This window comes from Panthera uncia (assembly GCF_023721935.1).
Source record: "Panthera uncia isolate 11264 chromosome A1 unlocalized genomic scaffold, Puncia_PCG_1.0 HiC_scaffold_17, whole genome shotgun sequence".
Taxonomy (NCBI): Eukaryota; Metazoa; Chordata; class Mammalia; order Carnivora; family Felidae; genus Panthera; species Panthera uncia.
In genome coordinates this window covers 102,565,622-102,637,710 of record NW_026057577.1, presented here as the reverse complement: position 1 = coordinate 102,637,710, position 72,089 = coordinate 102,565,622, and the positions used below count along the sequence as shown (strand labels likewise).

General features: G+C 43.3%; 2 long non-coding RNA genes across 3 annotated transcripts; one reads left to right on the top strand and one right to left on the bottom strand.

The window, feature by feature from the left end:
• Positions 1 to 30,540: 30,540 nt before the first annotated feature.
• LOC125934478 (uncharacterized) lies at positions 30,541 to 36,483 on the top strand. Of its 2 annotated transcripts, none has more exons than XR_007461424.1 (3): positions 30,541 to 31,076; positions 34,757 to 34,914; positions 36,181 to 36,483. It is a non-coding gene; the product is annotated as an uncharacterized LOC125934478 (long non-coding RNA). The 2 variants fall into 2 exon arrangements; XR_007461425.1 differs by lacking the exon at positions 30,541 to 31,076 and adding an exon at positions 31,162 to 33,045.
• Positions 34,923 to 45,143, bottom strand: LOC125934479 (uncharacterized). Its single transcript, XR_007461426.1, has 3 exons — positions 44,220 to 45,143; positions 38,860 to 38,919; positions 34,923 to 35,181 (listed from the first exon to the last, which is right to left on the bottom strand). It is a non-coding gene; the product is annotated as an uncharacterized LOC125934479 (long non-coding RNA).
• Positions 45,144 to 72,089: the final 26,946 nt, after the last annotated feature.

Here is a 72,089-nt window from a genome sequence, read left to right as displayed (position 1 = left end):
AAAATAACAGCACTATGGATTCTACAGATATCAAAGCAATAAGAAGACATTACGAACAACTCTGTCTATAAAATAAATAATAAATGCCTCTAAATTTGACAATTTAAATGGATGAATTCCTTGAAAAACATAATCAAACAAAGTTCACTCAAGAAGAAATAACTTGAATTTGTAGTTAACAACTTTCTTAGGAAAAAACAAAACTCAAAGACCAGATAGCTTCCTTGGTGAAATCTATCAAATTTTTAAGAAAGAAACAATACACAAACTCCTTGAGAAAATTAAAGAGGGAGGAATACTTATCAACATATTCTGTGAGCCCACCGTTACAAATGACAGCATTAGTAGATAAGAAAATTTCAGACCAATAGCCCTCATGAATATGCAGTAAAGTGTCAACTAAAAGGTAAGTCAAATCTAAAAACATGTAAGAAGGATAATATATCATGATCAAGCAAATGGCATTGTTCTGGACTTTACCCCAGAAATTCAAAGTTGATAGAACATTTAACAAATCAATGTAATTCACCATATTAATAGTGTAAAAAGGAAAAACACACAAAATCATCAAAACAGAGGTAGAAAAGCATTTGACAAAGTACATTATTTTTTATAGAAAAAACATATCTCAGCAAACTAAGAATAGAGGGAAATTCCTTAACTTGATAAAAAGCATCTATAAAAACCCTACATCATACTTAAAGGTAAAATAAAATGAAAGACTGAATGCTTTTGTGCTAAGATCAGAAAGAAGAAAAAGATGTTCATTCTCACTACTTCTGTTCAAATTTGTACTGATGATCTAGCTAATGCAGTAAGGCAAGAGAAAAAAACAAACTGTATGGAGATTAGAAAGGAAGAACTAAACCTGTCTTTACTCACACATGATATGATCAGCTATGTAGAAAACCCTATGGAATCAACAACAAAACACTACAAGAACTTGTAAAAAAGCTTACCAAATTTTCGAGATACAAAATCAATATAAAAGATTACATTTATATAAAAGCAATGAATAATCAGAAACTAAAATTAAAATTTTTTTAACGTTTATTCATTTTTTGATAGAGAGACAGAGTTGAGTGGGGGAGGGGCAGACAGAGAGAGGGAGACACAGAATCTGAAGCAGGCTCCAGGCTCTGAACTGACAGCACAGAGCCCGACGCGGGGCTTGAACTCACAGACCGTGAGATCATGACCTGAGCTGAAGTCAGACGCTTAACCGACTGAGCCACCCAGGCACCCCTCAGAAACTAAAATTTTAAAAATAATGTCATTTATAACACTATCAAAAAATATAGTTACAGATTATCTCCAACAAGATGTGTGTAAGATCTGTAGATTGAAAACTACAAAACACTGCTAAAAGAAATTAAAGAAGATCTAATAAATGGAGATATAAATAATGTTCATGGATCAGAAGACTCAATTTTGTTAAAATATCAATTATAACTCAAATCAGTGTATAGTTTCAAAGCAATCCCAATCAAAATCTTAGCAGAGTTTACTATAGAAATTGACAAGATAATTTTAAAATTGATATGGAAATGCAAAGACCTTGGATAGCCAAAATAACTTTAAAAATAATTTAAAAAGAAGGTTAACACTGTTTGATTTCAAGACTTACTATAAAGATACAGTAATTGTCAGTGTCAACCATTACTGTCAAGATAGATAAATAGATACATGGATCAGAATAGAGTCCTGAAATAGACCCACAGATATATGGACAACTGATGGTCAGTAAAGGGGCAAAGGTAGTTCAGTGGAGAAAAGTTAGTCTTTTCAACAAATAGTGCTAGAATAGTTGGCCATCTATATGGGGGCAAAGGAGGGGGAATAGAACTTTAATCCATACCTTGCACTATATACAAAAATCAACTCAAAATACATCACAGACCTAAATATGAAATCTAAAACTATAAAATTCCTAGAAAAAAAAACATAGAAGGAAATTTTTATGATTTATGATTAGGCAAAGATTTCTTAGATATAACATCAAAATCACAGCTCGTGAAAGAAAAAAGTAATAGTGTACTATATCACAATTAAGAATTTCTGCTCTTTGACTCTAGATTTTTTTTTAATTAAAAATTTTTTAACGTTTATTCATTTTTTGAGAGACAAAGAGAAACAGGGTGTGGGTAGGGTAGGGGTAGAGGGAGAGGGAGACACATAATTCCAAGCAGGCTCCAGGCTCCTAGCTGTCAGCACAGAGCCCAAAGTGGGGCTCGAACCCATGAACCATGAGATCACGACCTGAACCGAAGTTGGACGCTTAACCAACTGAACCATCCAGGTACCCCTATAGATTTTTAAAGTTTGTTTATTTATCTGAGAGAGAGAGAGAGAGAGAGAGAGAGAGCACACATGCCTGTGCAAGCGGGAGAGGGTAGAAAGACTTCCAAGCAGGATCCATGCCATCAGTGCAGAGACCAATGCAGGGCTTGAACTCATGAACCGTGAGATCATGACCTGAGCAGAAATCAAGAGTCGGATGCTTAACCGACTGAGCCACCCAGGCGTCCCAAGAACTTCTGCTCTTTGAATTACCCTGTTAAGAGAATGAAAAGACAGCTCACAAAATGAGAGAAAATATTTGTAAATCATGTATCTGACAAGACAATTGTATTTTCAGAATATATAAAGAGCTCTAAAACCCAATAATAAGCCAAACAACCTAATTTTTAAAAAATTGATAACAGATTTACACTTATACTTTATCCAGGAAAATAAAGGGATGGCAATAAGCAAATTACAAAGATGGTCAACATTATCATCATTAAGTAAAATGCAAATAAAACAATGAAATACCACTACCCACCTGTTAGAATTGCTAAAATTAAAAAGACTAACCGTGGTAGGTATTGCCAAGGACATGGAGCTACTAAGGCTCTCATACACTGCTGACGATGTAAAATGGTACAGCCACTTTGGAAGACAGTTTGGCATGTTCTTAGAAAGTTAAACATATACCTACCATATGCCCTAGCCATTGCCCTTGTAGGTGTTTATGCAAGAGAAATGAAAGCATAAACCCACACAAAGACTTGTACATGAATATTTATAGGATTTTTATTTGTAATAGCCAAAAACTGGAAATTTCCCTCAACAGGTAAAAAGATAAAGCTGCAGTTTACATTGAAATATTACTCAGCAATAAAAGCTATGAACTACTGATACATACAACATGGCTGAGAATCTCAAAATCATTCCTACTGACTGAAAGAAACCAGACAATAAAAGGGTACTTAGTGTATGATTTCATTTATATAAAAGTCTAGAAAATGAAAACTAATCTAGAGTGACAATAGCAGATCGGCGGTTATCTGGGAGGAAGGGGTGGAGAATAGGGAAGGGTTACCATAGGCACCAGTAGACTTTTGGCGGGGACAAATGCGTTCAAAATCATAACTGTGGCAATAGTTTCACGGGTATATACACATGCCAAAACTTGGCACATTGTACACTTTGAACATGTACAACATGTCATATATCAGTTATATCCCCAATAAAGTCGTTTTTTAAAAGGGCGTTTAGGCTGGTGTGTGATTATACCTGATCCCAAGTGAGGGGACCCCAGCTGAGAGGCCCGGAGGTGGGACCCCAGGATCCCATTGGTAGAAATGCAACCTTCAGAGGATGTTCCCTTTCCACAGCTACTGGAGCAGACATTACTGCTTCCACTGCTGGCCATGGCAAGGAGAATCCTGGCAAGTAGATTGAAAAACAAAAGCAAAAAGTGTTTAGCAGGAGGCTAAGTGTCTTCTTTTGATTTCCATTATCCCCTGACCAGCTTTGCTTTTCTTTTTTTTCTTCTTCCTTTCCTGATGAATCTCCAAAGTAGGGATAGCTTTGACGTCCCCCAGGTCAAACTGTGATCCACTGGTAGTGACTACCTGCAGCACTGCACTGAGAAGTGTGGTAGGAGGAATAATGGCCCCCAAAGATGTTTACATCCTAATCCCCAGAACAGGAGAACGTTTTACCTGACCCAACGAAAGCACGAAAGCGACTTTGCAGACTGATTAAGGTTAAGGATCTCGAGACGGGGAGATAATTCCGGATTATCCGGTGGGCCCAATCTAATCACATAAATTCTTAAAAGTGGAGGACATTTCCTGGTTATGGTCAGAGAGTAATAGCAGTATGGGAAAGATTTGATGCCCTGTTGCTGGTTCTGAAATGTAGGTGGGCTATGTTCATGGACAAGCTGGAGCACACAGGGAAATGGATTTTACTCCTAGAATTTTCAAAAAGAAAAGCAGCCCTGCCCGAATCTTGATTTCAGCCCACAGAGGCCTATGTTAGACCTCAAACCCACAAAACTATAAGACAACAGAATTGTGTTGTTTTAATATATTAAATTTGTGGTAATTTTCTACTGTAGTGATCGCAAGCAACCAAATTGAAACAGGACAGAATATTGGAATCAATTAATAATGCCTACCGTGGATACCATAGGGGAAAGAAGCTTACAGGCTACATATCTGCCACTTTGGTTCTCATTTTCAAGGTGGGCTGGCACAGGAGCTGGGGAAGGGGCCACCTTCATTTATGGTGCCTACTGTATGCCAAGCTCTATGCTGGACTCTTCACACATGTTCCCTCAGTCGTCTTCACCTTGGTTCTATTATGAGGTAAATATTACTTCCCTTTCTGATAGTCGGGGATCAGAGAAATTAAGACTCGCTTAAGATCTTAACTCAAATGCTGGTTTTGTTTTGTTTTGTTTTTCGTTTTTTGTTCTTTATTCCTCTCAGCTCCAAACAATGCACGGAGTCCCAAGAAAACGTAGGTGAACTACGTTTCAAGTGTTGATGGGAAACAAGAACAAACACAGATGAAGAACCTTTGTCTTGGAACAATACTTCTGGCCCTGGAAGTGGTACATGGAACATTATTAGCACAGCTGGAGCTCCTTAGAAGTGACTTGGGAGTGGGGAAGGAACAATACATTTCTAATATTTGGTAATTATCATGAAAAGTACTTGCTCCTTGTTTATGCTTAAACTTCAGCACAGAGGAATGCCACTTATTTTCTCTCTCAGCATGGTGTGTGTGTGTGACGCATCCAACCAGCCGCCTAGCTGGGCTCCCTGGCCCCCTCCCACAGTGGGGTCTTGTTTATACCTCCACTGAAGGAGCCGGCACAGCCATGCATCCTTCTTGCCCTTACTGTCTCTTCCAAGAACGCTTCAGGGAACTGAGCTGTGGACAGCACTGCTGAATTCACTCTCTGGTAGCGAAATTGAAACATCATGTGTGGAGGCAAGGGAGGGAGCCAGACCTCAGATATCCTTCAAGATGGAGCTGTGGAACCAGGCCAGGTCACTAACACTTGCCATTTTACTGTCTTTCATTTGAAGGAAGTTAATGGGTTGGGAAGACAGAGGGAAAGTGTGAGAGCCTAGTCGCACCACTGAATAATTCCACGACTTAACCTCTCAGAACCTTGTTTTCACCTATACTGTGAGAGTAATAATAGACACCTCACAGGGATGAAGCAGTGCTTAGGACTGAGTGAGCATGTCCTCTGAGTTAGGCATTGTGTTAAGGGCTTTATATGCAAACCTCACTTGTTCCAACGACCTTATGAATAGTATACTACTATTACCCTATTTTATAGATGAGCATATAGAGGGTCAAAGAGAATTACTTACCAAAGTACCACAGCTAATAAATGAACCCAATCAAGCCACTTGATTCTAGACTCAGAGCAAATGACCACTGTGGTGAAATGCTTAGTGTGGCACCTTGTATAGGGTACATGCTCCAAAGACAGGAGCAAGAATTCTATTGGTTTTAGTATTAGTATGCAATATTAGTTGGGACCTGAGGTCCCCTTGATCCCCCTCTCCTGCAACTACCCATTCATGGTAAAATAACACACAGATATAGGAAACCACACAAATCCCAGAAGCCCACTCATGGGCTGCATTCAATCACAGCCACCTGCCCAAAATAGCCATGATCTTGACTTTTGCTGGAATAACTGTCTTAGTCAGTCCAGGCTCCTAGCACAAAGCGCTACTGACCAGATGCCTTATAGACAACAGAAATTTATTTCTCATGGTTCTGGAGGTTGCAAGTCTGAGATCAGGGTACAAGAATTGTTGCGTTCTGGAGAGGGCCCTCTTCCAGGTTGTAAACTGCTGACTTCTAGTATCCTTCCATGGTGGAAAGAGGGCAAGAGAGCTCTCTGGGGTCCCTTTCATAAGGGCACTGACCTCATTCTTGAGGGCTCCACCTTCAAGATCTACACGCCTCTCAGGGCACCAGGGTGGTTCAGTCGGTTGAGTGTCCAACTTCGACTCAGGTCATGATTTCATGGTTCGTGAGCTTGAACCCTGTGTCAAGTTCTATGCTGACAGCTCAGATTCTGCCTCTCCCTCTCTCTGCCCCTCCCCTGCTCGTGCTCTCTCTCTCTCTCTCAAAAATAAATAAACATTAAGAAAATAATAATAAAATAAAATAAAGACCTAACCACCTCTCAAAGGCCCCATCTTCTTATACTATCACATTGAGGGTTAAGGATTTCAACATATGAATTAGGGCGAGGTGTTACCCCACTCCCAGTTTGTTCTTTTTCTTAACAATTTTTCTGATTTACTTCCTGAGATTTCCTGACTGTCCCCTCACCCCCCAACTTTTAACTGAGCTTCTTTTCCTCCATCTCTATTGTCCATCCAATTTTTATTCTACTCCCAACAGTTTCTCCCCAATACAGGAGGGAGAGCCCACGTGGTCAGTTTGGGGAGTCCATACCATAGGAGCTAGACAGCGGCAGCTCCTCAATCCTCTCTCCAGACACCTTGCACGCCCCACTCCTGGTTTGGGCAGAATGCCTCCCACTTCAGCTGCCTCTCTCAGATTGGCTCATGTGTTTTCTAGTAAGTACCTGTTACCTCTGTCGAGATTCTACTGTTCCCAGGTCTATCGGATACCCCATTGCTTCCTTCCTTCCTCACACACAGGCATTAATACCATGTGAATCTTGGGGCAATTGCTGTTTTGTCCCCACAGCTTATATTTGGGGATTCATAGGAATACCATCTAACATTGTTTTTGATTTTGTTATGTATTTGCTCTGTTTGTTATCATGTGGAGATTAGGGTAAATTTAAAAACTGATTCTATCACCATTCTCATCTTCCTAAATCCCCTAGAACTCTTGAGTCCTTCTCTCATTACAGGCCCCTGTCCAGACCTGGTTTCTCCTTTGGGCATGGAAGACACAGATATACTCCACAGGGGCCTGCCTCATGACCCACCTGTTCTACTGTCTATGTCTGGCAATGGCAACTGTCAGGATAGCCTGGCAAGACAGGTCTATATTCCTTTACAACAGAGTTTACTTCAACATAAGAGACAATTTAAAAATATTTAGCAATGAACAGACCTGAGAAGAGATCAAAGAATCTTGTAGTGAGAGGGAGTTGGACTGCAGATTTAAAATCCATTCCTTCTTGGGTCTTGAGACCCTCAGTTCAGGAAGAACTCCCCAAACATCCCAAGCCTCTTTTAATTAATCTTATCTTGAGATAGCACAAAGTGTTCCGGAGGGTTAGACCTTCATGCTTTTGAGTTTGAGGTTTCTAGAGGTCACCAGAACAAGATCGGAATCCTCTATTCCCATCATCATCATCTGAGGCATGCAAATGCTTTTATAAAAGTTCCATTTTTGCTTGACTGAATTAGACACTATCCAAAGGGGCAAGCATTGAGCTCACCTTCCACGAACTCATGGTTGGAGTCAACAGCATGGATTGCCATGATTTTATATTTCATCTCATAGTCTTAAGGAATCCCCAAAATAGTATTTGGCTCAAGGAGGAAATTTCTTGTGGTTTTTTTTGGCACTTGCATGAATAGAAACGATTGTATATTTATTATTATTGTTTTTTTAGAAAAAGAAACGCTTGTGCAACAGGGAGGTTTTTTTGCTGTTCTTGTGAACACCTCTTCCGGCTATATTTGGCAAAATAGTCAAACCTTTTTAGAACACTGGTGTTACTGGGGCACCTGGGTGGCTCAGTCCATTAAGTGATCTACTTCGGCTCAGGTCATGACCTCACAGTTTGTGAGTTTGAGCCCCATGTCGGGCTCTGTGCTGACAGCTCAGAACCTGCAGCCTGCTTCCGGTTCTGTGTATATGTCTCTCTCTGCCTCACCTCCACTTGCACTCTGTCTCAAAAATAAAATAAAAACATTAAAAAAAAAAAAAAGAACACTGGTGTTATTGCTGTTGGGGGAGGAGGGAAGGAGAAAGTCTAGCCCTTCTCTCCCAACCCCTCCATGTCCACCTTTTTCCAGGAGAGAATTATCTGATAGACACCACTTGAGGATGCTAACTGGGTCCCAATAACAGTGGGTAAGGTCACTGTGTGTGTACTGGGAAAGCTCTGGTCTTGAGCCTAAGCTCGGTGTTCTAGCACAATTTATCAGTCTATGCAGGCATGTCAGGCACAAGACCAGTTAATAATCCAATAGTACATGAGTTTCCCATTTAATCTAGACCCTTGAGTGTAGGAGGGATGGCATTTCTGAGCCCCTGGTCTGATGCTAATAGCACATCTAACCACACACTTAACTTTCAGCCACTCACTTTGCTGTCTGGTCAGTGGGCAAAGAAAGTAACTGCATACATGACCTGGGTGTATTGAATCTCTCTCCCTGCACATGCCTCCTTTCCACTATGTGTTTCATATAACCATCAAATTGCTGCCTGAACAAATTTTTTCTCCCTGCCTTCCTCCCTCCCTCCCTTTCTCCCTTCCATCTTTCTTTTCTCCCTCCCTCCTTCTTTTCTTTTTTCTTTTCTTTTCTCTTTGCTTTTCTTTTCTTCTCTTTTCTCTCTCTCTCCTTCCCTCCCTCCCTTCCTATTAGCCTGACCTTCAGTTACCCTCTTACTCAAGACCCCTACCTACTTTTTCAGTCCCTTTTTCCTGCCCCCCCATACCCCCACCTCCATACACTGTGTTGCCACCATCCTGAGATGCTTTCATCCCTAGAGTTTGCATGTGTGTTCACACCCACAGGCCTTTACTCAAGCTGTACCCTCTGCCAGAAATTTTCTGCTTTCAGAAAATTCTTCCAAACATAACTTATGAGTTACCTTTACATGAAATCTTCCCCTACATCCTTGTCTCCAGTGCCCTCCCTGGATGTGCGGGAATGGGGTGCATTTCTTCTCTCTTGAAGTTCCACTGCTACTTCCTCTTTTTTTTTCAATATATGACGTTTATTGTCAAATTGGTTTCCATACAACACCCAGTGCTCATCCCAAAAGGTGCCCTGCTCAATACCCATCAACCACCCTCCCCTCCCTCCCACCCACCATCAACCCTCAGTTTGTTCTCAGTTTTTAAGAGTCTCTTATGCTTTGGCTCTCTTCCACTCTAACCTCTTTTTTTTTTTTTTTTTCCTTCCCCTCCCTCATGGGTTTCTGTTAAGTTTCTCAGGATCCACATAAGAGTGAAACCATATGGTATCTGTCTTTCTCTGTATGGCTTATTTCACTTAGCATCACACTCTCCAGTTCCATCCATGTTGCTACAAAGGGCCATATTTCATTCTTTCTCATTGCCACGTAGTACCCCATTATGTATATAAACCACAATTTCTTTATCTATTCATCAATTGACGGACATTTAGGCTCTTTCCATAATTTGGCTATTGTCGAAAGTGCTGCTATAAACATTGGGGTACAAGTGCCCCTATGCATGAGTACTCCTGTATCCCTTGGGTAAATTCCTAGCAGTGCTATTGCTGGGTCATAGGGTAGGTCTATTTTTAATTTTTTGAGGAACCTCCACACTGTTTTCCAGAGTGGCTGCACCAATTTGCATTCCCACCAACAGTGCAAGAGGGTTCCCGTTTCTCCACATCCTCTCCAGCATCTATAGTCTCCTGATTTGTTCATTTTGGCCACTCTGACTGGCGTGAGGTGGTATCTGAGTGTGGTTTTGATTTGTATTTCCCTGATGATACTTCCTCTTTCTTATAGGGATTCACTCCCACCTATCTCCCCACCAGATTAAGGCTGGTGATGATGGGCCATGTTTGAGGTTCTCCCACGCTTATCGTAATGCCTAGGATATGATAAATGCTCCATGAGAGTTTGCTAAGTGATCAAATCAATCAATTAAGGGTGGGACCAACCTCTGGAATCAATAAAAAAATATTCACTAAGAACTGTATACAAAGTACCATTCTTTCACTATGAAAAGCTACTCTGAAAGAATATTAATTGATTGTAATTAGTGTCTTATTATCTATTTTGAGGAGAAAGATCACACTTGGAATTTGAGTCAGCTCTGTCACTTCCTTGCTCTGTGCCTTTTCAGTCTAAATCTCAATTTTCTCATCTGTGAGATGGGGAGGAAAACCATCACAGCTGCCTTACCTGCCCTCAGTGTTGGTGTGCCGGTCAAATGGCACAATGTATATGAAAGCACTCTGAATTAGCTTCCCTTACCTAGTAAGACCTGGAGGGTGTGGGACACAGAGGAGGTAAGGTCTGGTGAAGAAAAAGCAGTAAGCAAGGATCCAGGGGTCAGGAAGGTAGGCAGATCAGGACTGAGAGAACACTGGGCAGCAGGAAAGCCATATGAGGAGACAAGGGCTGTGCGGGAAGAACAGAGGAGCCAGAGTGTATCCAAAGGAGAGGCGTGTGGAGAGATCAGGTCGGGGAAAGAAAGAGGAGGACAAGTGCTAACTTTCCTTGGGGAGAGCAAAATGGACACACCACAGCTCCAGGCTTTTTTCTTCTGGTTTCCTGACCCTAATAACTATTGGACATTTTGGAACAATCTCACAGATCATGAAATTGTTTGCATCCCTAGAGATTCAGTCCTTTTCACTCCATAGTTGATTGGAGTGCAAAGAACACCATGATTCATAGGGTTTAGGGTCAGAGCCATACTGGCTAGTCCCTTGCTGTTGCTGCTAGAAAGTCCCTAGCAGAGGAAGGAGTGTATAATCCTAGGATGGGACATGAGAGTTAGTAAAGTGAAAGATGGAGGCAGCAGTCAATGGTGTGCTTCCCAACCCCTCCTCCCCTTTCCAACCCCCCAACCTCACCACCACCATCATGCAACCAAAACACTGGATGATTAAAGAATTCTCTGGCTTCAATCAGAACAACTAGGTGGAGCTTGGCAATGAATTCATGTTTCTTAGTGACACTATTAATTTATTCTGGTGCTAAAAGACAAATGTCACATGCCTGGTATATTCTCGTAGATCCCTTTCTCTTATGCTGTATCAATAGTTTTTCAACCATACTCTAGAAATGGAAGAGCTCTAAAGGACACCTCAGGAGTCCTACAAAATATTCTTCAAATTTCATTTTTAAATACATATAAACAACTTTAAAATCTATAATAAACAAACATCCCCTCAAATGTGCTTTATCCTAAATTTGAATCTATCATACATATTTTTTCAATATAATTTATTGTCAAGTTCATTAACATACAGTGTATACAGCATGCTCTTGGCTTCGGGGATAGATTCCCATGATTCATCACTTACATAAAACACCCAGTGCTCATCCCAACAAGTGCCCTCCTCAATGCCCATCACCCACTTTCCCTTCTCCCCCATGCCCTGTCAGCCCTCAGTTTGTTCAATGTATTTGAGAGTTTCTTATTTGCCTCCCTCTCTGTTTGAAACTAACTTTTTCCCCTTCCCTTCCCCCATGGTCTTCTGTTAAGTTTCTCAAATTCCACATATGAGTGAAAACATATGATATCTGTCTTTTTCTGACTTATTTCACTTAGCATAATACCCTCCAGTTCTATCCATGTTGTTGCAAATGGCAAGATTCCGTTCTTTCTCACTGCTGAGTAATATTTCACTATATATATATATATATATATATATATATATATATATCACATCTTCTTTATCAATTCATCAGTTTCTATCGTACATATTATGTTGTATGGCAGGTTAAACTTTCATGTGTGCATGTGTATAGATTTGGAATAAAGCTGCTCCTATTTTTTTTTAATAAAGAATTTCCTGACATTGCAAGATGAACTGCTTTCAAAACTATCATTACTTGCAACTACTTATCTGTTTGAATCGGATTTCCTTACTCCTGGGTATGTTAGTCAGAAATATTTTGGTTGCAAGAGACAGAAATTCAAGTCAAATTGGCCTGAAAGACAAATATTACTGGTTTGCATAGCAGAAAATTTCAGGGGTTGGGCTGGATTAAGTTCCAGCTAGATCTAGACACTTTTATGGTGGCATCGCATTGCCCTCCTTCCCTTGGCAAAGCTTTCCCTGAGCTGGCTTCTTTGGCACAGGAAGAGCTCCTGTTTCCCAGGGTTTCCTGGCCCTGGCTCCCAGACCCACCTCTGTAGCTGGGAGGGGGACCAACTCTAGAGACATGTGACCAGAAATGGGAGATGGGAAATGGGGAATAGAGTGGGCAGCAGAACGACAGAAGTTCGTTGTACTAGGCAGGCTAAACAAACTACAGGAACACACTAGACCCAAGACTGCACTGGCCCCCTTTGATATCTGTCGCTGAATCAAGCCCCAGAATTTCCCAAAATGGCTTCATTGTTCTTATAGATTAATTTGATAAGTGAATGTTGTACATTTGAACCTGACAATAAATGTATGCTAATAAAATAGATTTTTTTTTTATCAATTTATACAGTTGGCAACTTTTACATAAAACTTGTCCAAAAATGGTGGGATTGGTTCAAAGATTGAGAACTCATCATTATACACTCATCCATGGCCCTAGTGAGTTTGGTCTCTACGAAGGCTCCTTGGCTGCCTGAGCTCGTGACAGTTCTTGCTCCTTATGTGCATGCTCCACTCATTTGGCTCCTTGTCTAGAAGCCATGGGATGAAGGAGAAGCTCATCATCAGAAGTTCAAGTGCAAGCTTCACACCTTACTGTCTATGATTTTCCTTACCTGTAAAATGATGATGCCTGCTCCTTATTCACAGGGGGTGATTAAGCCAAAAGATTTTTGAGGGAAGGTTCTTTAGCATCAGTGAAATGCTATGGAATTAAAATTATTATCTTTCATCTCTTGTTAATTATATATGTATGTTTATTATGCATTTATATAAAATTTAATTATTTATATATGTATCTGTCTAGTCTCCCTGCAGCAGATTATTGCACTCATGGCTTCATTATGTTATCCCTCCTGTATCCATGTCTTTTACCGTGCAACTTTGTAGTGGCCTCCTACTCTGGCTCTGGATTTGCCCATGTGACTTGCTTTGGCCAATAGTATGTCAGCAGATGTGATCCAAACAGAGGCTTGAAAAGACTTGCACAATTGGGCATGCTCACTCTTGCTCCTTTACCTTTACCATTGGAACAAGCCCAGGCTAGTCTGCTAGAGGAGATCCAACTTGACCAGTCAGTCACCACAGCTGAGGCCACTCTAGACCAGCCAATAGTCAGTCAACCCCCAGACATAGGAGCCCAAACCAGAACCGCCCAGCTAAGTCCAGACTAAAGTTCCAACTAGCAGATTTGTGTGCTAAATGCATGTTCACTGTTTTAAACCACTGATTTTTCTAATGGCTTATAACACATCATTATTATGGCAGTAGATAAGTGTTATAGTCCCTAAATAGGAAAGTAAACATCTTGTTTTATATCTTCTGAAGCTCTCCAATTTCCCCAGCTCTCCAAGGGGAAGGAAGAGAAATAAAATTCCAAGTTTTTTTTAAAGCTTTCCAACATTCAGGTACTCTGTGAGGCAGTTCTTATGCAGTACTTTACTTAATCTCTACAACATCTTTCAGAGGTAAATGGGCATTTTCCCATTTTACAGATGAAGAAACTGAGGGTTGGAAAAGTGAAATGACTCACCTGAGGTCACACAGGAAGAGTGGCAGAGTTGGATTCTCCCCACGTGAGCCTACCCCTCATGACAGTCCTCAATTTTCACTACATTTGGCTGCCTTATGCCTATTGCTCCAAAGGTTAGAAGCACCTTATTTGGCCCTTATCTAGATGCCATCTTGTTCTCCAATGGTGTCATATTAGTTTATCTAGAAACATAAATGTGTCTTTCTCAGATTTTTTTTCCTCCCTCATCACACTGGAAGATTATCTGTTTATTAGCATACTGGTTTAACACCTTAAGCATCACAAATTGCCAGTTTCCTCATATTTGTTTCTAAGAAACTTTGTTCATTGTAAATAAATGGGGGGAGAGGAGTTGCTTTCCAAAGATCTTAAGAATCTAGCATTTTCTTAGCCCAAATTTGGCCCTCCCTCTGGGTTTCTGGCCCCAATACTTCAGTTGCTCTCCTCTCCACACCCAGCAGACGTTATTTTTAAGTTGCAGTTTTATCCAAAGAGCATTTTTTCACAGAATGCCTTGGAAGGTCCTGCACTTTCTCTTCAGCTCGGGAACTGTCCCTCAGCCACACCCCCTTGGTCTGGGAATTTATTTTGGTCTATGCAAGAGTCACATGTTTTTCTTTTAATGAAGTCATCAGAGTATTTTGCTTCCATGCCCTTGATAATACTTTTTTAAGGAAGGTTGTTCTGTCTGTGAACTGCCAGGGGTGGAGATATGGGCACTGTTGTCATTTTAGAAGAGGAATTAACACAGGCTAAGGCCCCCAAACCTTACCCATGGCTTTACCTGGGCACCTCCAATTAAGGTCCTTCAATTCTCTGATCCTTCTCTTTCTTCTGAGTCCAACCCATTCCCCTCTCCTCCAGGAAGAGTTCCCTGACTCAGGTTTATGATAATATCTTTCTTTTTTTGAATAATTAGAGAGTCTGAAATACTTGATTTTGAAATTACTTAGCACATACTTACTGAGCCTAGACATGTGCTATGCTCTATCCCCAAAGAGCTTACAGTCTGGTGGAAGATAGCAAAGCACAAACAAGCAAGTAAGATGTAGTCAGGTAGTAATGATAATGTTTAAAATAGAATAATGGGATAAAATAAATATGAGAGTAGGGAGGGCTACTTCAGATAGTGCAATGGGGGAGAAGATCCCTAAGAAGATGACATTTACATTGAAAGGATCCAACCCTCTCTTCTGAGGGAAGAGTGATCTGGGTGAAGACTACGACAAACACAAAGGTCCTGAGGCAGAAACTAGCCTTGTGAGCAGTGTGGCTGGAACAGGGAGAATGAAAGGTCAGCGGGGCAGGAGAGCACCGGCCTACCAACTAGGCCACAGTATGGAGTTTGGATTTTGCAATAAAGGCAATTGAAGTTTGGGAGGGTTTTAAGCATAGCAATGATATCTGATTAATGTTTGTTAAGATCCCTTTGACCGCTGCGTCAAAACTAGATTCACTGGAGAGATGGGATTGATGGCTATCCCACTAGAAATAATAAAGATTTAGACAAAGATGGGAGAAAGGTTGTCATGATTTTTTCTATTGAAGTATAGTTGACACATGATGTGACATTAGTTTCAGTGATTGAACTTCCCTGTGTGTTATGCTATGCTCACTACCATCTGTCACCATACAGCACTGTTGCAATACCGCTGATTATGTTCCCTAGGCTGTGCCTTTTATCCCTGTGACATTCATTCCATAAACTGGACCTTGTGCCTCCCACTCTCCTTCCCTCTCTTTTCCCATCCCCACCTTCCCTTCAGGTTGTCATTTTTTTTTTTTTTACCCTTACCTGCACATGATAATCTCTTTCCCCTATACATTCAATCTATTTACTTTTAACTTGAACTGAATCTTTTATTTTGTTTCATTATTTACAAACCCAAATTAGAATAGAAACTACGGTACGGAGTTAGATATTTGACCAATTAACTCTGCTTGGTTTTAAAGCTAGGTATTTAAATTGGGCATTGGTAAACACCCTTAAGCTATTTTAATTTGGAACGCACTTGTGAGATCCTTCTGTTTATGCTTAAATTCCAATTTGCCACCTAGTAAAACTTTCCATTACAACCTTCTTCTAGACTGATGCACACCAAAAATTCCCATGACATTGGTACCCCCATTAAACAGTTGTCCATCTACTTTCAAAAGTATGGCTACCTGGGAAAATAAACCTCTGTTCTATGTAAGCCACTGTGGTCTGGTCTCTGAACCTTGTCGCCACTCACAATCCTAATTGATATCATTGGTCTTGAACATTGTTCAGACATGCCTCTACCTGCTCCCACTCTGAAGAACAGTCAGTGACATATGGTGGGGACTTTCCAGAGCTCTGCCAGACACTATTTCAAGGCTTTCACACATTTACAAGGCAGCAGGTGACACCTGGGAAGACTCTGGGCATTTTCAATTCCTCCTCTTCAACTATTTCCTCACTTGTTGTCAGATTTCACATCTCACCAACAAAGCTTATTATTCAAGGTGGATAAACTCCTCCAGGTGAAGTGAGAATATCTTGACCTTTCTCTGTGAAGCCTTCCTGGAAGCTTAAACAGTGTTGCTAATGGATGATGAGATGATCTACCATGTACTTGGTTCCCATAGATTTCTTAGGTTTATGTGAACAAGTCTTCTCTCTGACCTTGGTAGTTGGCTGGGCCAAGGAGATATAAACCAAATGAAAACACCAATGAACTCGTAGTTTCTTCGTAAGCCAGGGGGTTCTTTGGGGGTAAGGGATTGTTTGATTATTTAGTTTCTTTCTTTCTTTTATTTTTTTTTAAAGAAAGTCTTTTTTTTTTTTAAACCTTTATTTATTACTTCTTAGAGACAGAGCATGAGCAGGGGAGGGGCAGAGAGAGAGAAAGGGAGACACAGAATCAGAAGCAGGCTCCAAGCTCTGAGCTGTCAGCACAGAGCCAGATGCGGGGCTTGAACTGACAAACTGGTCAGATCATGACCTGAGCGGAAGTCGGACACTCAACCAACTGAGCTACCCAGGTGCCCCTTGTTTGATTATTTAGTACAAGATTTTTTAAAATAGAAGATTTTAGAGCCAACAAAGATCCTACAGGCCATCCAGTCATTTGAAATATGGAAAATGTAGAGTAGAACATTTAATTTATTTCCTATGATTGTGGAGCTATGTAATTGCAATGCCAAGGCAAGGCAATCTCATGAATATATAGTATCTGTTATGTACTAGGAACCATAGTAGGTTTTATACACATGTTCATCTTATTTAATCCTCCCCATATCTTAGAAAACTAATGTGACTTAGAAAACTATGATGCTAGTGTCACCATATTACACGTGGGGAAACTGAAGCCCAGGAAGCTGAAGTAACTTGCCCAGAATTATGAAATCTTCAGATTATATAGTAGATTATATTATTATTTGTAAATATTCACTTACCTCTCCCCATAGTGAAGTGTCTTTCCATACACCATAGATGTTGAGTTTGGCCATTTGACTTGCTTTGGCCAGTGGAACATCAGCAAATATGGCATAAGTCGTCCAAGAAAAAAATTTAAATGTGATTGCTTGGTTCGGTTTGGTTTCTTGCTCCTGTGTCCTCTGCTGAGGAGTCATGCCCCAATGGTTCCTTACCTGCTAGCCTGAGTCCTAGAATAAGAAATGGACTTGAACCCTACCACTTTCTGCAGAAGAGCTATAACAACTGACCTGCAGCCACTACCATGTAACATGAAAGAAAAGAAAGGAAGGAAGGAAGGAAGGAAGGAAGGAAGGAAGGAAGGAAAAGAAATGCTTTTGGAAGCCACTGAGACCTGGGGGCTGTATGTTACACAGCATGACCTAGGAAAAGCTACTGAATCCAGATAGATAGAACCAGAGCCCATACCCAGGCCCCTCAACCTCCAAACTCTATACCTTTTTTTCCACCACATGTTCTTGTCTATCCACACCAGTATTTTTTGGCCTCAGGCAGTAGGTGCTGATTTTTCCGACCCATGTTTTTAAGCCCTCTGCTTTCTAGCTCTCAAGACATTTCCTTTTATCATTTTCCTTAGATTCAAATCCTGCTCTTGCAGAAACCCTGCCATCAGCTTTCATCAAATGATGGACCTTCCTAGATCACAAAGAAAAAAAGGCTATCATGCATGAACTCCTTCACCTTCTCTCCTACATTTCCAGATTAGTTATAGCATGGTTAATCCTTTCTCCTTGCCTCTCAGCTCTATGGAAAAGCTATTCTATTTCTTGTCCAAGGCTGACCTCTCCACTATTCTCTTAATCCTCCTCCAGAATCTCACTGCAGGGATAATCTCCTCTTTCTTGTTTCTTGGCTTCTTTTCCTTCTTTTCCCTCTCTGCATTTTTTTTTCCCTGTCAGCCTACAAACATACAAGTCTCCCTCTTTTTTCTAAAACAAGACGAAGACTCTTCCCTGATCTTTTCCTCTTCTCAGGCTACTTTTCTATTTCTCACCTTCCTTTGACACCAAAATCCTGAACAGAATTGACTCCCTCAGTAATTTCCCTTCCTCACCATCTTTGTTTCCTTGTCACCAGATCACTCAGCCGCCCACCGACTTCCAGATTCTGCTCACACTGCTGTGGTGAAACTGCCTGTGAAGAGCACATCAATGGCTTCCTGACTGTCAAAGTCAATGATATCTGGCCAGTCTTTGGATCAACTTTTAGGGTTGACAGATAAAATACAAAATCCCAGTTAAATCTAATATTTGGGACATTTATATATCCTAAAAAACTTGTTTATCTGAAATGCAAAGTTAAATGGGTGCCCTATATTTTTCCTTACTAAATCTGACAACTGTAGTCACTTGCCTCTCTTTCAATTTTATCTTGATGGCCAGAAGTCTCAAAGATTTCATCGATTCCCACTCTGTCCTTTGGTGTCACATAAACTCGATATATATATTTTTTATTCTGTTCCCTCCTCCCCATCCCATTATCACTGTTCTAGTTCATATTCTCATCATTGCTTATCTAGACAGGTATAGTGGCTTCCTCCTGCCCATTTCTCTATCTTCTGGTCTTGCAACCTCTCCTGGCCATACTCTGCTCTGCAGCCAAAGCAATCTATTCATTTCCAGGTATCCTTTCTCTTACCTAATAATACAGTTGGCTCCCGTTGTTCATAGGATAAATCCAAACTCCTTAATGTGATATTCAAAGATCTTCAGAATATTATTTCACTCTATTCTTTCACCTTGACCTCCTGACACATGCTACTCATGTACATACATAATGCGGACATTATAGCCACAGTGGATGACTCATTATTCCTTAGTCACAACCTGTCCTTTATTTGTCATGTATTTCCTTGACAAATATTACAAAAAAAAAATTTGCCATCCCTTCTAACCCAACAGTCTTATGCCTCCTTCCCTACACACATACTCGGTTTCCCTAAAAAAGTTTTACATACCTTGCAAAGACCAGTTGAAATGTCATCTCTTCTGTAGAAGCTCCCCTGATTCCCTCCAAAAGGTGTTTTCCCTGGATAATGTGGCACATGGTAGTTTCTAGTTCAGATTTGTCAATGAGTGGGTGAGTTTTCTAAAATAAGTTCATATAAATGAATCCATCTTATCTGACTCTTAAATAGCAAAGAGAATTTGTTCCACTAACAACTACTAGATACTTGGTCTTAGCACTCATGATTAGATGGCAATAAAGAATATATAGTTTAATGTAAACTGAGGAGGGTGATTTGCCTCTATCTTCTGTCACCCCAAGTTGCTGAGTTGAATTGACTGCTCTGGCTAACTGAGAAAATGTCCCTTTCATTCTGTCTAGCTCCACAGGTGCACTGCCTAAAGATATCAATTTGGTCAAAGAGGGCAACCACCCAAGGCATTAAATCGCAGGATGATAAATGGGGTCCATTCTTGGGCCAACACCTTAATCAGTTAGTAATGCCCTCCTAAAGTGCTATATTGAGACAAATTCTAAAACTACATCCAGATTTATGGAAAAAGAGTGGCGTGACTGATTAGTTTTGGCTTCCATGGACCTGGAAAAATAAGTAGCACTTACATCATAATTTTGCCATCTTATCAAAGGTATTTGAATAGTTGCAATCCCATTCTGCAGTCAACAAGTAAGCTTCAATAGTTATGCTTTTAATGTGAAAATGAATTTATTTGCCTAAAATCTTAGTGATATTTACATTTCCTTTATGTGGTATTTTTGTTTATTAGAATTTATAGCTCTGATGAAGAATATATGATTAGAATATTTAATTTAAAGAAAATCAACAAATACTTTTTGAGCATACAGCGTTAGGTAAAGAAGCATGAAATATAATCTCTGCCTTCAAGGAAATCACTATCTGGATGGGAAGACAAGCTATGAACCCACTAAAAGGTTTCTTAAAAAATTATATGAGTTAAAATAACAGTACAAATGAAAATGTAAACCACTGCTTGGTTAATCACCAAACAAGCACTTTGAATTAGAGCGAGGGAGAGAGCTTGAAGATATTTGTTCCAGCCTTAATCACTCCTATCATTTGAAAAAAATGATTGGTGAACTTGAGTCCTTTCTAGAAAATGTAAGATGTGCCATGCACAACCTGTATCTGTGAGATGTAAGCACATACCTGTGAGCAACAGTAGGCTAATAAAGAGATTCTAGTTTAAACAGATTGCTGTTTGCTGCTGGTAATGGCTAATTTAGATTTCTTTTTCCACTCAAGAGTTTCTCACTGGTTAGTCTTTTTGGTGGATATTTGCTGTGTTCTGACACTTCGTCACCACATCACTACATGTCCCTTGGTTTTTCATATAGTGATATATATATGGGGCCCCCTACTTTCTACTCCAGGGGTAGAACTTGGGTCCTGACACCTAGGTCTAAGCCAGCTCCATTCCTTGGTCACAGTAATTTGTTCAGGATAGACATGTGACTCACATCAAATTAATCGGGTTCAGTGAAAGTTCATTGAGAGACTTCGTTTGCAAGGCCAAGAAGAAGGAGGCGTTCACACTTTCCCATCAGGCTTGAACTTGAGAGGCTGTACTTGCTCCATCTCCCTTGCCATCACTCAAAGCCTAAGAATGGAGGCACCACTCTTAGAAGAGGGTTGCCAGGTCAAGAGTCAGGATTCTCATACCATCCATCTTTTGTATTGAATCCAGCTGCGCCTGAAGCAAGATTCAACCTTGGAATTTTCAATTATGTATACCAATCAAGTCCCTTTTCTTGCTTAATACATTGCAAGTTGAGTTTCTCTCATTTATAACCAAGAATCCTGGGGCATCTGGGTGGCTCAGCCAGTTAAGTGTCTGAGTCTTGGTTTCAGCTCAGGTCATGATCTCACAGTTTGTGAGTTCAAGTCCCGCGTCGGGCTCCGTGCTGATAGTGCAGAGACTGCTTGGGATTCTCTCTCTTCCTCTCTCTCTGCCCTTCCCTCACTGAGATTCTCTCTCTCAAAAATAAACATTAAATTTTTTTTAAAAAAATATAACCAAGAACCCTTAATGTTAACATCCTTAGCCTCACTTCAATATAACATCTTGAATATAACAGCAACACACTTCTCACACTACTCCCTTTTATATATTCTTCCTAAAGTTTGCTCATCCACTAACTTACTCAATTCCCATCACATTTTTCTGAGGTAGAATAGGACAAGCATTATTGATCCCAGTTGATAGAAACATTGACTTTAGCCCAAAGAGGCTGAGTTACTGACACTCCCAGTGGAATCCCCAAATTAAAACAAAATTCCCTGGACTAGAGTCCAGGTCTTCTGATTCATAACCCAGGATCTTTTGCTAAATCTTCACCTTTCCCGAGTTTTCTCCCCCTTTTTATTTCCTTTTGCACCTGAGAGTTTTGTAGTATTCTTCTCGGAATTGTGATTCTTGGTTTGATTTTGGTAGAAGAGAAACATTTTCTCTGTTGAAAAATCTTACAGAGGTTGTTGCAGGACCAATATTTTGTTGATCAGGACTTCTCCACCCAGAAAATTGCCCCTGTTAAGGGGTAATTACAAACCTATCTGATGCAGCTTAATCTGTAATGGTAATTGATGATGGTGGTGGTGGTGGTGGTGAAAATGATGATGACATGGCATTGGAACGAGGAACATCTCCAAATGGGTAGCAGTGTCTGAGGAACCAAGATCCAGAGACTGACCACATTTGCAACTGGCATTGACCACCTCTGACAACTCTTTATCCTTAGCAGCTTTCAGCCTGGAAGTCACCCTTTGTGCTAAATTAAGATGTTCTCAGGCTGAGTGATGGAGTGTAGCATCGCTGGAAATCAGACCCCCAGGTGCTGGAAGCCACTGGAGCCTGGCACATAGGCAGAGCCATTTGGCAGTACAATGTCCCCCTTGGGGAGCAAACTGGAAGCAAAATAAATGAATTTGACAGTATGTGCTGTTGCCAAGCATGAAAATGTTTCCCATAAGCAATCACTTGCAAGACAGTAAGAGAATTCTGTCCTCTAGAGAAGGGGTCTCCAGTAGGAAGAGTAGAACCCCCTAGTGGATCTCAGGGTTTTCCTAAGTAGATCTTAGATACCAGAGTGTCTCATCCTTCAGCTTCTTGACACTGAGAGCTAATTCACCTCTAAACCAACAGAAACCACCACCCACCCCATTTCCCCCTTCCTCCAAACTTTGATAGGTGTCCCATAGGGAGGTTAATTCAACCCCTTCTTCTGGGCCTCTTGGGAATCCTAACTCAAGACCTCTGCATTTCCCTCAAGCACCTCCCACACCTCCTTCTATCCATCCCAAATCTTCATGGATTAGTATTTACTATGCCCAAAACACTGACATCACATAGTTTATAAAGGCAATCTTATTATTTTTAAGACGATTTGCCGTAGTCATCTTCAAATTGGCTACGAACGCTCAATTCATTCATTTCTTCAACAAAAATTTATTCAGCATCTACTGTGTGCAAAGCACCATCATTTCAGCAATTGAGAGTTCCAACTATGACAGGATCACTGTCATAACACAGTACTCAACCCATGAATTGGCACACAACAGCATTCAATAAACATTTGCCAAATAAACAGATAAGAGAATTTAAATAAATTGAACATAAGCTCCAGAAGCTTGCAGAAAGTGCCCTGCCATATAACACTGAAGAAGAGTATCACTAACATCCCTCTCCACTCTAAAATTCTATGAATCCACAGTTCTAAGCTTTGGTTAGAAAACATAGACATCACAACGTTAAATGAAAGAGCAGGAGATACCCCAGAGTATTCAATAATAAGGCCCATATGAGAAACATCACTGAAAGTGCTAGGGACACCTGGGTGGCACAGTCATTTGAGCATCCAACTGCAGTTCAGGTCATGATCTCGCAGTTCATGGGTTTGAGTCCTGTGTCAGGCTCTGTGCTGGCAGCTCAGAGCCTGGAGCCTGCTTTGGATTCTGTGTCTTGCTCTCTGTTTCTGTCCCTCCCCCATTCGCACTCACTCTGTGTTTCTCTCTCTCAAAAATAAATAAACATTAAAAAATATAAAAATAAAAAAAGAAAGTTTTAGAAGTGGTCTGGGGAGGGCGAGATCTCTGCAGCCTGGGGAAGTAAGTTAGGGAAGAATATGTGGAAGAGATGGGACTTTTCACAAGACCTTGAGGAAAGGGGTGTTCAGTACAGGCACAGAGTAGGGAAAGCTGGAATTTACTCAAATGGAATCAAAGAGCCCAGGCTCTAGGGGTCCCAAGGGCACAGAGCTTTCTAACTGAGAAGAAAAAAAAGCTAAAATGGATGTAACTGTTCTACAAGTGGGAAGCATTGTTCTACTTACCTTATTAAATATCTTTGCAAACATTCAACATTATTAATTGAGCACCTAATATATGCCAGGCACTCTCCTTAGATGCTAGGGATACTGCAATGAACAAAATAGACAAACCGCATGCCTTCATGGAGCCCCCATTCTAGTGGGGAAGGCAGATAATGTGCAAAATACAGATTTAGTGGGCTGGATGGTGCTAAGTACTATGGAGAAAAAAAAATGGGGTGCCTGGGTGGCTCAGTCAATTAAGCGTCCGACTTTGGCTCGGGTCATGATTTCAGTTTGTGAGTTCAAGCCCCATATCAGGCTCTGTGCTGACAGCTCAGAGCCTGGAGCCTGCTTCACATTCTGTGTCTCCCTCTCTCTCTGCCCCCCGACCCCACCACTCGCACTCTGTCTTTCTCTCTCTCAAAAACAAATAAACATGAAAGAAAGAAAGAAAGAAAGAAAGAAAGAAAGAAAGAAAGAAAGAAGAAAGAAAGAAAAAGAAAGCAAGCAGGCAAGCCAAGAGCAGGGATGGATGCCTTGGAATGCTTGGAATAGAATGGAGGTAATAATCTTCAATAAAGTAGTCAGAAAGGCCACGCTGAGAACACAATATTTGAATAAAGACTGAAGGAAGTGAGGAGTAAGACTTACAGGTGAAAAGCATTGCCAACAGAGAAAACAAGTGCAAAGGCCCTGAGGTAGAATATGTCTTGTGTGTATGAGAAACAGCAAAGAGGCCAGTTGGCTGGAGCTAAGGGAGGGAGGGAAAGATTAATCACAGAGAAGTTCCAAGAGGTAACATGGGCCAGATTAAGAGGGACTCAGGCGTGATTACGGTGAACTTTATTTTGTTTTGTTTTACTGTGGTGAACTTTGAACCTCAGTTTGACTCATGAGCTACCTTCCATCTATACTTTTTTACAAAGGACAGAACTGAAGATCAGAGAGGTGCTGTGACTTGCCCAGGATTGTCAAGCTAACAGGGAGCAAAGACAAGGTTCAAACCCAGGCCTACCTGGCCTCTTCCACTTCACCTGCTCTCAACCTCCACTCTGTCTTCATGATCCTTCCATGCACACGTGTGTGCACTCTCACACACACCCCACCCCTTTCAGTTCTGAAACACACCAAGCTCTTCCTTGCTCAGTGCCTTCATACGTGCTGTTCCCGCTGACTAGAATGCTCCCTACCTGTACATCTACTGTACTCTATCTGAGCAGTACGTCTTTTGGGCCTCAGTTCCAATTTAGCAACCCCAGACAGGCCTTCCCTGATCCTCTAATGTAAAATGACTCCTTCCCCCGGTACCCTCTCTTTCAAAGCCCCAGTCTTCCCTTCCTTCATAACTGCGTATTTATTTCTGTGTTAGTTTAACTTTCATCCCTCCTCCCAGATGATGTCTGTACCCAGTGCCCAGCCCGGCGCCTGGCACGTGGGAGACACTCAACAAACATCTATTGCATAAATGAGAACAGCAAAAGGGTAAAGAAGATGAAGGAGGAAGCACCCAGAGAGGTTTCCCGGCATTTCTGGCAAAGAAACTCCAAAGGCCGCAGAGAGAGATTCAGGGTTATCTGTGGACCTGGCTGCTTCCTCCTCAATGTTGGAATGAGATGCTGCAGCCCGTGTCTGGCTGCTCCACTATCTAATACATTCACCACGTGACTCACCCCACCAGCAGCCTCTGGAATGAACGTTATTTGGAGTAATTGGACAAGCACTTAGAAAATGCTAAGGTTTATTTTTAAATGTGATTAGGACCTGTCTCTTGCTTTCCGGAAAATCACGTGCGCTCCTCAGAGATACAAAATACTCACAATCGTTAAGCGCTCTTAAAACTGACTTTTTTATCTTGTCTTTACAATAAACTTGCTGAGTTGATTTAGGGCAGAGCATAACCATCCCCATGTGACTGATAGAAAAACTGACACTGAGGGGCAATTAAATGCACCATCTGAGGCCAAATAAATGGTCGGTGGCAGAGTTAGGGGCTGGTCTCTTTAAACCAGACAGCAGCTGCAGCCATCCCTCTCCCTATAAGTTGCGAATCCCTCGACCCATGCAAATAATGCAGATCTTTCCCCAAACAGAAAAATAATCTAGAAAAAGGGAGCCACTGCCTTCTTGATTTTGGTGTTTTATGTGGCAGCAGGGCAACCAATCGTTCTAACTAGGCCACGGGAAGCCTGTTTCTCTTTAAGAACCCATTAGCAAGCTGGCAAAATCTCATCCCATTACCATGTAAATAAATAAGGATAAATTTTCCCACCTCAGCTTCCCCGTGCCCAACCAAAGCTCTCCCCCTTGCACATTTTTGATAACCTGCTCGTTCTGGAATACCTCGCAATTAAAGATAGCGTGCACTGGCAGTCAATAATTCATCACGGAGGAGAAAAAAGGATGAGATAATTAACATTCTCTGGCTGGCTTTGGCTAGGAAATAGCTTAGTAAGCACAAGGACATTTTTTGGGCCATTTCCATCACGAGGGTAGAATAAATAAAATGGATCCTTTCGTGCTCTGAACCTGAAGAATCCTCGTTGGGCTGGTTGGCCCCAGGGCTCGGCTGAGTTGGGTTCAGACTCTGCATAGATGGCCCAGCAAGCTGCCAGCAGGTGCGGCCCAGGGGCTGGGGCAGGTGGGTGTGTTACGAGAGGTGGGCAGAGGGTGTTTCCAAGCTGTTGCTTCTTAAGCTTCTAGCCCACACCCCAAGTTTCAACTTTTCAGTGAACTGCTCTTTGACCTCTAACTTTTTTCTCCTCTGCTCTCCTTTATCAGAGGGATGCAACCTGAGCCTTCCTTACTTTGTCTTTCTGTAAAATGGGAAAGATAATGCATAACAGAAAGGGTTATTGAGGATTGAACCATCATCTTTATCATCCTCCTCGTCATTATCATCACTAGACTTTATGAATCGCTTATGATGTGTCAGGGTTTACGCAGCACTAAATGTATTCTATTTGCATTATTGCATTTGATGCCCAGTGGGATAAATGGTCCCTCTTTGAACCTCAGACAAAGTAAGATGGAAATAGAGATTTTAAAATTCTGTGTCACACAGTGGGAAATAAACTAATGAAACACATAACCCCAAGGGGGATGGGGCAGGCAGTTGGAGAGGATTTGGATATATTTATGTACGACAGAGCCATAAATGGGTGCTGGGATATACCTAACCTTTATGGCTGACGTCAGGAGGAAATGGTTTCTCTGTCTCTTACCCAAGATCAAGGGTGGGTACAACATGACTGTGCCCTCTGGGTGCCCATCCCATGGGACCTCTGTTGGCAGCAGAGTATCAGCCTGCGTGGACCATGGGTCTGTCCCAGTATGGCAATTCCTATATTTTATGTTGTTATGATTCTTAAGATAAAAAAATTTTGTGCAGCTCTGGCTCTGGTTTCTATGCTGATCCACTGACCACTAGCCTGATCTCTTTGTTCTCTCTAAATTCTATTTTCTTGATCCAAGTAGTGAAATTTCAGTGGCAATTTACTACAGCAAGTCAGAAAGGAATTGTCCTAAAATGTCTGAACACTTTAACCAGTAGATTCAAAGTTCCTACTTTGTAGATTCATTCCTACTTACACACCTGTCTCTGCCTTCTTCCCATTACGCGAGGCAGAAAGATCCTCCTCTTCCAATCCAAGGCTGATCCCCACTGGCCCTCAGAATCCCACCACCAACACATGCCTCCGAAGAGACCTGATCTCATCCTAAACTCCCCCTCCATCCAGACTTTGATCATCCTCCAGCCTCCCAGCTGAGTCCTTCCCAGAAACAACTAACCTTATTCATGTCTCTCTCTCTCTAGTTAAAAAAAAAAGTCCTCCCTTAATCCCCCATCCTTTTCTGACTACTGTCTTATCTCTTTCCCCATCAAAGCCAATGATCTAAGAAAGTAGTCTTCCATGTGTTTCCAGCTCCTCACTTATTTCTCCCTGCAAACAGGCTGGTTCAGTCCTGCTCAGCCTCTGAAACTGCTCTCATCAAGACTATATACACTGTTGACCATCAAATCCAACAGGCACTTTCTGTCACCTTATGGATCACTCTGTGGGGGTTGACAGAGATAGCTTCCTTCTTGAAACTCTACCCTTGGATTTTCCATCACTAGATTTCCTCCTATTTCTCCAGGTCCACCTTCTCATTTTCCTTCAAAGTTTTCTTCTGTATTGGGCCCTCTCCAGGCTGTTCTCTCCCACTCCACACTCCCTGGCTAGGACATCCAATGGGATCATCCAGCCCCCGCACCAGTGACTCTCCATCCAGTCCATGTCTGCGTCCTGGATGTTCTCTCCTGCACATCCCCACCTGGATATCCCCCAGCCTCTTGCATTAGTTTCCTATTTCCACAAACATAATAGTTTAAAACACCACAAGCTTATTATCCAAAATCAATCTCAGTGGGCTAAAATCAAGATGGCGGCAGGATGGCATCAGATGTCCCTTTTGGAGGCTTCATGAGAGAATCCATTTTCTTGTCCATTTCAGCTTTGAAAGCTGCCTGCATTCCTTGGCTTATGGCCCGTCACCACTCCAACTTCTGCTTCTGTGGTTACATCTCCTACTCTGATTCTGACCCTCCTACCTCCCTTTTTTGAGGACCCTTGTGATAGCTGCATTGGTCTACCCAGATAATCCAGAGTAATCTCCCCATCTCCAAATTCTTAAATAACTCACATCTGCAAAGTCTTTTTGCCACATAATGTAACATAATCATAGGTTCTGGAAGTTAGGATGTGGATATCTTTGGGTAGCCATTATTCTGGCCATCACACCCCTCAAACTCACCATGTCCAAACCTCTTGCATACCAAGATGCCTCTGTTTTGCTGATAAACCATCATCTGCCCCACAGGGCCAGCCAGAAGTGTGGCATTGTCCTTGACTTTTTCTTTTCTCTCATCCTTACATCCGATTAATAAGTCAATCCTATCTCCCACCTAAATTCACTTCTCTCCACCCCTACTACTGGTACCTTGGTTTGAGCCACCATCACTTCTAATCTGGATTATTACCACTTTAGAGGTTCACTGGGAATTGGTAGTTGTTCCATGTGTTAAAGGCAAAGAGAACAAGAGGAGGATGGCAGAGATGAGGCTGGAAGGTAAGCGAAGAAAGATAGATCGCGAGGGGCCTAATAGTCGCATTAAGGAACATGGATCTTATCCTGGTAATAGTGGTGGTGGGGGTTGAGGGGAACTTTATGATTTTCAAGAAAATTAATATTTGTGTTTTCAAGAGAACACTCTGTGGACAGCAACTGGAGGCAAGAATGGCAGTGAAGAGCTTGTGGAAAGATGTCCATAGCATACTATATTCTTTCAAATGTGTATAATCCATAAACATGGTAGTAAACATTTTAAAGAACATAAACCAAATGTTAGCAGCTGTTATTTCTAGATAATAGAATCACAAGAGGATGTTTTTCTTACTCTTAATTGCTCTGTAATGAACATGGATGATAGCAATAGCTATGTCTCATTTCCTCTGCACCCTAATATTGGTCAGCAATAAGTCCATCCAGTCAGTCACATTAGTCCTTGCAAATGGATGCTAGGCTGAGTATATACATTATCTCTGAGTATGCATTATCTCTGTCCCTACTTTTACAGAAAACAGGCTCAGAGAGGTGGTATAGTTGATCCGACTTAAATCCTTTTAATGTGTTGCCTCTCTTGGGTAACAAACACCAGTAAAGCAACTAGAAGCCCTGGTTTCAAAGTCAGAGTCTGGTGTCTCATCCGTGTGGCCATTTAATAGCTGTGGAGCAGGAGTTTCTTAATTTCTGTGAGTCTTGGTTTCTCTTATCCGAAAATTGGGTGTCTTAATAGTACCTGCCTCCCAGGTTAATGTGAGTGAGGATCCAGTGAGATATTGCATGTGCAAAGCTTAGAACACTGCTTGGCAAATCATGCTCAGTTAATGTTAGCAGCTGCTAGTATTATCACTATTATTACTATTACTATTATTATCCCACTGTAATAGCACTGTATTACATATAGTTCTTTAATTTGGAGAGGAATAAGGGCAAAGACTTTTTCCTAGGATATATTAAACCATGCTGGTTCTGAGTTCCACAGGAGTGGAGATACCGCCCTAATGATCTTGGTATTGTCAGCACCTAGCAGAGCAGATGCTAATTTGGACAAATGAGTATGTAGATGAATAGGTGGACGGGCAGAGACAAATAGTCAGGTGGGAGGTAAATAAATGAGTGTATTACTGATGGGTGGATGTGGGGAGAGAGGACCTGAAGTGACTCAGTATGTCAACTGGCTGGATGGGAAAGCAGGTTGTTGATTGGAGGAGCAGAAAGGTAGATGAATGATGGTATGGGTGAGTGGATGGTTGGATGGATGGATGGGAGGAAGAGAGGGTCGTAAGTGACTTAGCTGTGAGTAAATGCTTGGATGGATGGGAAGGCTGGTGGTTACAAGGAGGAGCACACCGCTGGATGCACGATGTGGTGCGATGGGTGGATGGATGGATGGATGGATGGATGGTTGGATGGATGGATGGGTGGATGGATGGTTGGATGGATGGATGGGTGGATGGATGGATGGTTGGATGTTTGGATGGATGGGTGGATGGATGGATGGATGGATGGTTGGATGGATGGATGGGTGGATGGATGGTTGGATGGATGGATGGGTGGATGGATGGATGGGTGGATGGTTGGATGGATGGATGGATGGGTGGGTGGATGGATGGATGGATGGGAAGAAGGGTCTTAAATGACTTAGGGTGTGAACGAATGCCTGGATGGATGGGCTGCTAGTTGGGCAGGTGAGTGGATGGACTGATAATGGACAGAGGCACGGATGGCTGCCTCCTGTTTTGTTTTGTTTTGTTTTGTTTTCCCTCTTCACCGCAGCCCACCTTTCCCCAGTTCCAAGGCCCCAGAGTCACACAGACCGATCGCGCCAGGGCGCCAACCCCCCCGCCCCCCCCGGGGTAAGCGACCCCGGAAAGCTCCCGGGCAGCCAGGCAGCTCTGAAGGCCTGGGGAGTCTGGCGGCGGCGCTGGGACCAAGGGGCGCGGGGCCAGGGTCGCCACCCCTGCACCGGCCTAGCTCTGGGTGAGCGCTGGGCTCTTCTGCATTGACGTCGCCGGCGGCAGGGCCCCAGGCTCTCGGGAGCCGCGGTGTGACGCTGCACATCCAACGCGGCTGCTAAAAAAAGGGCGGTGACTCACTGCCGGCCGCGGAAACTTCCAGGAGCGGGGGCTGCGCAGGGCGGGGGTGGCGGCCAGTGGCGGCGGCGCCCGGGGCGCCAGGCAGCGGCCAGGTGTATCTCGAAAGCAAAACGGCCAGACCGTGAGCACGGGGTTGGAGGGGAGGGGAGCCCAGGAGTTCCCGAGGGCCGCGCCAACTCCCAAGGCTCCGCCCGACCGCCAGGCCCGGGTGCCACCGCTCAGAGTCAGAGCCAGCCCTAGTCAGGATGAAGAGCTCTGCGTGGCAGGTAGCAAAGTGGCGGGTGGCTCACACTGGGTGCTCTGCTCTATGTCCTAACTCGCTGTGGATCTTAACTCAACTCTCAAAATCCCGCTTTGCAGATCTAAGGCTGGAGAGGGAAAGGGACTTGCTAGAGGTGATACAGCTGGTATGACCAAGTGTCTCAATATATGAAATACAATTGTAATTTGACAATGTAGAACCCCTGCTCCGTGCCCAGGCCTGTGCTGGTGACACAGAGAGGGATGAGAATGGTCCCTGCTGGCAATGGAAAGGGCTCCAGAAGTGTTTACTGGGGAGACCTCAGTTCCATCCCCCTCCCCCCGCCCCCAAACATCTCTCAGTCCTACTCTGGGCAGAGAATAGTGGCAAGGGGGCAGAATGAAGGTTACAAAGGTGACTTGAGGCAGATTTAATGCATTCATCCACCAGGTAGTTATTAAGCACCTACTAAGTACTGGGTAAGCAAAGTAAACCTGACTGGTCTGTGTGCCTTCATGGAGCATGTGCTCTGTAGGGAAAATGGGGAAAGGAGGAGTGAGAAGTGCTCAAGGGACACAGTATGGAGAGGGAGCAGCCACCTAACCCAGGCAATCAAGGAAGGCTTCCTGATGGAAGCAGCCTTGGTACCAAGGTGGGAGGATAATTAGAAATTGGGCATATGGAGAGGGGGAGGGAAGAGCATTGCAATATAAGAACAGCTCATGCCTAAGCCCAGAAGTGTGAGATTATGGTAGGTTTGAAGGACTGAAGAACATTATGTACACCTGCAACAGTGAGGGCAAAGGAGGAATGAAGAACGGTGGGGAACAGGTGAGGAACAGGACATGAGAGCCAGGTCTGGAAGGGGAACAAGTTAAGGACTCGGGGCTTAGCCAGAGGGCAGACCAGCTAACAACTCAGCACACCACAAGAAACAGAGTGAAATCAGTTCTGTTTGTACCAGAGGACAGGACGGACGCCATGCGGGTAAGAAAGGAACACCAAAGAAGGCTTCATGGTGGAGGAGGTGGTTAACGTGGGCCTGGTTGATAGATTTTCTGTTCAAAGGAAAAGGAGAGAGAGAGAAAGAGGAACAGTCTGGGAAGTGCCATGCATGGCACAGAACCTCATCCAGGCTCTGTTATAGACCCTCTTGAAAGGTTAGGGAGATGCCCATGAGACTAAGGCTAATGCAGCATCATTTCTAGGGCCTGGGGTGGGATGAAGTGGCCCTCTTTGAGCCCCATGGGAACAGAAGACACATCCCTGGTCCTTAACAGGCTGCCATTCATTGGTGTCAGCAACCGGAAAACAGAATTGTTTAATTCTTCAACGATATGCATGAAGCAACTGTATGTCAGGTTCTGTGATGGGCACTAGAAATCCACTGGAGAACAAAAGCAGACATGTTGCTCACTCTCATGAAGACTAATTCTGGGAGGGAAAATGCTAATTTTTTTTTTAAAACCCAAAGAAATAAATAAAAAAGACCCAGGCATAGGTACGTGGCACTATGAGAAGGCAGCAGAGGATTGCTCTACTCTGGACAGCCTGGGCAGGAATCATTAACAATGTGACAAGTGAGCCTGGCTGTGAAAGATGAGAAGTAGATAACAAGGTAGAGATGGGAGGGAAGATTGATCCAGGTAGAGGGACCAGTGCATGCAAACCCTGCTCTGGGGGAAAGTCAGGTGACTGACATGGAGAATGAGGGGAAGCTTGGTTCAAAATAAAGTTGATCAGCAGTTTTTTAGACCACCATACCAACTGGGGATTGTATCCTAGAAACAACAGAAGGTGTTGAAGTATCTAGAATGGGCAAAATTGGGAGCAGAACACTCCAGGTGCTCTGGGTACACAGAGAACCAGGGAAGAAACAGATTCTTCATCTACTGACATTGCTCTTTACTCACCTCACCTCATTTAACTGTGACCATAACTCTGCAAGGTTCTCATCTCCATTATCGTAAGGAGACACCTGAGGCTCAGAGAAGGTAAGTGGTTTGCCCATGTCCACAGCTTGTTCAGTGGACCAAATGAAAGTCTCTATAATCCCATATTCTTTCCAATGTGGATGAGATTAGAAGGTAGGGCCGGAAGTTAGTGCAGAGTAGGATTTGGATAGCCAGAAAGGAGGTAAAGAGACTTTTACCAGGGGGCAAGAAGTCACAAGCCATGTACACATGAGACTAAAAATGGCCTAAGAAGTAACGTAGGAACTGCTCTACACAGAATATAATGCAGAAAACGCAAGGGGGCGGGGAGAGATCGGAAGGAAATATACAAAAAGATTGCTCTCTCTGAGGATTATGGGTAATTTTTACTTTTAAATTTTTGCTTGACTATGTTTTCTAAATTTTCCATAAGGAGTAGCTATGTTTGTGTATGTGTGTGTGTGTGTGTGTGTGTATAAATAGAGAGAGTAGCAGTTATATTTTAGGGGGATCAGGTAAGCTTTTTCAGTTCTTGCAGGCAATATTTACATCATATTAATTTTTTCATCCCCCTTGGAACTGTGAATTCACCTGCAGTTGCCTTCACAAGCCATAGTACCCACACCCTCACCCTACCTGTAGTCAGAGCCAACAAATTCCTTGGCAAGTTTTAATTAAGCTCTTTCAGTGTGTCCACCCCGCATAGGCTTGATGGGGGAATAGATACAAGAGCAGTATAAACCAGGGCCCCTTGCCAGAGCAAATATTTTGATACTGAATGATTTGGCTGCATCTAAGCAGGCGAGACCTGAGAACACTCACTCGCAAGGCTGCCTCTGCTAACCAAATGGCACAGCATACTATGATGTTATAATATTAGGTTCTTAATCATGGAAACACTGGCGTCTGTTTCAGCGGAAGCTTCCTCCCAGATGGTGCATCCTACTGTTTTTGTCGTCTGGAACAGTGTGAGGTTTCTTAAATGGCTATACGCTTCCAAATCATCTTCCACACAATGGCAGCCTGTTAATTAAGTGGTCCCTTTGTGATTGCATTTGATAAATATGAGATGAGAAGGGTTTATCGAGCTGTGAAGAAAAAAGCAAGGCACAGCAACAGGAAGAAGCTCCGGCGGGTGGAAAGGCCTTTGTGTGGGCGTCGTCCAGGGAGCTTCAAGGGAATTGGGGACAGCTTTGCAGGCACAGAAAGGAGAAGGCTGGGATTCACTCAGACCACACACTGCGACGTCTGCCTAGTGGATGGCCAGCCAGATGCACATGGTGTGTGAGGCACTTTGTGGCAGAGGCGGGCAGGGAGGTGGAAGCCTTCCAGTTCTTTCTGAGTTGACTGATGTGAGGTTGTCAGTCACACTGCCAGGCGCTGTTTTGACTTCACTCATCAAGATTTGCACTGTGCAGCTCCAAAAAAGGTATCTGCTTTGAAAGTAGTGTTCTGCATTCTTGGAGCAGATGACTGGTGACAACATCCAATTAAATAGAAACGCTTGGCCGGGGAACTTGACTTGGAGGGTTGGTGAAGTTTCAGGTCTAACTTGTTAAACTTGGCCTTCCTCAAATACTGGACAACTTTCTCCAAAAACGGCACTTCAGGGAATCAAACCTAATTATAAGTTGCATCTTCAATTGGACATAGATCTCCATCAGCCACCTTCCTGCCTCAGGAAAGGCGTACATCAACCCCAGGCTAGAGAAAAGGATCTGTGATACCTGATGACTTCTTTGTCTTTCCCACTGGTTCAATCCTATTTCAGCCATTCATGCGATGAATATCTACGAGGCATTTACAGGGAGGAAGGCACATATCTGTGGAGGTGATGACTGGGCTGATGTGATTCTGTGAACCACTTGAGGGCAGAGGCTTTGGCTTTATCTTCATACTTCCGACACCTAGCAGAGTGCCTGCTGCCTGGTAGGTGCTCAGTAAAGGTTTGCTGAATGACTGCGTGAATGGATACTATTTGCCACACTCTCCTGTACTTAATACTGTTCTAGATCTTTTTTAATTCCCTCCTCCTGCTTATTTTTCTGACTCTGGTGGCTGTTGAGAACAGCTGTGTCTCAACTTTTGCTCTGTAGTGCTTCATGTACTCGGAAATTGTTAATAACTCACCTCTCAGCCTTCACTCCTCCAGCTCCCTCTGCTCTTCCTGTGGCATCAGTATCTGCTCCTGGTCACCTATAATAAGAAAAGTAATTTGTTTTGGCGTCTAATAGTCCTTTACAGCTTGCAAAGCTTTTCACTTGTTAAAGTATGGTTTCAAGGGCTGTGGAAGAGCCACTAATAAGCCTCAACATCACACAGTCTGCACCCCCCCAAATACCACCCCTCACCCCACTTCTCCTCCCACCTTAAAGCCCAGCATCAGCAGCTTTACCTTGCATTCCACCATCAAAATAGGATTTGGACAGCACCTCCCTAAAACAGGGATCACATTGATGTTCACATTTGTTTACACTATAGTGTCAATTATACCACATCCTGGGCTGAAGGTGGGTTTACAGTCCAGAGGAAAACTGGAAAACCACAGGAAAGCCCAGAAACTTTGCCCCCAGGCCAGACCTGCACAGCAACACATCTCTAACCATAGCTGAGAGGTTCAGCAGTTACTGACATATTATTATTGTTATTGTTACTTACTATGATTACAAAGACTGCTAATGTTACCATTAGCATGTTTCTAGCATCTAAACACTAGGCCAGCAGATTTCAGCTTCCTTCTTGAAACGTAAGCTAGGCTCTTGATTATTATTTCACAGCTATTCATGAACTAGGCTGATCCTTTTATTTTAATTTATTTTAAGTATCAACAGATATTCTCTTAAAATATTCCCAGGCTGTATCAAAGGTAGAGGGTTTTTTAATTTTATTTATTTATTTATTTGCTTACTTATTTATTTATTTTTGAGAGAGAGAGAGAGAGAGAGTGAGCAGGAGAGGAGCAGAGAGAGGTGGACAGAGGATCCAAAGAGGACTCTGTGCGGACAGCACAGAGCCCCATGCGGGGCTCAAACCCATGAACCGTGAGATCATGACCTGAGCCAAAGGCAGATACTTAACTGACTGAGCTAGCCAGGCTCCCCAAAGGCAAAGGTTTTGATGGCTGGTAAATTTGGTGGCTGCCCAATGGAGACACTTTTGCTTCCTGTCTTTTAACCATTTTCTTCTCCTTCCCAGGCATGGGAGAGCCTCAGTTTGGCAACTGACTTCCAGGGGACATTGTGAAAGCTGATTGACTCTTGGTCACGTGTTGCAGTGATGAGCCGGTAGCATCCTTGACTCTGAGCACCTCCCTCCCCCTACTGGGAGGTTACCCCACTTGTTCTTCACCATCATGGCCACCACTGGACCCTAGTGTCTCATTTCACACTACAGGCTCCCCCTGTAAAATAAAATTGATAAGAGGTTTTCTCACTGGTCAGATGCTCCTGCCTCCCATCCATTACTCAGTCTACTCGCCTGGCTTCTGATCTCCTACCTTCTGAATTTTGTGTACTTCTTGCCTCCTTGCCTGTGGTCTGTTGGCATCTCTCCAGGTGCTTCTGTGGTACATGCTGCCCTTTTGTCCGATTACCCCTTGCTTCCTTCCTGGTCTCCACAAGCCATGATGATCATGGCCCCCACAGAACAAATAGCAAAAATACAAAGCCATCACTTCCCTGACATCCCTTGAGAAGACAGAGTGGAGAAGTCTGGCTGTAGATTGCTGGATAAGAAATGGGTCACAACCTGCCCTCTAATAGGGCCTTGCTCATCCTAGTTATTCCAGTTCATGCCTAAGCACTTCCTACTCTCTGACACTTGTTTTTGTTCTGACTGGCCTTACTGGTAAGATGGAAGACATTGAATGGCAAATAGCAAACCCGTAAGAGAACTGGAGTGCTCAGCTTCACCCCTCAGACTCGCTCCCAAGAAGGCATCGTCTCCTCCAGAAGCATGAAAGAGAATGTTACTGTTTTTGTTTCAGTAGACTTGACTTTTTAGAGCAGTTTTAAGTTCACAGCAAAATTGAGCAAAGTGCAAAAGGTTCCCATAGACCCCACACATGCACAATCATCCTTACCATCAACATCTCCCACCAGAGCAGTACGTTTGTTATCGCCCATGAACCTACATGGACACATCATTATCACCAAAGTCTATAGTTTACCTTCTCGGTACTGTACATTCTATGGGGTTTGACACATACACTGATATGCATCCACCATTGCACTACTGTGCAGAATAGTTTCAGTGCCCAAAAATTTCTTTGTGCTCTGCCTGTTTATCCCTCCCGCCCCCCAACCCCTAGAACACACTGACCTTTTCGTGGTCTCCATAGTTTTGCCTTTTTCAAAATCTCATATAACTGGAATCATACAGTATGTAGCCTTTTCAGATTGGCTTCTCTCACTTAGTAATATACGTTTAAGGCTCTCTGTGTCTTTCCATGATTGGTAGCTCACTTCTTTCTAGCACTGAATATTGTTCTGTCATCTGGATATAACACAGTTTATAGATTCATTCACCTACTGAAAGACATCTCAGTTGTTGCCAAGTTTGGCAATTATAAATAAAGTTGCTATAAATATCCATGGGGAATGTTGTTTTTAATTATATATATATATATATATATATATATATATATATATTTTTTTTTTATCAAGGATGACTTCTTGATGAACAGGGAGATATCACGTTACAACAAATATATGTGACTCAGTATGTAGAATACATAGCCAACCCAAGACTTCCCAAACAGCTGTCATCAAATTCTCTCTAGAAAATCACTTAAAGAGCTTTTAAAAGACATAGATTTTTGAACCCCACTCCCAAAGACCAGTCCAGTAGGCCAGGAAAATCACCAGGTTTAAGGAACCCAGGCTTTAACCTCCAAAAGGAAGGAAGCAATGGAAAGTTAAAGTCTTGTTTGTACCGGGAAGATCATGCACAATGAGGAGGTTGGAGTCTAACATCCAAAACTCATTTGATGGAGACATTTTGTTCTTCTCTAAGCCTCTTGGGGAAATGACTTGGTGACTAAAAGAATTGTTGATATGTGCTATCCTCTCCCATTAAAAGGAGCTAAAAAAGCCCTGGGCACCAAGATGTGAACTATTTCCTTCAGGGTAGAATAGAGCCACTAAAAATAGCCTTGGAAAATAAGGAGTTGTAGAGGTTCAACAAGGAAAACAAATCAGAAATAAATTTGGCACCAAGAAAGAAAGGAGGAGAAAGAGACAAACTCTCACAGACAGTAGGGAGAAAGCGGCTATTAGCTTGGGTACATAAAAGCAGGTACATTTTTCCCACCCACAGAGCTGCTGGCTGGCATTCCTGCAGTGTAAATCAGTCTCTCCGGAGCAAAGGAAGATGAGTCAGAGAGTCAGCCAGGACAGGCTAGGTTATGCCAGGGTAACAAACAACCCCCCAAATCTCAGAGGCTTAACCACACAAAGGTTGTTTCTCACTTGCATTATCTGTCCAGTGTGTGTTTAGTGGAGGCTCTGCTCCTTGAAATCGCTGAGGGCTCCAGGCTGACAGACGCTTCATCACCAGTTATGGTTCCAGGACCACTATGCTAGGGATCAGGGGTGCTGCTCTGTCTGGCACTGAGAAGTAAATGGATCGGCTGGAGATGATGCAAGCACTTTCACTCACTCCCCACTGGCCAAAGCAAGGCATATGACCTGCCTGTGTTCCAGTGAAACAAGGCAGTGAAATTATACTCTGTGTCTAGGAGGTGGAGAATGAGAACAGGTGTAACAGCTCTGCTGGCTGCTATATCCGATAGAGGAGCTGAGGGTGAGAGATGGTGGAGGAAAAAGGCTCCTTTGCAACCACCAGTTAGCGGTTGGGATTCATCTCTCTCCTTACCATTCAACAGGAGCAGGCCCATCCAATGCCCCTGAGGGCATCTCAGGTTTTGTTTCCTGCCTGCAAGGAAAGAGACAGCTTGGTGATGAACTGAACCCTGGAGTCATGCCAACCCCCCCCCCCCCCCATGTCTGGAACCTACCAGTCGTGTGACCTTAGGCAAGTTATTTAATCTCTCGGGCCCTCACTTTTCTTAGCTGTCTAAGATGGATGACAACAGTGCCTACCTCACAGAGTTGTTGTGGGGCTTAAATGAGATTAGTCAAGAAAAGAGCTCCAGGCCACAGCTGCTCAAACTGGGCTGTGCCAGTAAACCACTCAAGGAGCTTGTTAACATGCATTTCTGATTCAGAGGTCTGGGGTGAGACCTGAGATCCTACCCTTCTTTTCTTTCTTTTCTTTCTTCCTAAAGAGGAAAAAAGAGAGAGGCGCCTGGGTGGCTCAGTCGGCTGAGCGTCCGGCTTCGGCTCAGGTCATGATCTTACGGTTTGTGAGTTCGAGCCCCGTGTCAGGCTCTGTGCTGACAGCTCAGAGCCTGGAGCCTGATTCGGATTCTGTGTCTCCCTCTCTCTGCCCCTCTGCTACTCGTGCCATGTCTCTCTCTGTCTCTCATAAATAAATAAATAAATAAATAAATAAATAAATAAAGTTTTAAACATAGGAATGTGCCACTCTGTGCCCAGCCTCCACACGAAGCTTCTCATCACACGGGAAGATCTGAAGCAGCATAAGTGGGCAATTTCTTGAAAAAAAAAAAAAAGGTGGGGGGGAGGGGCAGAGAGAGAGGAAGAGAGATAATCTTAGGTAGTCTCTGTGAGCAGCACAGAGCCCAACCTCACGACCCTGAGATCATGACCTAAGCCAAAATCAAAAGTGGGATGCTCAACCGACTGAGCCACCAAGGAACCCCTGAAATCCTGTATTTCTTATAAGCTCCCAGGTGATGCTGACGTTGCTGGTTCATGGGCCAATATTAAGTAGAACACACAGTGCCCATCTGTGGCAGACTATACGTATTCTTAAAACTGAATTGAGAGATTCCGAAGGTTCTCCTGCCCTTGCCCTCAATGAATAAAAACTACAGCTGCTGGTTAATGCAAATATTGTGTCTGATGCTTCGAGGGACAAATGTACTATGGAAGTCTTGTGGCTGATAGAGCAAGAGCTAGAATCAGGAGGCCTGGGTTTGTATCCAAGCTCTGCCACTCAGCAGCTCTGTAGTTTGGACAACTCATGGAAACTATCTGAACTTCTATACCTACATCTGTAAATGAGCATAATAATACAGACCCACCATCCCTCACCTGCAATTCTACAATCCAAAGAGCTCTGAAAAACACAAGTTTCTTCACCAAGTTTGGCATACATTGATATGGCAGCAAAAACTGATCTATATTGACATGAGGCTATTTATAGCCTTTGTTATCCCTCTTTTATGGTTGTTTCTCCATTTCATCACAGAAATATGAGTGTGTTTAGTAACAAGATGCTGCCACAGACCCTGCTGAGGATGTTAGATAACATAGAGCAGGTGAACCATGTTACCTTTCTAACAACTAAAATATTCTGAATTCTGAAACACACCTGGCTTCAAGGGTTTTAGAGGAGAAGCTATGGACCTGAAGTCCCTCTTTCTCCAGTAGTTGAAGGGAATAAGGAAAACAATGCATGTGAAACACCTAACACCATACCTAACACACAGTCATTGTCAGTGCTCAACAAAGAGGAGCTACTACTGAAATTATTGCTCCCAGTTCTTTCTGTGAACAGAGGGGAAGGGAATGTGGGAGGCAGTGCCTGTGCACCCCCTAGAGATAGACAGCACAATACTAAGTTTGTCCTTATGTTGTCAGCCCCTTGATCTGTCTTCTGCTTTCTCCTAAAAAAGAAAAAAAAAAGTGCCTGGAATTGAATATATACAGTGAGAGTGTAGACAGGGAGAGTGAACAAAAGCAAGACTCAGGCCAGTGGAAAGGGTTCTCCCCTGTGCCTACAAAAGCTGCCCAGCAGGAACTCAGAGAGCAGCCAGGGACATCTGCTTTCCTTGAGGCCTCTTTGAATATACTGTTGAAGAGTCTCACTTGAGCGAAGCACTCAAAGGGAGGAAATGGGATCTCCAGTCCTTACCCTTGGGGGAACTCCAGGATTCCCAGGGCTTGGCTTTCTTATGTAAAAATTGGGTGGTCTTGCAGTCCTTGCTCTGACTGCCTGATTGTAGGGGACACATTAAAAACATCACAAATGTGAATGCACTTTGAAAGGGAAAATCTGTGTTTCAGGTAGACTATAATTATTCATTTGACTACACGCAGGAGATCGGTAAGAGGACTGACATCACACAGGGAACCCTGGTTAGCTCGTTCTTTAATCAAACTTCTGTTGTCAACTCTGATGGCGTTGTCCCTTGCACTTGGCTCCCTCACCTTTGCCAGAGCCATTTGTGCTTGTCAATTAAGGCCAGCGTGATTCAGCTTTCACGAGATGCAAATTAACTGAGCTGCTTCAGCCCCACCATCACATACAGACTACTGAAATCAAGGCTTTCGGATAACAGATACAAACAGGACACAGATTTGAGAATTTCTCCTTCCCACTTCTTTCTTTCGTTAGGTCTGCAGACTTTTGGGCTTTCTTGCTGTCTTCATGTCCCAGGTTGAGAGCACTGGCTTTGGGTTCAGATCAGAGTGAGAACCAATCCAGACTCCCCTGCTGCTTCGCTGTCGTTTGACATGTCACTGAACTCCTTGGGTCTCAGTGTGTTCGTCTTTAAAATGGGGATAATTAGAGCTACAGGGCATGGGTTGTTGTCAAGTTTAGGTATATAAATAGAATGTTAAATTTAAATTCCTATTGTCTCTAAGATTCAGTTAACGCTTTCACACTCAGTACCATAAAAGGTAAGTGCCCCTATATGCTAAACAGAGGTGCTAGTTCTCTGGGGAAGACTTAATAACCTATAGGGTAGCAGGACCCGTACAGCAAGAATAACTGATTGACAAGCAATGAAAGAGAAGACTGGAGGTTCAAAGGTGTGGGAATTGTCTAGAAAGGTTTCTTGTTGCATGTCCCCTCCCGAGCTCAGGGATAAGCACAGAGAAGTGTCCCTTCACAAGACAAATGTGTTGAAGGAGGGGTGAGTGTAGTCAAAAGAAACAGTCACAGAGACTGGGAATACCTGGAAGAAGTGAAGGCAAGCATCTCACACCTGGCCAGGTCTTCACAAAGGTGCAGAATGGCAGGACCAATGCTATCCTGGGACTAAGGCCAAGAGCAGTGAGAGGGCTGCTGGGATAGGATGGCATGCCTTTGGTGGCATCCATGACTACAGAGGTTGGTCATTACAAAAGACTAGAGGGGGGTGGAGTCACATGCCACAGTAGAGCCAGGATATAGGACCTGGTAGGGAAAAGCCAGCCCACCCGTCGGGCAAGGCAAGAACACAGGAGTTTTTCCAGGGGCTATGGGGATGCTGCAGAAGCCAGAGGGGCCTAAGCCCTCATGGTGGGCCCCCAGTAGAAAGATGCTTTTGAGCAGACAACAGGGCAAGAGCTAAGAATGTTACAAGAGGTCTGCTTCAGTGTTCAGTCTGGACCTCTGAGAATTTGCAAGTATATGCATAAGAGCCACCAAGTGCACACCTGCCAAACAGAGCACTGATGGCCAATTCAGTCCCATAAGAGGGTCCCTTTTTCCTTAATCCCCCAGCCCCATCTCTGAAGAAGCCAGCCAGCCACAGGGACAGGAAAGAACATTAAGAACAAGTGAAAGAAGAGACCACCCCCCATCCCCACTGCATGTCCCTCTAGCCTGAGTTCAGGGTGCAGGCACTCTGAATGAGAGGGGATATTGAAGTTTTTAGTATAGCCTTGAGGGGACCATTAATACCTGAGTTGAGTGTGAATAACCAAAGCAGTACCTGTTTTTATAACCTAAACTGATTAGAAAACAGGGGATAGATCTGTCCAAGATGCCACCAGGGGGATGGCAAGGGGTCTGTAGCGTGGTCAGGAGCACAGCATCTGGAGGGCAAAAGAAATCCACTTCCTGTTAGTGCCGCCCCCACCCCAAGTTCAGCCCACTTGATAAACTGGGTACAAATATCAAGTGCTTAACCCAGGTACTCGACTCAGCTGTCGGAGGACAACAATTCTTACTAGTACCTTTATCTTACTATCCACTGCTAACTGATTTAGCCCTTCTAGTCAATGCACAGAAATACAATATACTTAGTAAATGAGAGGATGGAAAGATTTCTTACCCTGTTTTTAAAAACTATTAAAGCTGCTGTCTTCACAGGCGAATTCAGAACCGTCTTCGGAAACAGGCCGCCATGCGGTCTGTCGATACACTGTAATTGAGACCTGCAAGGGCCCTTCTCACACCTCAGAACATTAAGGTGATGTTGTGTCTGCCACTGGCTCCAGTCACAGGGAGGGAGCGTAAGGTTGCTGGTGTGGCTTATTATCTTCCAGACGTCTGCTTAAGGTGTCCCCTCGGAACAGAGTCCCCAGCATGTTGAGAAATCTTCCTGTCATTGCCCACCGTCAAAATCTTCCCACTCTAGAGCTCATTTCTCCCTGCTCCTGCTCCCTGCTTATCTAGAATGCCTGAGAAACCAAGCCATTCACTGACATAACTTCAAGAGGCCAAGGGCCTGGATGCGAATCCTTGTTCTGTCATTTAGTCTCTGGGTTCCCCGTGCAGTTCCCTTCCTCCCACCTGGCTTCTGCATTCCCATCTGTAACATAGGAATGGTACCACCTGCCCAATTTCCCTCACAGGGCTACTCAATTGTATTGTGGATGTCGAAGGGCTTGGAAAGCTTTAAGGCGCCATAGAAATGATTATTAAGATGCTCAGGAGTGTAATGTCCTCATTCTTTCAACCTAGATAACACTGTATGAATAGGTTAGACTTCAGTGGACCTCAGAGATGGGAATCCTAGAAATGTGATGGGGTCAGTATAATACCCATTTTTGACAAACTATACTCTGTCCCACTAATTAAGGATCCAATCATGCTGCTCATATGAAAATCCCCCTAGACTCAGTGCTTGATCTGGCCTACTCTAGAATCTGCCCAAACTTTGTTGTTGTTGTTGTTGTTGTTGTTGTTGTTTTTACCAAAAACAACAACAAAACAAAACAAAACAAACAAAACAAACAAAAAAATTATCAAAATAGGAGGCTTCTTTGGAACGTTCTCCCCCTTCCCTGTCAACATTGCCCGGGGTTGGGCACTCAGTGCCCCCAAAGCAGTTAATATTGTGGTTCAGCTGAGCCCTTCCTTGAGGTAAAGAAATGCCGTTTATTTGATGCCCCAGTGCGAATCCCCTTGTATGCCGATCTGGTCAGACTCACCTGTGCAGCACTCCACGCTGGACCAGAATGTCCTGAGGAGAAGCCTTTGTCCTCAGTGTTGACAAGCAACGCGATATCTCGAGCCAAGAAAAACATTTCCATCGGCCCCCAAGAGGTAACGTCCAAGTCCAGTGTGGCTCCAGACTGAATCGAGCAATTAAATCCACATCTGCCCTTGCCCCAAACCTCAAGAATGCTAACATCTTACATGTGTCAAGAGGGTTATTTATGAAACTATTTGCTTGTCAGCCCCAGGAGGACATTCTGTACTTTTTTGCTGGAATACTGTATATTTATGAACCATGGCTCGAAAACTAACTTTGGCAGGAATATTTATCAGAGAAACATTCTATCAGCCCCACGCAAAGCACAGCCTGTATTCAGTCACCGTCACACGGTGGCTGGGCAGGGTCCTGGTAGAGAGCTAGTCTGTGGCTGCCTGCTGCAAGAATGAATTCCAGATGTGTGCTTCTTCAGGGGAAGGATTTCAATTTCAGATAGGAGGTTTCTTTCTCTTTCTCTCTTTCATTCACCTCTATTCCCCCATTTTCAATCTCGAGTAATTAGCCTTGAACATTTATCACTGCAGTCTATTTGTTGCCTCCTGCATTTGACGCTTTAGTGCCCACTGCCCTGACCTTGTAAAGTTGCCCGGTTTGGAGAACTAGCCTTCTGATCGTCTAGTTTCGGTCTGGTTATCTGTGCCCAGTGTGTGACACATAGAAAGGCAGTTGGTTAGAGAACAAAGGGCTTGGTGTAATGTGGGACAGACTCTAATCTGGGACAGTAAAATACTCAAAAGGAACTGTTGACATCAGCCGTCCCCAAGACTGCACCCATGGAGTTAGTATACCTCCAACGTGTCCCCATGGTCCGCTTCATCAGCCAACAGAGTCTTCTGCTGACAGGAATGCTGAGCCTGTCCAGCATCACACTGGATTTCTTGCTCTCTCTTGAGCTTGGGCAATGAACTTATAATTCATTTCTTGTCTCTCTTCAGGATTGAAGGGTTCAAGGTGGAAGTGGTCTGTGAGTGTATTTTTTCCAGTGACAGATAAAGGTACATGTATCCAGAGACCTAGAGAGACCCAGAGTAACAGAGGGCTCTTCGCACTCAGAAGGCGACATGTGTGATTGATCCTTATAGGTCTCTACAATGTTTTCCTGTAGCTTTAATACCTATATTTTTCTTCTTAAAAGCCCCTGAGCCCTGATTAAAGGCTTATTCTTTAAAGTCTTGATCTCTAATGATACACCTAGTACGTATACTTAGAGATAAAGTAAAATTCTTTAGCTAGTTTCCCAACCATGCCACATAGTAGCAATACTAAATTATTATCATTATTGCCATTTATTTGGCATTTAACACACTCTACTTCCGATTCTTAGAAATTGCAAAGATTTTATCATTCCTATTTTACAGGTAAAAAAAGAAAAAAAAAAAAAAGCTGAGACATGGAGAGGTTAAGTAGTTTCCTGACAGCCACATGGTTGATTACAAGTGGAACTGGTATCTGAGCCCAGAATGTGCCGGCTCTTTGATGGGAGAGAAGAGAAAAGAGATAAGGAATTAAAGGAAGGAGAGAGGAGAAAACTTGAAGCATAAAACAGAACCATCAACTCTGGGAAGTTTGGTGTTGTTTTACCCCAAGCTGCCCTTCCAGCCCCAGTTGACTTCCTCGAGGGATGCTGGCTGCCTGGAGGCCACGTGCCTGTGGGGAGGGCCCCAGTGTGGACACCCAAGGGGTCTCCCATGGAGACCTCAGGTCATCTTTGGGCTTTCTGGCAATGGAGACTATCAGCAGATCCTACATGGGCTTGTTCAGGGCCAAATCAGGAATCTTAAATCCCTGAAAACTTCTGGGGCTGGTCACTAGGACTCAAACTCCCCCAAATGTCTCTCCGTGCCAAAGTCAGGGCACAGAAATAAACTGTTTCTTTACTGGCTCCTCTCCTGCCCCAGCCTACCTTAGCCCACCCCACCCAAAGCTGGCACCTTGCCAGCAGGGAGCAATGCCTCCTGGGAGAGCAGGGTCACTGGGGCCTCAGGCCACAGTCTGGGCTCTGGAGGCTGTGGGAGGGCCCCCAGGGGTGTTAGGGAAGCCTGGACTATAAATCCCAGGCCTGGGTATGGGCACAGAGCCAGCAAACTCACTTAGTGGTGGACAGGGAGGCAGAACCGCTCTAGGAAAGGCCTTAGGCAGCCTCCAGAACTTGGTGGGAGGGGGCTTTACCTAACTTCATGCAAATATGATTTATTTCATGGAGTCACCAGCACCACATTTCTGTGGTGTAATGTGGGACAGACTCTAATCTGGGACAGTAAAATACTCAAAAGGAACTGTTGACATCAGCCTTTGGTGTAATGTGGGACAGACTCTATGAATTTGAAGGCATCCTTATGAATTTGAAGAAAGATTGCATGATTGTGTCACAAACACTCCATCCATAAAGTCATGCCTTAGGCCTGTTCTAATCCTTATTCTGCTGATGTGTGAATTTAGGCATATCTCTTAGCACCTGAAAAGTGGAAAGAACACTTTATAATCTAATAATCTAATAAAGAGTAAAAGATAGAAGTTGTGCATTTCAACTCTTGATTCAGACAATTTCCTTCACTTCATGGATATATGGGGCTTTGGATGAGTTACTTAATCTCAGTTTCCTAGTCCTAAAATGGAAATAATGATTCCATAGGGGCATTGTGAAGATAAACTAGAACATGAATCTAAACAGATTTGAACCTGGCATATAAATGCTCAATAAGTGAGCTTTCAAAAATTCATTTAAATTCCTAGAGACAAAATAAAACCATGGGAATGAGAATGTGCTTGAAACCTTGTATATTAATGTGAGGGATCATGAGTACCTATATACAAACAGGTAAATTAAGTTCAGAAGTGTTGCCACATTTGGCCAAGATGCATAATCAGGCACCAGTGGTTCGGGGAATGAACTCACATTGGAGATTATAAGAAATCTTCTCCCCGGCTGCTTATATTAAAGGGAGAGGGGGGCAGGTGGAGGAGCTCAAGGGAAGGATACACTGGGTTGGGCTGGTCAACGACAATGTTGGTACTATTAGACCTTCCCAGGAGGATGAGGCCTCCAGAACGTATCTTTGCCAAGCATCCAATGGCCCTCCCTTGCTTAAGGCCAAGAGGTCTCCAAGTTGGGAGGGATGAGTTTTCCAGATTTGGACTCCAACCCAGCCAGTGGGTGCCGGTGGGAAGAGTTTCTGCATTAAAGACTGAGAATCCTACGCCCAAATCCTCTCTTAGTCACTTCTTCTCTGACTTTGGGCAACTTACTGACCCTCTTTGAACCTCAGTTTCCCCAGGCTCTCAGGTGTGGATAATGAACGCCTACATTTGACGGGTTTTGTAGGAATTAAAAGAAGTAACTTGTAGGTGCTGCACTTACTAAGTGCCTTACTTCTCCTTCCTGCACACCTAAGTGAAATGGGCCATTGGACAAATCCTGTAAAACAAGAGAGCCCTCCACCTTTATTAATGCCTTAATGGCTGAGTACTAAATACTGGAGACACAGGGTCAACTTCCTGTCAGGATGGCAGTGAGGCAAGAAACCCTACCCCTTCAGCATTAGAAATGTCAGCCTAAATATTATTTTTAGTTTTTAATAAAATACATTGGTTGAAAATCAAGAAAGAAAATGTCTAGGTGTCAGGAAGAAAGAGAGAAGACAAAATTTTTTTCAAATGAAAAGAAATTATTCACTCATTCAAAAATATGTCTTAGAGGTAGGTATTGTGTGCAAAATGGTGCTAGGGATATAGCAGGGTGCAAAGACAATGAAAATCCTACCCTCATGGAGGGAACATTGGTTTTTTTTTCAAATTTTTATTTAAATTCTAGTTAGTTAATATACAGTGAAATACTGGTTTCAGGAGTAGAATTTAAGGATTCATCACTTACATACATAAATACCCAGTGCTCATCACAGGTGTCCTCCCCCAACTAGCCCATCCCCCACCCACCTCCCTCCGTCAACCCTGTTTGTTCTCTCTCTTTTTTTAATGTTTATTTATTTATTTTCTTTTTTGAGAGAGAGAGAGTACAAGCGGGTGAGGGGCAGAGAGAGAGGGAGAAAAGGCACAAGCAGACTCTGTGCTCTCAGCACATGGAGCCTGACATGGGGCTCCATCTCACAAACCATGGGATCATGACCTGAGCCAAAATCAAGAGTCAGACACTCAACTGACTGAGCCACCCAGGCACCCCTGTTCTCTATCTTTAAGAGGGTCTCATGGTTTGTTTTCCTCTCTCTTTTTTTCCCCTCCTCCCATATGTTCATCTGTTTTGTTTCTTAAATGCCACATATGAGTGAAATCATATGATACTTGTCTTTCTCTGACTGACTTACTTCACTGAGCATAATACATTCCAGCTCCATCCACATCATTGCGAATGGCAATATTTCATTCTTTCTGATGGCTGAGTAATGATCCATTTTATATATATATATATATATATATATATATATATATATACCATATCTTCTTTATTCATTCATCAGTAGATGGATGTTGGGGCTCTCTCCATAGTTTGGTTACTATTGATAATGCTGCTATAAACATCAAGGTGCATGTACCCCTTTGAATCTGTATTTTTTTTATCCTTTGGGTAAATACCTAGTATTGCAATTGCTGGATCATAGTGTAGCTCTACTTTTAACTTTTTGAGGAACCTCCATACTGTTTTCCAGAGTGGCTGCATCAGCTTTCATTCCCACCAACAGTGCAAGAGGGTTCCCTCATTTATGCATCCTGCCCAACATCTGTTGTTTCCTGTGCTGTTAATTTCAGCCATTGTGACAGGTGTGAGGTGGTATCTCATTGTGGTTTTGATGATGTGATGTTGAGCATCTTTTCATGTGTCTGTTAACCATCTGGAAGACACAATTCTTTAGGTATCTCTCCTGTCACAAGGAGAACGAAGCCCTAGGCTTGGGTCTGCCTGAGGAGCTATGGAAGCCCATGTCTACCCAGAACAATGACCTCAGGACTAGGAAAAATGCTCAATCAGCAAAGAGTCACGATGCCTGGTATGCCACTTTTCCAGAAGCAGGAAAGTAGACTTGTACACTCTAGCAAGATTATTCCTAAAGTATCCAGAAAATCCTTTTACCCAGAACCCCACACTCTGCTGCTTTCATTTAATGCAGGTTTCTTCATGTATGTCAGGAAATGACTATGCTGACTATTCCTTTTCTACATAATCAGAGTGTTTAGCTATTTTTTCTTTTCTGCATTACTCACCTCCTTTGGAATGGAAATGGAGACCCCCTGGGGGCAGGATGAAACAATCTGTGGTTTTAAGGGATCATACGCTTCTCTCTAGTGTATCACTAAAGACTATTTACAAGGGAGGGAAATGGAGACAAAGGTTTTGGGGATGGAAAGCATAAACGAAAGTCACAGAAGGGAAATGGAAGGGGATCATCATACGACAGCTTTGGTGTGGAGAAGGGGTTGTTCACCTGGGAAGGGAACAGTAAACACGGGAGGACACTGCAAAGGGTCCTGCCCCATTTGAGTCATGCTGAATCAGCCAGCCCTCACACGATCTGAGGACACAATGCTGTTGTCTGAGCCTTGAAAGAAGGAGTATTAGAGTGAGCAAAAAGGTCTGATTATTAGGGCCATATGGATATGGGATATAAAGAGCAAGTCATTCCTCAGAATATGTTTCTATCAAGGAGAAAACTACAAAAGCTTACTAATAAGAATGTTGCCTTTAGGTTCATGAAAATGCCCCCAGCTTCAATCTCCAGTTGATAAAGAAATTTCCAAGTCATTGATATTGAGAGCGGAATAATGAAAATGAAATAAAATACACAGCTTTGAACCCTAGCTGTACCATTTATTAGCAACATGGCACAAGCATGCCACTTCTTACTTCTGAACCTCAGTTTCTTCACCTATGAAATGGGAATGATAATAATACCCACTTCTTTAGGAACATTGTGAGAAAGAAACGAGGTCATGCACTTGAGCATTTACTAAGACAAGTGATGGCTCATCACATGCCCTAGATAAATAGTTGAGGTTCAGATTATGATTCTTATTATTAAGTCAGGATCAAGGCTATTTTCCTAACATGCCCATCAGCTGTTCTGTGACCTGAGACGACTTTACTTTGCAAATCTGAGTTTGCAGATAGAGCGGGCATGTGTATATGAGCTCTAGTTCGAGACAATGTGGGAGTGAATTCCCAGATCTGCTGTTTGCCAAAGGAATCAGTTGGGACCTACAATGTCACTTCACTGAGCCTCATTTTTTCATCTGTAAAATGGAAATTATGACATAGCCAACTCTCAGAAAAGATTTATTATTGTTAATATTCATAAGGCAGGGTCCTTCCTCTGCTCAGCTTCCCCTTGGTGGCCTCTAAAGGGAATAACCACCACCCTCACGGCAGGGATTTCGCACTCAGTAGTTTCGAAGCCTGCAGGCAGACTACAAACCGTGAGCAAAGGTGTGGAGTCTCTCATTTGTACATCCTGGATTCATTACTCATTTTCCAGGTCAAGAATTCCAGATAAAATGTTTCAGCCTTCATCTGCAGACCAATAAAAATATGGTGCGGATCCACAGCGCCTTCATAAACTGCACACTGCCACCAGAATAAAAAGTACAAGGAGACGTCCAGAGTGGGGGACAGATACGATGAAGGTGCCTTCATTAGAAAAAGCACATACTCCTCAAGTTCACAAGAATATCCCTCCAGTGAATGTAAAACTGAAAGCAGATCAACATTTGATAACAGTCAAGCCCCTGAAGCCACCCCCAGAACTCCCAGCGGAAGAGGCCTCGTGTCATATGTGCCTCAAGAGCACCGGGTACTCAGCAGTGTGGTGGCATGGAAACCCTGTGCTCCAGGAAGCAGTTTGGTCCTGATGCCAAGGCAGTTTCCGATGAAAAGATCCAACTCAGAGGCACGTGGGTGGCTCAGTCGGTTAAGCGAACAACTCTTGATTCCAGCTCAGGTCACGATCTTAGGACTCGTGAGACTGAGCCCCACTTCAGGCTCTGCACTGACACAGTGGAGCCTGCTTGGGATGCTCTCTCTCTCTCTCTCTCTCTCTCTCTCTCTCTCTCCCACCCCTCTCTTTCTCAAATAAATAAATAAAACTTAAAAAAAAAAATAAAAGATCCAAATCATTGTTACTGTACTTAAAGTATACTTAAAGATGAGAAAGTGTTTTCATTAAACTATATTTTAAATACCAAACAAGAAGGAGGAGAAGGAGAGAGGTTTCCCCCTTTCTCACTGTTCTTTGTACCTTTTTCTCCTTCCACCATGAGAGGGGGCACAATAAACCTCATAAACCCATTAAAACCATGTCCCGTACTAGGGACCCATCCAAACAACACTCAGGTTCTAATATTCGAATGGCATCGCCATGGTTGCTGCCTCAGAGCCACCCCACAATTCCCCTTTCTTACAGGGACAGCCCAAATGTTGGCAGCTGAAACATAATGAATGGTATTAGGGGCAATGAGAAAAAGCGGCCCCGAAATTACCTAAGGGTAAAATAATCCTGCAAAAACAACCCTAGCTAATTGTCCAGAAAGGAGAAGCTTCGTCTTCATACCTACTTCTCCCATCCCTTTTGAAATCCCTTTCAGAAAGATAGAGATATAAATATAGATTAGAGCTCAAATACATGGCAAGTGAATCAAAATATTTAAAGGGATGGATCTCTGATTCATACACCTCTGGTTACAACTCCTAATTGCTCCTTCCATGGTTAGTGGGCCTCTCCAGCAAAGCTGGGAAATTTAGAAGCTCCCAATGTGGCAGCCAGGTTCAGAAGTCCAGACTCATGCTTGGAGCCCCAGAGGCTGAAGAAGTAGTATGAACATGTTTATGGGGATGTTTGGAGACTTGGGAGTATTAAACCCAGAGAACAGGGAAGTCAGACTAAATAGTGGTTTAGAACCAGATGGTGAGGGAAGAGAGACCTGATATCAATTCCACCACTTATTGTGTAGAAAATGATTGGACTTCTCTAAGGCCCAGGCTCCCCACCCATGAAATCTCATGGGGCTATTGAGAGAATTAAATTAGAGTGTGGATATAAGCCATTAGCACAGGCCTGGCACAGAGTAAGTGCTCTATAATTTATTCATCCAACATGTGTTCAGCCAACAAATAAATAGTGACTTGATATTTTGAATGGAAATCTTGGGCCCAGAGGAGGCAGTGCTTGCCCAAGCTTACTCATTCCGTCCTTAGAACTCAGAGGCCCCAACCTCTGGGACAGTGCTGTTTCCCTGACCTGGGCGGCATAGTCTCTATCACCCATCCAACCCCAGGACTGGTCTCATCATGGGAAATCAAGACTGCACTATTTTAGAAGCAGTCACTAACAGGGCATGATCTTTGAGAAACCATGAAACCCAGGTGCCCCGGGATGCCTCCCTAATGGATTCTCCTATCCTCCCTCCTGATCTGAAGTTCCCCATTTTCTGTGGATTAGGCAATAGGGTAAAAAAAGACTAACAATTCCTGAATCCCATTATGTGCCAAATACCATTCTTGGCACGTTAAATATATCTTCTTGTTTATTCCTTGTAACACCTCTATGAGGTAAGTATTTTTGTCCCCAGTCTGCAGGTGAAAAAACTGAGGCACAGAAATGTTAAGTGTTTGGGTTAACTGCCCCCACTGCCCAAAAACTGTTGAAGCCCTAACTCCCAGGACCCCAGAATGTGACCTTATTTGGAAACAGAGTCATTGGGAATGTAATTAGGTAAGTAAGATGAGGTCATTAAAGTGGGCCCTAATCCAATATGACTGGTATCCTTATAAAAAGGGGACATTTGGACATAGAGGCATGCCCAGAAGGAGAACGCCATGTAAAGATGAAGGCCGAGACTGGGTGAAGTATCTACAAGCCAAGAACGCTAAAGATTGCCAGCAAACCACCAGAAGCCAGGGGAGAGGCATGGAACAGATTCTCCCTTACAGTCCCAGAAGGAGCCAACCCTGCAAACATCTTGATCTTAGACTTCTAGCCTCTAGAACTGTGACATAATAAAGGTCTGTTGTTTAAACTACTAGTTTGGGATACTTTGTTACAAAAGCCCTAGCAAATTAATATAGTGACTGACTGTGGACCCACCTTGCCAGGCATTGTTCAAGCCAGAAACCTGGGGGTCATTACTGATTCCTCGCTCTCCCTCACCCACCCATCTGAACCAGCATCAAGCTGTACTGATGCTTTTCCTCCTTAATATTTCTAATTCATTACCTCTTCCCATCTCCATTACCACTGCCACCTTCATCCCTCAGCTGGATCACCACAATCACCTTACACCAGGTTTCCCTAAATCTTGCCCTATCCCAACCCAAATCCATTTTCTTCACTGTAGCCAGTGTAATCTTCACCAAATAAATCAGATCTCACCATTCCCCTGCTTAAGGAGGCTTGCAACGACTTCTCAGTCCTCTTGGGATAAAACCTAAACTTTTTCTTAGGCCAGTAATCTTAGTCTGTCACAATCCTACTCATGGTATCTTTGATCTCTGTGTTCCATAGAGATTCACCTTACTTTTAGTTATTTGAATTCATCAAGTCCTTCATTATCTCATGGTCTTTGCACATGCTGGTCCTTATGCTTGGCATGCTTTGCCACCTGCCCACCACCCACATTTTCCATCCTGCTAACTCTGACATAGCCTTCGGCTCACAACCTAAGAGACTCCTCAAAGAGGTCTTCCCTGACCATCATTCCCATCTAGATTGTTTCTACCTTGTCATTCTCTGACTGGGCACCATGTTCTTTTTCTTCAAAGACCTTACTATAATTTGTATCTGTGTATTATTTAATGTATTATTTAATGCTTCCCAAGGGGGCTTTATAAGAATAGAAACCCATTATATCCCCAGTGCTTATTACACAGTACCTGGAATATTGTTGGCACTCAATAAATATTTCTTGAATGAATTAATGAAAGTTAGCACTGGCATTCAAGCCAGGTCCTATAGGATTCTGAGGCTCTTCCACCATAGGACCCAGGAAATTGCCTCTTAAAACATGGTTAAAATTAACCTAGTATATTATTTGTGCTTCTGATTTGTACAGTAGCTTGATTTACCATACCCTTCTATTATTTTTAATTAAAGATAACTATAAAAACTGGATTAAATTCAAAGACCAAAGAAGAGTCTATTGGATGGTACCAGAGAACAGCCAAGGCAGCCAGAACTGGCACAAGATATCAGAGGAAAGAGACTTCTAGAGAAATGAGCCCGACATTTTGCTCTACTTTCCACATTAAGCAGTTTGCTGCATCCTAAGCTGGATGGGAGTGACAAGCCAGGAAACCCGGCAGAAGGCAGCTGGTCAGAAGCTAAAAACCTAGCTCTCACAGAGTTGGAGAGACAGGGGTGGGGTTCAGAGGGAGCCCTGGTGAAAGCGCCAGGCTCTCCGTTAAGATCAAGAATAAGAAAAACCTGGAAATAGGCTAACTCTCATTAACTCTCTTCTCCATCCCTGGTTGGATAGGCAGGATCTGTTCCTCCTATAACTGCTGGTTAAAAGAAAACAAAGTTTTCCCCGGAGAAAGATGACATCATTGAGAACCTCCAGAATTTCTCACACACTAAGTCCAGCACTTCCTTATTGCAGGCCTGGGAAGGCTGTCATCTTCAAAGAAGACAATGTGAATTCCTTGGACAGGCCCAGGCAGATCCCAGGGGCAGAGCACAGGGTGAGGAGAAGGATGGCAGGTGACAAGAGAAAGCTGGCAATTTGAGGTTGTCAACAGAGCTCAGTGGCCTGGAATCTCACTCTGAAGACAGAAAGCTGCCTGCTGGGCAAGCAGCACACAGACATATGCAGAACCTATCCAAAGAGCATGCAAAGCAAATGTCAGCAAAGGAATGACTTCCCTCTAGACCAGTGATGAAACTGGCTGAAAGTTATTAGAATAATGTAATACTACAGTTGGAAGGGCCCTTAAAATTTGTCTAAGCCCAGCCTTTAATTTTGCTTTCTTATTTTAAAAAATTTTTTTAATTTATTTATTTTGAGAGAGAGAGAGAGCATGAGCGAGGAGAGGTAGAAAAAAGGAACGAGAACTCCAAGCAGTCTCCTCACTCCTAGCACAGAGCAAACTGTGAGATCATGACCTGAGTTGAAACCAAGATTTGGACGCTTAACCGACTGAGCCACCCAGGCGCCCCTAAATTTTTTGCTTTAATGAGAAAGGTCCTGAAGCCCCAAGATGGAAAATGATCCTCCTACAACCAAACACAATAAATGGGATCCTTTTTGAACACAGACACCTGGGTTGCCCATCCAACCAGACTCCCTCCCACCTCACTGAAGCTCTGATTTCAGACGACTCTAGTCAGCAGCCCATCAACACTACTAACAGCTTCCACAAGACTATAAATGTCATGTTAGACATCAGATGATAAATGCCTTATCTCCTCAGCGAAGAGAGCCCTGATGGGGAAATACAATGGGATTCCCATAGAATTAAATTCTTTATCTCCCCCAAGAACACCACAACAATTTCCCATTTACAGTGTTTTCCTAATAAATACAAAGGAAATAATAATTCACTCCTATTATTTAAAATAGTCATGATGTCCTGGCTTTTATAAAGCCACGTGGGGCAGGATGTTTTCTATCAAGTAGCAGCTGGGCCTTTGAAAAGCACAAAGCTGGTGCTTCCATCTGTGTTGTTACCTTGAAAATAGAAATGGAGTTTCAGAGCCTGGGAAAAGGGCTGCTGATGAAGTGGCAAGAGGGCCAGCTTCTATTCCTTGCTTTGGTACTCTCTGGTCTGGATGCTTTGGGCAAATCCCTTATGCTCCAAATAATGCAAACTACTTGTAGAGTTCTGAGCTAAGAGCTGACAAGCTTCCTCTCTTGTCACCTTCACAATCTCCTGAGGTAGGGACTGAGGATATGGCGGCTCACAGGGCTTTTGACTTGCTTAGGGCCATAGAACTGGTATGACAGCAGGGACTCAAACTCAGGTACAGGGCATTTGGTTCTAGAGTCAGAATCTTTTTTGCTGTGTTATGCTATGTTTGTTTTTGTTTGCTTTTATCAATGTCTTGTTGCCTTAGCTTTCTCATGTGCACGCAGCCCTAGTGTCAGCTGAAGCCACAACCATCCCGCAGACATCTAAAGAACCTTGACTCAAACATCTCCTTATCTACTACTGCCTGCTGCAGACCATAGTGTCTCCAAGTCCTCAAAGGCATGCCTTATCATGGGTATCTCTGACTTAGGTCGATAAGTACTGCCCCTATCCATCCCACACCAACATTCCCAGGTGAGAAACTCAGATCCTATGCATCTAAGCAAGAAAAAAAAAGGAAAATTCTACTAGGAGCCCATGAGTTTAATGACTTTAAATATTTATTTATTTTTGAGAAAGAGAGAGAGGGCATGAGCAGAGGAGGGTCAGAGAGAGAGGGGCACAGAGGATCCAAAGTGGGCTCCATGTTGATGATGTGGGGCTCAAACTCACAGACCATGAGATTATAACCTGAGCCGATGTCAAACACTTAACTAACTGAGCCACCCAAGTGTCCCAGGGGTATAGCGACTTTAAAAACAATTTGAGAGGTCACAGAAGGAGTCGTAGCCCACAGTTCAGCCTCACCCTCACTCCACCCCATCAGGTCAACTCTCTCGACTTTTCTCTCTCTTTCCCAGACGCCCTCAAAAATATCTATATTACAGCAGTTCCGGCCCTTTCTCAAAGACCTTGATGTTGGCCAACATTCATGTCAAGGCAGACATATCCAACCAAGCATCATCATCTCAGTAATGCCAGAGTTTCTCTAAACGGGAGTCTCGGGAATGTGCTAAGAACACAAATCTTTTTCTATACATAACATGCAAAATGAAAGGAGTTAAGAGAAGTTAAAGGTGCTCGAGCTGGATTCTCTGAACCCATCAGACCGTGAACGATTCTCAAAATTTCCAAAAGCTAAATACTGTGCATTTATCTACAATGAAGGTACATACAATGCCAGGTATCCTTGTCTTGAGCTAGAATTATACCAGCTCTATGTGGGATCTGTGGTTTTCTCATCTGATCAAAACCTCCGGTAGACAACTATCTATGTTTCTAATTAATTAAAACAACTCTCATAGATCCTGCATAGATCTTTTATCACCTAATGTTTGTTCATTCACTCATTCACTGAATATTTATTGATCCCTTTTTCTCTGCCAGCCTCAGGTATTAAGTGGTAAATAAGGTGATGTGCCTGCCTTCAAGATGATGACAGACAGTAAACCAGCTTACATAATAGTGTTAGAGAGTGACTTGGGGACTTAGAATTTGGGGATACAAGCCTGAGGAAGTCCTCTGTTCAAACCCAGCCTGAAGATTTCTAATTATTCCCACACGTCTTTCTGCAACAGTTTTAACCTGTTCCAACCAAGAATGCATGCCCAGGTGAGAATTAGTGTGGGTCTTCATTGCATTATGGACATGAGAATGTTTTTGGGGGGGATACATGGCACTACTTCAGCAAATGCTATAGACGACACAGTTATACTGCTCATTCAGTATCTGATTTGCGGACAATACAGCTTGGAATTTAATTTAGACCTGGGTGCCAAAGTCTCTTCCACAGAAAAGGAAGGGGGTCGAGGGAGATGGCTTGGAAAGAGCAAAGTTCCTCCAAGTTCCTTGCTCATGCTTTAATCCCCACAGAAGCACAATTAGCCAGGCGGCCCCTTAGTGCTGCTTTCATCACCCTCACTCAGAGACAAGGCTTCTATGGGCACAATCAAGTGCTTTCAACACTTAAGTCATGGCTTTTCAGTGAATGTAGCTTGTCCATTTCCATTTCATTCAGAACACGAGGGAAAGAGATTGCTCTTTGGCAAGTGGATAGGAAGTGGGGGGCGGGAGGGGAGGAGACTCAAGACCAGAGAGAATCTGTATTCCAAGAGCATGTATGTAACTCTGCCAAGATGTTTAAATATACCAACTGTGAACAGCCTTTTAAGATTTCATAGACCCATGGAAGGTAGAGTTGCAGAGGATCTTAGAGATCTAGGAATCCAATTCTGTGCATTGACATAGGGGAAACTGAGTCCTAAAAGGCAAAAGTGCTCTTTCTAAGGCCACATGGTTACTTGCAAAGAGTCAGGACTAGAACCCTGACCTTTTTGGCCAGTGCCCTTCCTGTCACACCAGACTGTTTCCATATTCCCTTTCTTCACTTACCCTCTTCCATGTTTTTATAAATCTGTTCCAGCCTGTAGAATCCTCCCTTTCTTACTGACCCAAATATCCTCTAATTTTCAAATAATTATCCTCTATTCCATGGCTCCAAGAAGGTAACCCAGTTCCATCACCACCAACCCAAGAGAATCTTCCATGGGGAACTGGGGCCTCTCAAGAAGCTGAAGTCTCTGAACATCCCACAGCCTGCTGTCTTCTGGTATACTCTGCTCATAATATATTCTTTGAGCTTATCAAAGTAATTTGTAACTTCTGTAAGAGTTCGGTTCAAAGAGCGCATTTTTGACAAGCTTCTGAGGACATTCTGCTCATCTCTGAACCAGTCCTGTAGCCACAGGAATGTGACACTCCGTTTGGTCAGGCCTGGGTCACATGACTCCCTGAACAGCTCTACATGGCTACATGGCAGAAATGACTATAGTACTGGATTCTTTAATACCACGTTTTTATTGGAGAATATGCCAAACAGCTCTTAAAAGCACATTGGAGTGTGGAGTGGCAACTCCAGCAAGAAAATCCAGGATGTGTTGCCAGGAAAAGAGGAAATGGATGTTGGGGAGAGAAGAGAAATGGAAACCCATCACAGGCAATGTTCTCCCATCGTTTCATGTGTATAAACCTTGCTTTTCCAAATCAATTTTAAGTTCTTTGAGGGTGAAATCAGAGTTCAGTATCTAATCACCACGCAATACATTCTTATTGAGCAGCTAAAACCAAACATTTATTGGGCACCCACAGAGAACAAGATGTTATAATGCTTGCGGGGGTGGGTCTTAAAGATTAGACATTGCCTCAGATTTCAGACTTCAGTTTAGTGCAGCAAATGTATCCTGAATATGTACCATGTGCCAAGCATGGTGCTAGTGCTGAGGATACGAAGTTGAATAAAATATAATCCTTGCCAGTCATCCAATGGGAGCAAGAATGGTAATATCATCAATCACTGAGTGTCTATAATGTGCCTGTATTCCACCTACCTTAATCTTGAATCTTAGCATAACCCATGCAACGTATTTTAGTGTGATTGTACATAGACCAAGAGAATGACATCTGAAACATGATAGTCAAGGTTGGAGGCTAAATAAAGTGTTAAAAATGTCCAAAGTCACACTGCTAATATGTGGGAGTGGGGAATTCTGGTTGCAAGGTGGCTCCATTACTTTGCTCATTTAGATATATAGACATTTACATAGTGGGGGAAACAGAAAAGGCAAGTTCACTGCAGAAGCACTTTTCACAATCTCTCCTTTTTGAAGTATTCTAAAAGTCCTTAAGACCTTATTGCTCACCACCACACACACACACACACACACACACACACACTCACACTCACACACACACCTTAAATTTTACTTTTGAATACATTGCGTCTTCAACCCTTTACTCTATGAATTATAAAACCATTCAACCATTAGAGGAGCTCAGTGACAGATAAATACAATGTGTTAGAATTACCATTTTGGTCATAATTCTTTTTTTTCCCCTTTAATGGAGCATACTCTTTGTGGCCACCGAACACTACTTCGGGTTGATTAAGCTCTTAGTATTTAATAAGTTTCAGTAGGAAATGAGCAGAATTATTACAGTATTTTGAATAATGAGCTATTAATGTATTTTTAATGACCAAGATGTTCTGACAAGAAACTTGTTGATTTTTGTCACTGTAACCTTATTGGGAAAAGATCTACATGCAGACTGGATGTTGTCTTATTATGTGAAATGGCCTAATGTTTTAGCATATTCGGAGCACTCTTTCAGAAGCCAGCTTGATTTAGGGACGCTGTCACAGAACGAGGAAAGAGTGGAGAGATGAGAATTGAGTATGAGCTGTAACATTTTTATAGTATTCCAACCATAAACAAATATATTTCCTACAGGGATTTCACTCTGTCTCTTTTGTTCTTTGCTTGTTAGTAGCTATTAACCCATTTTACAGATGGGCAAAGTGGAAAGGCTTGTCCTGTGTTTTTGTTTTCTCTCTCTCTCTCTCTCTCTCAACTAGAAAGGTTATTTTTGTCTGGGTCGGACTTTCAGCAAATCACAGACAGTTCACTGTTTTTTTTTTCTGTTTTTTGTTTTTTGTTTTTTGTTTTAGTAGAGAGATTATATAACCTCTCTGGGTCTTGGTTTCTTCATCTGTTAAATGGAGATAATAAGGTGCATTTGTTTCAGGATGTCACAAGAACCACAGAGAGAATTCATGTAAAGCACCACTATTCCCCAGGCCAAGTCAATTAATGTCCCCTGCCAAAGATACTACTCTTTGCAAAAAGTTGGTCTTTTACAAGCCTCTAATATCCTATTTGGTTTGCGAGTTCCCTGAGGTCAAGGACTGTATCTTATCCATTTTCCTTTTGAGTTTTTGCATTTAGCACAGCATTGAGCACAGAGCAGGTGATCAATAAATATCTGTCAAAGATTCCCTCCAAGGTGCCCTCTAGCCCTTACTTGCTATGACTACTTCCAACAGACTTCTCAAGGACATACAGAAGGTAAATCTATACCTGGAGTCATCTGCTTCTTTTGCAGAATCAAGGCCCAAGAAACCCAGGCTTCAAGTTAGGCATGAAATTGGCTCATTCAATGATCATTCACTATGATATCAAAACTTTTCAATTCCATGGTGATAATGAATTGAATTATAAGAAATCTATAGTTAGACATCATCTTTCCAGCAAACTGTAACTGCAAATGCTTCCTGGGACAAATTTGAAAAGTAATGTTAAGGAGAGTTGACTCAAAAAGAGAAGAAAGAAGGCAAGTATCTGTGTATTTGTAGGTAGCGTTTTATTTTAGATGTCATTTTTGGTAACTAAGTCGACTGAGATATTTAAGGTAAAGAAGAGTAAGGAAAGGAAAGACTATTTGTCATCTAATAGAACCTTGATGATGAGGAGGAGGATGAGGATGATGAGGATGGTGATGATAGTAGCCATTTTTTGAGCAATTACTATGCAGGTAGTATGTTGATCAGTTTATATTCACTGTTTGATTTCATCATCACAGTAGTAAGAGGCAAGTGTTGCTGTTCCCATTGTATAGATAAGAGGAATTAAAATACCTTGACTAAGTCAGTAATCAGTAACTAGTAGAGGCAGAATGTGAACCTAGTTCTGATGACTTAAAAATAGCATATTTAACCAATTCTCTAGCCCAGTCCTCAGCTTCTCCCTTCTTCTAATGCAAACAATAAATTAAATACTAATTTAGCCAGAAAGTAAAGTTATTACTATATGTTAGGGGAATGAGGAAAACCCTATACTCTACAGACAGATTTACATAGCAATACTAATAACAATTGCTAGGGCTTTATCAAGGGCTAAGTATGGCCAGAAATTTTAGACAGAGACATTACAGGTATTTTCTCTTACCTACAACTCCGAAAAGAAGGTATAAAAGTCCTATTTTACACATGAGGAAACTAAAGCTCATGCCACAAAAACAACCCCCTCCAGTTCCTGGAGGTAATAAATGGCAAAGAGCAGATCTGGAATATAGATCACGCTTTTTCCTTGGACCTCCACTGTGCCAATATTACACCCGGAAAATCCCTTATTATATAGAAAGAGTGGTTGAGGACAAGCTATGGAAAGAACATAATAATTCAGCTTGCTTTTCAAGGTCTGAAAGTCAGGATGGTTTGTTTTGTTTTGTTTTGTTTCTGTTTTTAAGAAAATATTCAAAAGCATCTCTCAAATGTTTGGGATTTGGGTAAGGAATGCCCAAACATACTTGTTCCCTTGAGAGTGCTTTTCTCTGTCTACTAAAACCTCCATGTCATTTTAGGCAAAATTTAATCCATATGTTTCTGATTCACATCCTTAAACATATCACCATGGTTTGTAGCACCCATTTGAAGTTTATGACTTTTGGAGTTGCTCCGGACTACTTGTCTATAAAGCAGTTAGTTACACTCCCCATAAGGGCAAGGACTTGGCCTTCAGAGAAAAGGGGATGTGCTCCAAAACCCAAGGCTCTTGTGGTTTCCAAACCTGGCTGGTGTCTAGAAGCTTCAGCCCGGTGACACTTTGTCCACTGCCTAGAATTAGACTTTGCTTCATCTCTCTTTCCTCCAGTACTATGTTCAAAACACAATATAGTGTTTCCATCTCATTTTTCTCTCCCTAAATTATTTTTAACAGCATTGAAATTGATTGCATACATAAGAGAAATGCTTTTTTAATATATAAAGAATTGCAACTATATTACAAAATAAAACATTGTCACGTTCTTTCAAGTTTTCTTCCAATTCTTTTTTATATGTATTCATGAATTTTTAGACAGCTGTGATCAAAGTGGAGATATGATTTTATATCATGCAAATTTCGTTAATCACAAATATGGTTGCTACTTGGTCTTAATTGTTTTTAATGTCTGCATCGTATGCCATTGACTTGACGTCCCATAGCATAAGTTCAGGAGTTTTAGATTCTTTCATATAGTTTGAGACACATGCATAAAGAGGTAATACAGGCTTCCAGTTATGGAATAAATAAGCCACAAGGATAAAAGGTATAGCATAGAGAATAGAGCAAATGGTGTTGTAATAGAGTCATATGGTGACAGGAAACAGATACACTTATGGTGAACATACCATAACATATAGAGTGGTTAAATCACTATATTATACACCAGAAACTAATGTAACATTGTGTGTCAACTATACTCAAATTAAAAAAAAAATTTTTTTTAAGAGCCAAGAAAAAAAGTTAATTCAGAGTTCCATTTCTGGTATGGCAAATTAAACTCCTAGCAGACTGACCATCCTGAAAAATAACAGCTATAAACTCTGGAGACTGCATGTACAAACAACTATCAGTAGGTGAAACAAAAACAGGAATATTCTGGAGGAAGATCAAAGTTTGCAACAAGGGACCAGCACCAAGAAAAGTTTCCACTTTTGTAACTTCAGCTTAGGTGAGACCACAGGAGTGGTGTATGTACCCTGAAGCAGCTAAAACTCCAAAGAACCCCCCCCCATCTTGTTAGCCTGAAAGGACAGAAACTAGGCAAGAACAGCTGGTAGATGGTGAAGAAAATAAATAGGGGGGCCTTGGCGACTTAGTGGGTTGAGCGTCCGACTCTTGATTTCGGCTCAGATCACACGTCGGGCTCAGTGCTGAGCATGGAGTCTGCATAGGATTCTCTCTCTCCTTCTGCCCCTCTCCCCTGCCTGTGCTCTCTTTCTCTCAAAAAAAAAAATATTTTTTTGAAAAACAAAGTTAAGAAAGAGAAGGTCAGAGAAGGGGTGCCCCCCAAACTCTGTGTAAAAACCCTGCCCTGTCCCAGGCATGCACTAAGCAGATGCATAGCATCTTGTGACTGAACTGAACCAAGAGCACAGGCAAGAATTTGCACTGTGGGTTTAACTGACTTAATGGACAGCTGAAACAGAAATATCTACACTCGGGGGATATGACAGACTCCACAGTCTTCACGATGCAGTGTTTGTAATATCCAGGATATGATTCAAAATTACTCAACAAATGAAAAACCAGGAAAAACATATTTTGAATCAAAAAAGCAATGCTAAAGGTAAGCAGGAGCATTTCAAAGTGACAAAGGGTCACGTCATCAAGACACCACGGTAATTTTAAATACATAAATGTTTGCTTCTAAAATTCAAAATGCACGAAGCAAAAATTGACGGAAAACTCCACTTTCTTACTTTTTTTTATTGCTTTAATGTTTATTTTTGAGAGAGAGAGAGTAGGGGAGGGGCAGAGAGAGAGGGAGGCACAGAATCTGAAGCAGGTTCCAGGCTCCACGCTGTCAGCACAGTCCAACATGGGGCTCGAACCCACCAACCGCGCGTGAGACAATGACCTGAGCTGAAAGACCGAGGCTTAATCTACTGAGCCTCAAGATCATGACCCTTGCCAAAGTCTGAGGCTTAATCGACTGAACCACCCAAGTGCCCCATCCACTTTCTTACTAACAGATAGAGCTAAGCAGGTGCTATAGGGAGGCCCCCCCAAATATCACTGGCTTAAACATAAAGCTACTTGTTGCTTCACCCTCCCCCGGGAGGAGTGCTTTTATTCCCATGGCGCATGAAGGCTCACCACATCCCTGCTCCCTGCAGTGAGAAGAAATGGAGAGGGAGAACACATCTTCTCTTTAAGAGCATAACCAGAAGTTGTACCCATGTTTCTGCTCACATCTCATTGGTCAGAATTTAGCCATGTGGATACTCACAGAGGCAAAGAAGACAGAATATAACATCTGTATTCTCTGTAGCCAAATGCCCAGCCATTCTCTACTACTAGAGAAGTAAAAACAAGAATATCAGGATACGGCTGGAAGTCTCAGATACACCCGATCTTCATGATGTCTTTACTTGTATTTTTTTTTAAGATTTATTTATTTTTGAGAGAGAGAGCACAAGCAGGGAAGGGACAGAGAGAGGGGGTGGACAGAAGATCCAAAGAGGGTTCTGTGCTGACAGCAGCAAGCTTGATGCAGGGCTCAAACTCACGGGCTGAAGTCAGACACTCAACCGACTGAGCCACCCAGGCGTCCTGACATCTTTACTTGCAGCAGGAAGGAGTTCTTTGAACTACCACAATAAGAGGTTGTCATGTCGGAAGATCCTAGATCTTAAATCCCAAGAGACTTTAGGGGATCTGCACGTGTAGCTCCCACTTTGGGTTTGAAAGGCAGAACCACATTTCACAGGCCCCCTCAAAAGCCTCAGGAGGATGTCTGGCTTGCTCACTTTGCCTCCTCAGTGCCTAGAACAGAACCTGACATATAATAGAGGTTCAGTAAAATGTGTTGAATAAATGTATACATGTGTCTTGACTTCATTTCCTCATTGTTTGGGAATTTCTGGGTCTGTTCCACTGAAAACATGAGTTAGAAGTCATTTGGGGCCTGATTTGACAAGGAATGTTAGGAATTTGCTGAAGCAACTTAAGAGCTTTGAGAAAGTGGGCAGAGCAAAAGGGAAGGATCTCAACCCCCAATCAGAAGAGCCTTCAGGTAAACCCTGAGCAGTCTTGTCCCTTCCTTCACAAGTGTCCATGGTGAGATTGCAGGCCCTCTCATCCAAAAGCGTCTTCCCGACTGGCTGTGCAGAAGCCTGAAATTCTGCCACTCCGTATTCCTTTAGGTTAATTGGACCCCCTGTTATAAAGTAAGCAAGCTACTTGAGAGGTCACTATGACCCATTAGACCACTGCTTACTAACAACACCTTTCCAGAAGATGATTCCATCGGTTATATATAAGCAAGCAGGGACAATGGGAAGCCATTTTTTGTTTTTAACTGCGGGGACATACCCAGATCATGAGGAGTTGCCAGAAGTGCAGACCAAAGTGAGGAGAGAAGGCGAACAGACCAGCCCAGCCAAGAGGCAGCTTAAGGACACTGGCCCAGGGATGCTGGTGGGGGAGCAGGGGAACAAGAGCCCTGGGATCACAGGTATGGCTCCCCCCTAACTTCCCAGATGGTAGCAGGTGCTAGAGAAAGTTTTGTTGAAGAGGTCGGCAAGGTATAATATTTACTGAATCACTTAACTTAATGAACACTTACCACATGCTTACTATGTGCCAGGCACCATTCTAAGTGCTTAACAAATATTAACTTGAATTTAACCAGCACAACGGCCTTGTCAGAAGAGTTTGTCAGAGTTTGAGAGCCAACTGCACCAGTTTTTGGCTGTGTGACCTTGGGCCGGTGACTCATGCCTTCTGAGGCTCATTTTTAATCCTCAATAAAAGGAATACCACAGTGAAAGTACCTCGGAGCCATAGTGAAGAACTATTAAGCTAAGAGCCATAAAGGCACGTTATAGACTGTGAAATGTCTTGCAAATCATGACTATTATTATAAGTAAGCCTAGAATGGCTCAGGCTCTGGAACAAATGATAACCACAAAAAGTCAGCCTCATGGTACCCACGATTGCCGTCATTTTTTACATGCCTTGTGGACTCTAGAATTGCAGGACTTCGGTCAAGACCCCGTTCCCAACGCATTAGCAGCATGACTTCAGGCAAGCTGCTTTCTCTCTCAGTGATTCGTGTTCTCTTCTATAAAACTAGAGCTAATAATAAAGTCTACTTCATAGATTGGTTATGAAAACTTTAAAAAGTTGATGAAAATAAGGTCCTCAGGACAGTGACCTGGAGTAAACGCCTCATAAATGGTACACCTCTGTTCTCTTAAGCCTCACAGTATTATGAAGTAAATATTACTGATCCTGTTGTCCTTAATTTCCAGAGGGAAAAGTAGAGGGACAGGAAGGTGGGATCACTTGCCCAAGGCCACATACCCAGGGAGTGATGAAGCTGGGGTTCCTGCCCAGGTCTGTGTGACTTGGGTATTTTTGTGGTCGCATAAGCAAATGTTCTCACTGTCTATGATGGCACACCAGAAATGCCCAAGGGAATTCTTGAGCCAAAGAAAAAAGAATTAGATGACAACAATGTGGATGGAGCTACAGAGTACCATGCTAAGCGAAGTAAGTCAGAGAAAGACAAATACCACATGACTTCACTCATATGTGGAATTTAAGAAACAAAATAAATGAGCAAAGGGAAAAAACGAAGACGGGTGCACAAACCAAGAAACAGACTCTGAACTGTAGAGAACACACTGATGGTTACCAGAGGGGAGGTGGGCAGGGCAGTGGGGGAAATGGGTGATGGGTATTGGGGAGGGCACTCGTTGTGATGAGCACCGGGTGTGGTATGGAAGTGATGCGTCACTAAATCCTACACCTGAAACTAACACTATACTGTGTTAACCAACTGGAATTTAAATAAAAACTTGGAAAGAAAAAGAAAAAAGAATTAGAAAGCTAGATAAGAAAGAGAGGTGACAAGTACCTGACTTCCCCTTACGTGCTAAGTTGTTGCAAAAGGGAAACACAAACTTTCAAACGTAAGTGCTGGAAACTGGAGAGGTTCCCGGAAGCCACCTGATCCCACCTCCTGCCCAGTACAGGCATGGCTCAGCCTGACAGATTAGGAACCAAGCTCATCTCCCCTCTGTCTTGGACCATGACCCAAACCTCGCAATTGGAGACAATGGAGTTCCAGCCCATAGCATGTGAATGGAAGGAATGTGTCCTTCTTCCAGGCATGGCCTCTAGTTACCTCTTCCCCTAACTACTCGATGCTGTTGAGCATGGGGACCTAAAAAAACCACATATTGAAGATGATGAAACCACAAGATGAAAGGGGCCTCAATCCCTGAACCGCTTTCTAGAGAAAGCTGCCTTTCCATCAGAAATACCCAGCTGAGATGTTACATAAGGACAAAATAACTCTTTCATGATTGAGCCATTATATAGTTTGGGTCTGTTGGTCACAGCAGCCAGCATAACATGAACCAGTGCAGGGAAGAGGAGGGAGGGTTTTCTAGCATCCTGACTATCAGACACCCAGCCTCTGCCTAAGCCCTTCCAGTGGTAGGGAATTTATTTCTTCCCGAAGTATTCATTCACTCTTTGTTCCGGCGAGAGCTACTATGTGCCGGGCCCTGTGTTAGGATGAACAGGGCACAAAGATCTCTGCCCTTGTGAAGCTTACTGTCCAGACTTGTAGGCAGAAAATAAACAAGTAAGCAGGCAGTAAGAGTGACATGTATTGAATTTGGTAAGTAACTTGCAGGAGGTGAACAGAGTAACTGGGCAGAGGATCAAACTGAAATGGGGGCCACGGGGAGTTGTTCGTGGAAGTCTTCACCAAGGAGGTGACTGAGATAAGACACAACAATCGGCAGACATCCCCGATTGCTTAAAAAAAGAGTTGGGTCTGGGACGTCTGGGGTGGCTCAGTTAAGTGCCCACTTCTTGGTTTTGGCTCAGGTCATGATCTCACGTTTTGTGAGATAGAGCCCCACATTAGGCTGTGTGCTGCCGGTGTGGAGCCTGCTTGGGATTCTCTCTCTCCCTCTGTCTCTTTCTCTCTGTGCCACCCCTGCTCTCTCTCTCTCTCTCTCTCTCTCTCTCAAAATAAGTAAATAAACTTTAAAAAAAATAATTGGGTCTGTTGTGGTTTTGCTTATATGAGCAGGAAAAGGTGCTCCACCTCTGGTCCTAATTATAAAGTCTGGAGTCCCGGAGAAGTCTATTTTTTTCCCCATTTCCAACTGACAGCTTCTCTAACATCCAGCATTTGCAGACAGCTGTCATCTCTCTCCTGCCCCCCCGGAGTCCCTCCTCCCTGCTGGCTCCCTCAAGCAGCCCCCACAGGATTTGGGGGTATCAAAAGTTACCTGCGGCAGGTATTAAAAAAACAGCAAGTGGCTGGCAGCCAAGATCCATGAATGAGAGGGTCCCAGAGACCCTGTGGGCCCTCCAGGCATCCTGGGGATAACTGGTGCCACTCCAGGGCCGTTACTTGTCATCTCCCTGGGGCCCGCCTGCTAACTCCTGGCTCCCGTCAGGCGTTGATTCTCTGACATTGTGAAGGGCCAGGCGGGGTTAGAGCCTTCAAGGACTCCCGCTGGAAGCCTTCTCTGTCTCTCTCTTAAAACAATTTATTTTTTCAATGTTGAAACCACATCCCTCCCCCCTGGTTTGAACACCAAAACAGACCCAGCTGTCCCCGACACCGGACCGAAACCGCAGGCATTTGGCTGGAGAGCCAAACAGGCAGCAGGATTTGCTACTCAGTCTTGCTCCTCCAGATCCCTGCCAAGCTCCACTCAGGAGGCAGGGAGGCCATGTCCTGCAAAGGCTGAGCCTTCCCCTTGTCAGAATGAACCAGGGCAACAAGTCTGCCCTGCCTCCAGGGAGCCCACAGGAACCAGCAGCTGTGGATGCCCGGCTCCTGGGGCTTCTGACTGAGCTGACACCCACCCCCTGCCCCACCCCCACCACAAATGGTACCCTCCGGCCTCTGGGGGGAGGGGGGAGGCTCCTGGACAATCAAAGAGACTGAGGCCCTAGACCCAGACACAGTGTTGAAACTGTTTGCCTTGCTGGGTCTGGAGATTAAAAACAACTGCTGCTCCTTGCTTTCTCACACTTTCCACTGAGGTCACTTGGGGCAAGACGGAGTGGAGTCTTCCAGAGGGTGTGGCTGCATCAGGGAAGCAAACAGCGGTGCTGTAAGCACAGGACACACTCTGCCCAGCCCCCTCTCTGGCAGGGAGGTCAGAGCAGAACCATACCTCCAGCAAGACGGGCCTCCTGCGGCCTTCAAGCCACTTTACCTGCTTCTTGGGGTCTTTTCCACTCAGCCTGACCTGTAGATATGGTTGTCCTTTCTCCCCTGCACACCGCCTCACTCCAGTGCTTGGAGGGGCTCACTCCTCACGCAAGTTCAGGGTCAGCCCTGAGAGTGAGCCCCCCTTAATTTTTGCACCCCATGCACCTCGTTCACCTCCCCCAACTCCGGGTTTTGTACTGGCCACCCAGATTTGGCTTCCATGAAGTTCCCTGAGGAAACATTTTACTTCTTTGATCTCTCTCATCCCCCTCTCCATTGGAAAGAACTATAAATGGCTGCATACTCCTGTGCAAAAGAAAAAAAAAACAAAAAATCTAATCCAGCTTGAAGAGCGAGAGCTTTGTTTGGTTGATTTTTTAGCCAGACGGTCCTTTATTTTGTTGTTGTTGTTGTTGCTGTTGTTGTTGCCTGGGCTTAAAATTCAGAAGAGTACAAATGAATAAAAAACTCACATTTCCGGCTTCTCCTGAAAACACAAAGAATCTGGTCCTCTGGCTGGAGCAGAGCCACTGGGGCCCTTTCAGGCCCTCTGGACTTGGCCTGCACCCTCTCTCTCTCTCCAGTCCATCACAGCCCCACCTGTGCCAATTCACCATTTATATTACCTGCTCAGCCCCCATAGGCATTTGAGGTTGCAATCTTTGGTCTAAAGACACATTATGGGGGGCACCTAGGTGGCTGAGTCAGTTGAGCGTCCGGCTTCAGTCCAGGTCATGATCTCACAGTTCGTGAATTTGAGCCCTGCATCAGTCTCTCTGCTGTCAGCACAGAGCCCGCTTCGGGTCCTCTGTCCCCCATCTCTCTGCCCCTGCCCTGCTGGTTCTCTCTCTCTCTCAAAATAAATAAATAAATTTAAAAAAATAACAGAGTAGCTTGTCTCTGATGGTGCAGTTTCTGGCACCAGCAACTGGCCAGGTTGGGAAACTGGGGTGGGGAGAGAGAAAGGGGAGATGTCCTGATGTCCTTGAAAGCAGGCCATGGAAGCAGGTCCCCATCCCACCAGCCAGGGTGCATGAAGGATTGGAACCTGCAGTTTGGAGGAAGAAACATGTTGTGTAACAGCATCAGAAGAGCTGCTGGGATCAAGGGCCTCACATTTCGACGAAAACAGCACTGACCAAGGCCCCAGAGGCCAGCCTGGCTACCCGACATTTGCCCCCGACTCCTGTGTGATGTTGAATACAACTCGGGAGCTTCATGCTCCTTGGCTTTTATTAAGGACAGTCGGGCTGCATTATTTGGAAGGTCCCTCCCAGCTCTAGCTCTCTTGAATGTAATGTTCCTCTTCTCCCATGGAATTATTCTGGTAAAAAAAAAGAATCTGAGAACATTATTCAGCCCAGCTTAGAAGAGTGATTACATGAAGATCAGAAACCACATTTCACTGATAGTATGGAACTTTGCAACTGCTTCAGTGCCCTATTCATCCTTTCATGATTTCTCAGATTCTGCTGAGAAAATACACTGAGAGGAACTCAGACAATAGCCTGACTCAACACCCTCTTGCCATAACAATCACTTGTCTGCCTGAGAATTCACTAGGTGTGAAATCTAGTTTGCTAAAGACTAGATCTCTACCTTGAAGACCCCTGGGGGGAAGAAAGCTCCCTGTCCATGCTGGGGAGGCAATCAGAATGGAATCGAATGCAACAGACATCGACAGATATCCAGGCAGTACTCTGTGCAGTGTGAACTGTGGGAAGAAATCAGGAAATACAACCAGAGGTCAAGCCCAGTCCTTGTCCTCAAGGAGAATACAGCAGGGCAGAAGGCTTAACACACTGCCCACAGAATCCAAATGTACAACAGAGTAGACAAAAGTCTATCAGCGTTAGAGAGTGCTAACAGGAGTCACAAAAGGAAGGAGTTACCTAAGCCTAAGGAAGTGAAATGTAGACAGGTAGTGAAGGATGAAGAGTTAAGGATGAACATCTACCAAGGATGAAAGCTTCCTCTCACCTGCCATTGCCCTAGACACTGGGATGTAGGGGCTAACAGGACAGATAGGAGTCCTGCTTTCTTGGCCCTTACTTCCTAGTGGGGAACATCGACAAGTACACAAACACATAGGATAATATCATATATTGTTAGTACTATGAAGAATATTAAGTGAAATGATTACCATAGACAGCAACTATGAGATGGACAGGGACGACCTCTCTGAGGAAGCATTGCGTCGTGACCTGGGGAAGAGCACCCCAAGTCATCTGCAGACATTGCACATTGCCAAATATCCCTAGGGGGGCAAAAATGCCCCCGGATGAGAAGTGAGAGACACCCTACTATAGCTCACACCATAAGGTTACTGGGGCTAATGGGTTTTTCCCAACCCAAGAATCCTACATCCAAAATGGTTTTAGCCACAATATCAGGACCAACATGACTTGGTCCCCTACAGAGAAAAGAAAGGTGCCCTCTTGCAAATTG